Below are 72,089 nucleotides of genomic sequence, written 5' to 3' on the forward strand. Positions count from 1 at the left end.
ATGGTACACATGGTCATAAGGACTGGGGGTCTTGTTGACAAGTTGCCCCCTAACATTATATATATATATATATATATATATATATATACACATATATATGTATATGTGTATATGTATGCATATTATATATGTGTGTGTATATGTATGTATATGTGTGTATATTTTATATATATACATCAAAGACCACAGAATCATAGATCTAAAGAGCAAAGGGACATCTGTTCAAATTCTCCTATTTGGTAGACAAGGAAAATGAAATAAAGTGAAATCCAGAGATTTCAAGGCACCCAAGATGATAAACACAGTAAGAGGCACACTGAAAACAAAAACAAAAACTAAACCCTTGCAACAAATATAGTCAAATCCTTACACTGACCGTAGAGCCCAAAATTTGTCTCTATCTGCACCTTGAATTCATCACCTCTATCTTAGGAGCTGGTTAGCATACTTCATCATGAGTCCTCTGGAATCATGGTCATTGCATTGATCAGTTTGTTTGTTTTTTTAAATCTTTCAGAGCTGCTTGTCTCGTTGTTGTTTGTCTTTCATTTCAAAGAGGACCAGTGACAACACAGGGCGGTGTCTTGACTTGTGTGTGAATTGGATTTAAGTGACATAGAATTGCACAAAGCCTTCAACCTCACTCTTCCAGTCATCAAGTGTCCAGTGCCATTACAAAAGTCAGGACAACTGGTGATAGACACAGGATGGAGTGGATAACCTTGGTATCTTGGATGTCTGACCAAGCTCTAAATATTCCACAGTGCCTGCTTCAGCCCCCCTTCATGACTGTTGGAACAAATTTTCTCATCCAGCCATTCTACCCAGAGGGCGTCTTCGAATGCTTGGGGTAGACATCTTCCTAACTCACTGATGGGTTTAAGTCCAGTTACAAATAAAGATAGTTGTCATCATTTATTTTTTATAAGATTTTGAGTTCCACATTTTTCTCCTTCCCTTCCCCCTCCCCAAGGAAGCAACCAATCTCATATAGGTTATATATGCACATTTTAAATGTATTTCCACATTAGTCATGTTGTAAAAGAAGAATCAAAACAAAAGGGAAAAACTCAAGAAAGAAAACAAAACAAAACAAAACCAAAAGTGAACATAGTATGCTTCAATCTGCATTCAGATTCCACAGTTCTTTTTCTGGATGTGGAGAGCACTTTCCATCATGAGTCTTTTGGAATTGTCTTAGATCATTATATTGCTGAAAAGAGTTAAGTCTATCACAGTTGATCATCACACAATGTTGTTGTTACTGTGTACAGTGTTCTCCAGGTTCTGCTCATTTCATTCAGCATCAGTTCATGTAAGTCTTTCCAGATTTTTCTGAAATCTGCTGTGTGAACCTGGGCAAGTCACTTGACCCTCATTGCCTCACCAAAAAAAAAAAAGAGTGGGTTTCCCCTGGAAGAATAGTCTGAAATTTGAGAAGGGCTCAGGAGTCAAGGGGAAGGGTCAGACCATATGGAGAATCTGCATCTCTCCCATTTGTGCCATTTCATACATAACTGGGCAAGGAGTCACTGGGATGCCTGTCAATTCCCCTCCATCACTTTGGTAGGGGCATCCTGTAAGGTCTCTGGGAACATATTGGGAAACATTTTGCATCCACCACATTAAAAAACATACCTAGGGACTGATTTTCAAAATCCAGTCCGGTTCTTGCCCTGTTCTCATCATCAAAGTGTGCATGGTTTTCTCTCCTTACCCATGCCTCTTAAGGCAGGAACATTTCAGCAGTTGGGCATGGGCCAGGGGTTGACCCATTAATAATTGCACCTCGACTAAAAATGTCAATGATAGGCTCCATGTCTATGGAAAACAAAAATAATGGCGTTGCCTAGGCAACCATGATTTGACTTTTCTCTCTCCCTTTGGGGATATAGCATAAAATACCCATGGATGCTCTTCTTGTTTGGAACGCTAAACTGTCTTTCCACGTGGCTGTATGTAAAACATCATCAGTTAGACTTTACATGGGGGAAAGGGGATCATAGATTGAGAACCAGAAGGTGCCTCTGAGGTCAACCACCACAACTTTTTGATAGATGAAGAAACTGAGTCTAAGAGAAATGAATGGATTTACTCCAAGTCACAGAGGTAGTAGTAATGGGCAGAGTTGAGATCTCATCCCTCTCAGCTAAGAGGCAATGGGATATAGCAGAAAGAGAGTTAACTGAGGAGGTCAGGGGTTTGTGACCCTGTGCAATCCCCCTAACCTCCTAGGCTTTGGTTTCTCCATCCATCAAGTGAGGGGGTTGGGCTAGATGGCTTCTGAGGCCCTTTCCTGGTCTAGATTGATTATCTGAAAGGTGGAGTTCAAATCCATCAATCTTTCCACATGTAAGGCTACCATCTGGCTAACAAGAGTTGCTCCCTGAGTCTTTTCACAGAGTTCCTCATTGGAGCCTCTGCTTTCACATCTCACACTTGTCATCATGATTTCTGCATCACCTTAGTCACTGTTTCCTTCTTGGTGCCACCAACCAGAAAGGATCCATTTCCCCTGTAGGAATTTTGGGGATTTAACCATTGTGAAAAATGGGGAAATCAAAAAGCAGTGGAGCATATTGAGATTTTTACTTGCCAGAGTTAACTCTCAAATAGAGAAAACAAATACTGGTTTTGCATCCCTTGGATTTAATTCTGTTTGGCCCGAGAGGATAGGACTAGGAGCAGTTCTAGAGCAGAAGCTACAAAGTGTCCAGTTTTAGACTTGATGTCACAAAGAACTTCTGAATAATCAAAGCTGTCCAGAAGTAGACTGAGCTCCATTAGGAGGTGGCTCTTGCAGGTCTTGAAGGAGAGGGTTGATGACCACTTGTCAGCAATATATTTATGTACTGGTTGGCCTGGAAAGCTGTTAGGGTCCATCCCAATGTTCAAATTCTGTATTCTTTGATTCAGTGAAATCCTCATATCCCTGTCTTCTCTTCTTCAATACTGCAGTTCAATGTCTCATCTCTTCTCATCTGAACTATTGCAGTAGCCTCCTTGCCTCATGCCTCACTCCACTTTATCCTCTAAACAGGTTCCAAAGTAATTGTACTAATCCATGTCTGACTATGGCACTGTCCTCATTAAACCACAGTGGCTCCCTAGTACTGCCAGGATCGATTATCAACTCTTCTGTTTGGTATTCAAACCCCTTGACAACTTGTTCCCAATTTAACCTTTCTGGTTTCCTTAAATGATGTTTTCTCTCTCTCTCTCTTTTTTTTTTTTTTTTGCAAGGCAGTAGGGGTTAAGTGACTTGCCCAGGGTCACATAGCTAATAAGTGTCAAGTGTCTGAGGCCGGATTTGAACTCAGGTACTCCTGAATCCAGGGCTGGTGCTTTATCCACTGTGCCACCTAGCTGCTCCCGAAATGATGTTTTTCTTTACCCACCCGGCAATCCAATTCAGCTGGCCTCATTACTGCTCCTCACACACAATGCTTGATTTCGGGTTTCTTTAAGACTGATCCACTTGCTACAAGAAGCTCTTCCTAGTTCCTCCAGTGGCTGGTACCTTCCTTTCTAGGGCTACATTTCATCTACTCTGTACTTCCCCTGCAAAGCCTCAGCTGAGGATCATTCCCAGCATCCATTGCTTTTACTCCTACACAGGCACTACTGAAGGAAGATGAAAAAATCACAAAACTGAGCTGACTGGGACCACTACAAATGTATTACTTAACCTCATTACTACACAGCATTCCCTGATTTACTCACCAGGGCAGCTAGGTGGCACCATAGTGCATAGCATGCCAGCCCTAGAGCCATGACCACTCAACTTCCTGAGTTCAAATCTGACCTACGCCTGTTGTGTGACCCTGAGCAAGTCACTTAACTGTTTGCCTCAGTTTCCTTATCTGTAAAGTGAGCTTGAGAAGGCAATGGCAAATCATTCCAGTATCTTTGCTAAGAAAACCCTAAATGGGGTCATGAAGATGTTAAGGGCTAAAATTCTAGCTAGTCTGTCTAAAATATCTAATGAGTGGTCTCCAATAAATTATAAGCTTTAGCAAGAGTTAGGCTTTTAAGTATTTATTAAGGAGGATAAGAATTTGGTAAAGAGAGAAGGAAAGGTGGATAGAGCACTGGCCCTGGAATCAGTACCTGAGTTCAAATCCAGCCTCAGACACTTAACACTTACTAGCTGTGTGACCCTGGGCAAGTCACTTAACCCCCATTGCCTCCCTAAAAACAAAAAAAACAACCAAAAAAAAAAAAACAAGAGAGAAGGAAAGGCCTACATTCATCTATCTATTAAAGGGAGATGGCATTTGTAGCTCCGCTCCCCGCCAGAGTCCACAGGAAAGAGCCGAGTTAGAGCGCCAGACTCCCCCTTCTTCCTCCCACAAGCAAATGTCACTACCTGACACCAAAGAAAAGATGCATGGTCTTGCCCTCAAAGACCTTCACCTCATGGGCGAGGTCTTCTACAGTAAGTCTCCAGCAGGTGGCATCATTCCAATCATTACAAAGAGTTGGACACAACTGAACAATAACAACAATTTACCCACTGTCCCACTCTTTACAGTGGCTCTTCCAAACCTTTTAGTATCTTCTCAAACCTCCCATGCCTTCCCCATCGCCTCAGAACTTTCCTTTTCTTTGTATCTCCAGCCCTTACCACAGTGTTTGGCACATAGTAGGCACTTAATAAATATTTATTGATATTCTCATCACACACACACACCATTAGAATGTAAGGTCTTTGAGGACAGAGCCTGGTTTTGCTTTTTCTTTGAATCCCAGGTCTTAATGCCTGGCACATAGTAGGCTCTTTAAAAAGGCTCTTGCATTGTATGATACACCTGTTTCCATTTTTAAATGTCAACTATTTTAGGTCTAGGGCTATGCTACTTTCTCAAATCTACCTATCCTGCCCAGGTCTGTCTCCTGATTCCAACCTCCAATGTCCAAGTGCTTTTCAGACATGTTGAACTAGATGTCCAGTAGATATTTGAAACTCAACATGTCCAAAACAGAACTTGTTATCTGCGCCCCACCCCACCCCCAAATCCTTTCTCTTCCTACCTTCCCTATTAGTGCAGAGGGCAGCACCCAAGAGGACTCCTCATTATCTTTCACTCCCCTCCATTTATAAGCTCTTGCCAAGGCTTGCCAATTTCATCTCGGCAGCATCTCTCCAATATGCCCCTTCTCTCGGGCACTGCACCCAACGTGGTACAGGCCCTTATCACCTCACCCCCAGACTATTGTAATAGCTACTGCTGGGTCTGCTTGCCTGGAGTCTTTCCCCATCCCAAACCATCATCCATTCAGCCACTAATGTGATTTTCCTAAAGCTCGGTCTAATCACATCACCTCTCTGCTCAGTAAGAGGCTAAAACAAAATGCTTTGCTTGGCATTCAAAGCCCTTCATAAGCCAAGCCCTCCTACCTCTTCTTACATCTTACCCCAGTGATACCGACCTGCTGACTGTTCCCAGCATTTTCTCTGGCTGCCCCCAATGCCTGGGATACTCTCCTTCCTCCTGTTAAACTGTTGACCTCTCTGACTTTCTTTAAATCCCAATTAACATTCCATGTTCTAGAGGAAGCCTTCCCTAACCCCTCTTAATCCCAATGCCTCCTTCTTTTGTTTCCTATTTATCCTGTATATAGCTTGATAGATGTGTATGTGTCTATATATGATATTACATTATAGATAATATATGCATTTGTCTATATAATATATACATAATATGGCATATATATTATATGTACGATATATAATATATACATTTGGTATAATAGACATTATATAAATAATGCAATTTATGTAATTCAATAGATATATTTTATATATAATGGATATGTTTTATATATTTGTATAATAATATATTTTATATATAATAGATGTTTTATATATTTGTATAATATATTTTATATACAATAGATTATATTTTATATAATAGATACGTTTTATATATTTGTATAATTGATATATTTTCTATATAATGGATACATTTTATATATTTTTATAATAGATATGTTTTATATACTTGTATAGTATATTTTATATATATTAGATGTTTTATATATTTATATAATAGATATATTTTCTATATAATACATTACATATAATTGGCACGTCGCCCCACCCCCACCCATTAGATGTAAGTTCTTTGTCTTTTTGCTATCACCAGTGCTTAGTAAAGTGCCTGCCACCTAGTACAAACCTTCCTAAACTGTGGGTAACTGAATGTGGGGGGTCTCGAAAAATCTGGCAACAGTAAAAGGTTATGGCTACCTATTTTATATACCTGGGTCGCATAAAAATTTCTCGAGCCAAAAGGGGTCTCCAGTGGAAAGAGTTTAAGATACCCTGACCTATCACGCACTTAATAAATATTTATCGATTGATTCAGTACTTAAAAGTATTATCTAGCACCTAGTAGGCAATTCATTACTAAATGTTTTGTGGATTGATGGCTTTATTTATTGATTGATGACTTTATTTACATGAACTAAATCGCATAATATTCTTGGGCCTCAATTTCCTTACGTGTAAAATGAGAGCTTTGAACTGAATGGCCCCAGACATCAGCACCCCGCAGTTTCCTTAAGGTAGGAGCCCGGAGCTAAAGGGAATTATCTGATCTTCTGCATTCAAAAGCCAAGGAGGTTTCCTTTCTGGGAGGCTGACTTCATTTCACATAAAACGTGACTCCCTTCAGGCTGCCTTACTCAACCTCTAAGTCTCATTTCCCCCCACACCCACCGCACTCTGGTCTAGCCTGCCCTGGCCGGACCAGCGGGGCCGAGGTGGCGAAGCCTCCTTTCCTTGTTGGAGAGGAAGCTCCGCTCCGCCTGGGGGAGCTGGGGGAGCGCCTGGGTCACGGAGAGCTCGGGGATTTGCACGGCGGAAGTATCAGGAGCTGCTTTGGTTAGGGGAGGGGCGCTGGCTCCCTTCCCGGCGCTGGGGCTGACTCTGCTGGGACTGGGAAGCTAATTACGGGAGATGAGCCTGGGGAGGAGGCTAGTAATGGGAGGAGGCGGCCGTGTGACTGGCAGAGTTTGCTAAAACTCCGTTCAACGTGACCTAAAAAGAAATAGAAAGGAAAAAAACAAAACACCGGGTCTTTGAGCTCACATTCTCCTTCCTCCCTCCTCCCCCCCCCCCCCCCCGGCGCTCTGGCTCTCTCCGGAGGAACAAAGTGACTGACCCGTGCTCCCCTTAAAGGGCTTGCCGGCGCACATTGCGTACTGCAAGCAGCTCGCCCTGCAAGCCCACAAGGACATTTCTTTCTCCCCGGCGCATGCACGCGAGCGCGCGCGCACGCACACACACACACGCGCGAACGCACACGCGCCCCTGCGCGGGTTCATACATGCACATGCACATGCACACACACACACACACTTACACACACACAAACACACACACACACACTCGGGCTGGGGGAGGAGTCTTCAGACGGAGGTGTGAGAACAGGGCCGGGCTTCCCAGTCCCGTATCCTTTGAGCAGCCAGTCTCTCGGCTCACGGTCTCAGTCCCCCTCCTGGGCGGCTCGCCAGCCTGCCTGCCTTCTCCGTTCGCTCCGCCCCTAGTCGTGAGGGGGCCGGGAGAGTGCTTTACAGGAAACACTTTAAAACAGCTTAGCCAGTGAGACTGAGCGAGCCGAGGGAGGCAGAGCAGCTGCGTCCACGCCAGGGCAGTGGGCTCCAGCACACTTCACCCCGGGCATGGTGTCTCAGTGGAGCCGAGAACGGGGAGCCTGCGCGCCCTAGATGCCCAGGCTGCTGCCGCCGCGGCTGCACGTCCTCCCAGTGGCCAGCCCCAGCCAGTCAGCTCCAGGTCCGGACGGCCCGGGGGGTGGGGGGGATCGTCAGGAGATTCTTTAGGGCTCGTCTAACCTCTGTGGAGAGCCACAGCAGCGGCCGTCACGTCCCTCGCGGTGCCGGCTGCCCCTGGCCTTCGGTGCCCCGCAGCTGCTGGTGCAGGTAAAAAGAATCTGCCTGGGGCCTGGGGACAGGGCTGTTGGGTGGGTGGGCACGAAAACCCTCCGCACGGTCGTCATCACCCACCTCCATTACCACAGCCCCCTAATCACAAGCAGCATCTTCTGCCTGCAGTAAACCTTCTGGTTCACTTCCCACAAGGGTGGAAGAAGGGAGCGCTGAGAGCTTTCTCCGATTCCCGGCGTGGGGGGGGGAGTGGAAAAGTTTGGGGGATCGGGGAGGGAGCGGCCGCCCCTGGGGTTGGAGCTCTGGACAGAGGGAAAGGACAGGAGGTCAGTAGTCAGCAAGGTGCCCAGTGCTGTCGGGGGTCCCATTGTTAGAATTTTTCGTGGAAGGAAAGGGGGCTGGCCAGATTCTATGGCGTCCGCTCCCAGTCTTTCCTATTTTCGCGCCCCGCACCCTTGTTCCCCCAATCCTCTGGATCTGGGGGACAACTTTATTTTTGCTTTGTAAGGTTGGGGCGGTCAAGCCCTATCCTTATGGATTGCTCGCAGCCCCTGCCAGCGGAAAGAAATGTGACTACGTCCTCCAGAGCTATTTCTTGTTCCCTCAGATGTCATTCTCTCACCGGTTCGGAGTGCACCAGGGTTTGCCCTGGACAGAGCGTAGCATAGCGAGGCAGGGCAGGGCAGGACTTGGAGCTTTGGCCCGTAAGTGCCTTTGCTGGGACAGGGGTGCCCCGCACCAGGCTTCTGGCCCCCTGGCTCCGGGGCCAGGCACAGCGAGGAGTTGTTTGGCCTGCCTATATGGGGGTATTGCGTGTGCCCCAGGAGGAGGTGGGATTCGTGACCATTCCTGCTGACCTTGCTCGGTAGGCAGTAGCCCAGGATGGCAGTTTGTTTTCCGATTGTCTTTACAAGGAATCTATCTGAAGGTTTCTCTCCTCTCTCCCTCTCTCCCTCTCTCCCTCTCTCCCTCTCTCCTTTTTCTCCTCTCTCCCTCCCACGCTCCCCCCCCCCTTCTCCCTTTCTACTCTCCCTTTCTCCTCCCAAGCCCTGAAGCAGCAGGAGCAGTTTTTCCGTCAAGGGTTTTTTGTTTTTTTTTCTGGTCTTGTCAGCACTGCACTTCCGTATTAGAATAGGTTTAAGTGCCCCCAGGATGGAAATTAACCAGGGACAAATGGGCTAGGAGATTTGGGTGGGGGTGGGGTGGGGGAGAAGTGCGCTCTCAGCGCCTGGTGCTCACCAGTGTCCTGTCTGGGCTTCCCATCCGTCCGCCTCGTGGACCCGCTCTATCCTGGACCCTATTCCTTGCTGCCCTTTGGTGCCTGCCCACTTATTAGCTCTGGCGAGGCTGCTCACCCTGGGGGTTCTTGGAGTTCCTGAGGGCTTCAGGCCAGCTCTGACTTGGACATTGCCTTCTCAGGAGAGGCCAGCAGGAGGCAGTGCAGGACTGGGGTTTTAAACGCTCCTCCTCCATCCCTCCAGGGATGCTGTGAGTGCGTGTGGTAGAGACTGGAGCTGCGTGCAACTAACTGCCTCTGAGTCAGACGTCTAGTGACACAACGAGAGGGCATGCAGGTTCGTGAGAGGGGACGGGAGGCTTCTGGGTTTGCACCTGACAGTGAGCTCGTAGCTGCTGCTGCTGCTCCTGGGAAACGTGCGAGGGAGTTAAGCTACCCAGGACAAAGGCACTGGAAGTGAGTGCGCTATCAGGTCATCCAGGTTTTAGTAGCAGAGGGAGGGACACAGGCCAGCGCTACCCCCCCCCTCCCCCAAGCCTGTTGTTGCATCCAGTCCGCTTGAGGCTCACCCTCTTCTGCCTCTCCGTTCCTGTATCTCTCTTCTCTTGCCGCTGTAGTTTGGAGAAAGCCTTGGGTGAGTGAGCGAGCGAGGGAGTGAGTGCTCAACCTTGACCTTGCGCCGGAGAAGGGGAAGAGAGGTCTGCCTAGGGATCGTTTGTTTGGGGATGGAGTTCGTGCTTGCCCTGTGTTGTGTTTCTTAGTGAGTTTCGTGCTCCCTCTGCGGTTGGGCTGGGTGTGGTGGGGCATTGGGAGAGGTATTCACAGGCTTGACAAGTAATCCCCTAAGGCAAGATCACTAAGTAATGAAGAATGAAGCCTTGGCTGGCCAATTTCCTATTGATTGATGACTGATGGTAGGTTTCACCATTTTCCTGAAGCCTTCGCTGCTACTCGAGCTCCCACTGAGCTCCCGGTTCTCTTCCGTCGTTTGTAACCACCGTGCACTTGTTAATATTGATACCTTTTTAGCCCTCCCTCCTTGCCTCTTTTTTGCTCTCTGAAATCTGGCCTTTTTTCCTGCTGTGGGAGGGAAGGGAGTGGATACGTTTTCATATGTGACTGGTCTCCCCAGCTGGACTATAAGGCTCCAGCCGACACTCAGTTGTGTGTTTATCCTCTTTATACCTGATGAAGCTTAGGGGACCATATGCAACTTGCTTTAGGGTCGAGAGCTGTTTTGGGTTTTACCATGGCGTCTCAGCCCTACTGGATGCTTCCCACATGTTTTGGGAGGTGCGGTTGCTTTAGATGAGTACGATCATAGGTTAACTGACAGAGGGAACAAGCTTGTCTTATTTTGTGAAGTTCCTGGTTTTCTTAAGGGGTCAGATTACTCCCAGAGAGCTAGCCTTCTTTCTGTGCCCTCAGAAAGGCCGATATCCTTGTATCCTGTATGCCTGACGCATAGTAGGCACTTAATAAACGACTCTAGAATGAGTTCCCTTTCCTTCCTTCCAAATGGTTTTCTGGGAAGCAAAGACTCTTCATTTTTTTCTGACATAGCTATGAATAGGGATTAATGTTACTGTTGCTAGCCGGCCTCCTTTTCTCATACTCCTAAATCAGGAGTAATATTTAGAGGTGGGGGGAAGGCAGTGATTCCAACGCCTCTTGTTGCCAAGCATTTTGAACAGCTCCACCTGTTCGGAGCCCTTGGTGCCAAGGTGAAATTCAAAATTGATTTTGTGAAGCCAGAAGAGTTGGGATTTGGTATATCCATCGCCAGAGAAGGAGCATTTTGTAAATTCTCTTTCCCTGGCGAATCTCACTTGAATCTCACCTATACTCTACCTTCCATCTGCTCTCTTGGTGTCTTTGCGCTAAACTGTCATCCCTCTGGACTGAATTAATTCCTTCCTCACCTCCACCTCTGCCTTATAGAATACCCATGCCATGTTCTGGGTGGGGTCTTTCCTAATCCTCCCTACTCCTGTTATTTACTTTGTACATATTATTGCATTTGCCCGAGTTCCTGTTGTTTCCCCTGTGGAATCTGTGCTTCTTGAAAGCAGGGACTATTTATAGGTTGATTGGTTGATAGATTGATCCTTTGAGCATCTAGTATAGGGCCTACTAGTAGTAAGTGCCTAATGCTTACATTGTCATGGTGAGACTGTCAAACGAAGGAATGAATGAATTGGCAGGTGTTTGAGTAGTAGCCCAGTTTTCTCCATTTTTATTGAGATATTCTTTTTACATCACCTTAATTTCCTAATATATCCCCCTATTCCCTCCAGAGATCCATTCGTCATAGAAAAGAATTAAAAAAAAGGAAAAAGACAGTTTATAACATCACACAACACAACATCTAAGCCTGATAGCATATGCCCCTTTCCATACCCATAGCCACCCACCATAGCAAAGAACAACAACAATAATAGTTGGTCTTTCTGTAGTGCTTTTACACATGTTATCTCCTTTGATCTTCATAACATCAACCTAGTGAGGTGAGTTGATCCCCCTTATTTTACCCATGAGAAAGTGAGTCTGAGAGAGAGCTGTAGGGATTTGCCCAGGGTCACATAGCTATTGAGTGTCTGAGGTAGGATTTGATGTGTCACCAGTTTTCAAATGAACCTGTTAGCCAAGACAGCTGATGGCACAGGAAACCTGAGAGCCAGGATCAATGATTGATAGAGGATTCTAATTGGTACGCTTTTCTTCCTGCCTAGGTTCTGCTCTGATCTTTGAATAGTAAAGAAGGTGACTCTGTGTACTTCATAAAAAATGGAAGCTGATTCAGGGACAGCCTGTATTGTGCAGCCTCATTGTCCTCCAGATGAGTTTCCTTGCCAGATGAGACTGTCTGAGAAGATCACCCCAGTGAAGACTTGTTTCAAGAAAAAGCAAGTTCAGAAGCGGCTCAGCACAGGGACCTTAAGAACCTTGAGGCCAATATTAAACACCTTATTAGAATCAGGGTCTCTTGATGGCGTTTTCATGCCTATAAACCCAAGTGGAAATGGTAGTAGCAGCCTGTGCCAGCCAACTGTGAAAAAGACATTGGGAATGAATTCCCCATGCCCACCAGTGGGCAGTGGGATGAGCATTCTTCTATCTGGAGGGGCAGATGTCGGGAGACCAATACCAGAAGCCGATCCATCCTCAGAGGATACGGAACAGGTGGTCCCATCCCAAGACCATGGCTTCCCATCAGAAACTACCAATGGAACTGTGCCCGATCCTGCTGTGGGGCCCTTCCAGGATGCCCTCCTGCACACAGCCACCAGCGATGTCCCTGTTAGTCCTGACTGCACAGAGAAGGCAATGGATTGTATTCCTGGTTTGTTTCAACAGGACAACTATGCCCTTCAATACAACTTAAACACCAGCAACAAGTTGAATACTGGGCTCTTTCAGGGTAAGAGTGAGGAGGCTTCCCTCGATCTGGTATTTGAACTGCTGAACCAGCTACAGTATCACACGCACCAGGAGAATGGGATTGAGATTTGTATGGATTTCTTGCAGGGCAGTTGTGTTTACGGCAGCGACTGCTTAAAGCATCATACGGTCTTGCCCTACCACTGGCAAGTCAAGAGGACAGCCAGTCAGACGTGGCAGAGTGTAACCAACGATTCTCAGGAGCACTTGGAAAGACTCTTCTGCAACCCAGACAATGACCGAGTTAGACTGAAGTACAGGTAAGCAAATGGTCCCTCACCCTCCAGTCCACGGCTGCCCATTCAGCTCCAGTAGTGCTGTTTTGCCTGAATTTTCCACTGCTCCTTTTAAAGGATCAGAATTGTTTAAACATTTCTGACTTCTTCCTATGAGTGCAGTTCACACTCATTACTTACTAAGGCCTTTAGCATTTGGAAAATCAAAATATACCACATTTTATGCAAGACAACTCTTACTGAATTAGTTGTGGATTGAATTGTGTGAGCTAAGGAATCTTTTGAATGCAGGGTTTGCTACTTAAAAGATTCCTATGGTGAAACTTTTTGTTTTACTCTATAATTGATGTAGACATTTGGCTTTTATATATTGGGATTTCCTAGAGCAGTAAACAGCCTGCCACATGACTTGTGGGGCAGACATTGGGATTATTTTCACACCCAAAGCAACATGTTCTGAGCTGTGACTAGTTCCTAATAATTCACATAACCTGACAAACCCCTTTTGATATGTTTCCTTACATCACACAAAGCTCTTAGCTCAGTACCTTGTTGACAGCAGAAAGTTTTAAATCAAATTCCTTTTGATTTTTCCCTTTTATTAGATACCTTCCAGCTTTTTTTTTGTAACCATCGTGATAATTGTTTAATATACTTTAACTTAGAACAAAGGTTCTTAGCCTTATTTGTGTCATGGACCCTTTGGGCAGATATATAAAGCCTGTGCCGCTTCTCAGAAAAATGTTTCTTAGATAAAATAGAATCATAAAGGAAATCAGTCATCTTGGAAATATATTTATTAAAATATTTTTTAAAAGAAAACAAGTACATGGACCTCTGGTTAAAAGCCTCTAGCCTAGAAGGTTACATTTTACCTTTTGTCTCATTTAATATTTAATGAGATCAAAAGTGATGCTTCTTTGTCCATTACAGGAAAAGCTCTGGTTCCTTCTGTAAGATAGGTTTTAGATAAATGGTCCAGTCCTTTCAGTGGGAATGTCCAGGGAACTGTATTTGACTTGTCTCCATGTCCTAATTCCAGTGAGCTTTGAAACAAAGAGGAAAATTATAGAGGGCGATGAAATTTAGGGGAAAAAATATGCAGCTATGTGCAAAGGTATTGGACTAAAACCATTCCATTGAATCCTTGAGATTTCTCTTGCTGTGGGTCTGAGTAAGAAGTAATTGTTAATGATGGCATTGTGTTCATGACCAAGAGTTGAGACTTATTAGGAATCGGGGAGAGTCCTGTCTCTCTGGAGTAGCAATGAAAGAAGTCTGGGAATTCCAGATGGTAGGAGAGTGGGGGCTGAAGCCAAAAGTGGAGGCCTTGGCTGCCTGGAAAGTGAATGGGCTTCCACTCCCAGCTGAGTGACTGTCTCAGGGCTCACCAGCATGCTCAGAGTGCGTTGTCCAGATCTGTTCCTTTCGTCATTAACTCTCTTTGTTCCAACGAGTGACCCTGAAATCCCTAAGCTCTTCATCTTTTTTGTCTTGGACCTCATGTACAGGCTAGTGAAGCCTCTGGACCCCTTCTCAGAATCATGTTTTTAAATGCATAAAACAGAGTGCATAGGATAACCAAGGAATCCAGTTATATTGAGATTCAGTTACCAAAAAAAAAAAAAAAAATCTTTGACCAAGTTAAGGGACCTCAGGTTAATCACCCTAAGCATTAGTGGTATTACAGAAATCTGGTCTTTAAAAAACTTTCTAGTGACCACCTCCCCCCCTTAACAATGAAAAATAGTCAAGAAACCAGCCAACTCATTGATCCCATCTGGCAATGTATGCAATATTTTATTTAACATTTCACTTTTCCTGAAAGGTTGGCAGGGTTAAGTCAGTCATAAACATTGTTGTTCAGACTTTTTTTGTCATGTCAGACTCTTCATGACCCCCCATTTAGGGTTTTCTGGGCAAAGATACTAGAACGGTTTGCCATTTGCATCACCAGCTCATTTTACAAATGAGGAAACTGAGGCAAACAGGGTGAAGTGACTTGACCAGGGTCACACAGCTAGTAAATGTCTGGGGCCAAGTTTGAACTCAGGGAGATGAGTCTTCCTCACTCCAGGCCCACTGTACTCCATTCACTGCACCACCAACCCCAGTAAATATTATTGGACATCTGTTCTATGCCAGGCATTGTGCTAAGTGCTGGATATAAAATAAGAAAAAAAAAGGAAGACAATCTTTGCCTTCCAGGAACTCACAATCTAAGAGGGGTGGGGTGAGGAGTAAGGTATCCAGGATGGGGGGCATAGCGGAGAAGTCCTAAAGCAGTTCATCTAGTTAAGAAATGAGGAGATAGGGGCAGCTAGGTGGCGCAGTGGATAGAGCACCGGCCCTGGAGTCAGGAGTACCTGAGTTCAAATCCGACCTCAGACACTTAACACTTACTAGCTGTGTGACCCTGGGCAAGTCACTTAACCCCAATTGCCTCACTAAAAAAAAAAAAAAAAAAAGAAATGAGGAGATATCTGAGCTGAGCCTCCCTCCTTTTAAACACAAAGCCTGGAGTTTATGGCCTTACTCTCCAATAAGAGAGCCAGACGAGGTTGAGTACCAAGGCTGTTTGAAGGATGATGAGGTCACTCACTGCAATTAGCTTGTCATCATTCAACTCATCATTGATTACTAGCATTAAGAGACTGCATTTTGTGTCTTTAAATGAAAAGTGTAGGACACCTATAGGCATGAGGGTACTTAAAGTCACCTGGAGATGCAAGTAAGGCAGTATTAGGACTACAACTAAACAGAAATGCCTCATCTTCTAAGGCTCTTGTGTCATAGTTCTCTTGTGTTGGGATCATTGGGATTTTTCTGGGGATCTTGTGATTTTTGAAAGCAACCATTTTTCCTGTGCAGAAGAAAGCAATATGAGGTGAAAGAAAATGACTTTCTTTTTTTAGATTTTAAGCCCTCTGTAGCAAACAGCTATATTTTCCAAATTCTACCAGGGTACACACGAGCTAGCAATTCTAAATTAGTGTGACCACGGTGATTAATTAAAAAACAACATACCCTCCCAGCCTCTTTAATCCTTTCATCTCCAGATTGGGAAATTGGTCAGTGACCTCCCCCATCACCCTGGTAAAGTACATTTCCAGGATGGTGAATACTTTTCAGTATCTTAGTACACTGAGTTTCTATCTATTTAAACTAGCCAGGAAGAAACTTATCAAGGTCGTTGTCAAACACATTACATTCTGTTACCATGAGTAAACTGAGAGAGGAAGAGAAGCAGTTTGAGCCCAGAAAAATCCAGGAACTAGCCTGAGGTCATCTGAGCATTCTGAGCTTTATTCTTTCTTGAAGGCTGTTCTGGGCTAAAGTACAGAAGTTGACCTTTGAGCAGCTCTTACAGAGTTAGTTACAAAGCTTGTCTCAGTGGGTGCTGGCTTTTAAAAATAGTTTTAATGAGGATAATGTGTATTGTACACTTATGCAACACACATCTTAAATCTATTGGTGTTTGTATATATATCTCTACATAGGTATATGGCTGTATCTGTGTGTGTGTGTGTGTGTGTGTGTGTGTGTGTATAGGGGGTGGGGGGGTGTGCATGCATGCCTGCCTGACAGTGTGAATATAACACTGGTCTGATAGCCAAGAAGACCTAGATTTGAGCCTGCTCCTGATCTACACTGGCTATGTCAACTTGAACAAGTCAGTTAGTGATCCAGGCAGTTTTCGAAGCTCAAAGTGGTTGAGCAGGTGTTGCTGTTCAGAGGGAGGCTTCACATTAGGGAGTTCCCTACATTGATCCCACATCGTGGGTCATGACCAGGGAAACAGGAAAAAAAAAACAGTATTTCCTAAGTATAATGTAAATATTGTTATTGTTGTTATTGTCAATAATTGTTCCCCTCAATGACGATATAGATGGTAATATTGTTAGTAACTATTGAATGGATAGATGTTGCCTGAAGTTCCCAAGCGGAACCCTCCCAGGACTTCAGATTGGGAATTTGGCATCCCAAATAAATCTTCCATGGCATTGGCCTGTGGTCAGTGCAACCTGGTTTTCCTTGTATTCCCAAGCGATGTTGGGTTTCCTAGCAACAAGATGCAGATAACGGCATTGCCGAGAGATTCGCAAACAAGCTGGAGCAGCCCAGTTCACATGGTTACCACATTATTTGGCTAAAGCTTATTAATCTCTTGTGGTCAGGCTTGTAAAGCTCGTCTATCTATGCAGATTGCATACAACCAGGAAGCCACCCTTCTCAGCACTTTGTCTGGTAACTGGGGAAGGGCCAAGTAGGAGTCAGCTGCAAGGCTAACCAATGGGTGGTGGCTGTTTATGTCACTTGTTTGCAGCAGTTGATGTGGCATGGTAACTAGCTACCTCACTTGGTATCCATAATATCTTCATTGTGTGGAGTTTCAAGAAAGTTCATCATTCTAGGCCCCTGGCAGAGGGGAGGATTCAGGCCGAGGGCTCCTGGCTTAAGCCTCTTGAAAATGAACCAGTTCAGATTATTCAGATGGAATTTCTTACCATCTCATTTTCCCAGTTGGTTTCACTGTAAGATATTATTTAACCCCAAAAGGCATGCAGCGTGTTCATTTTATTCCTAAGGATAAAATCGGGTGACAAGGTTGTATTGGATGGTAGCCCGAGGTCCTTTTCAAAGCATGGATTCTATGATTCTATGAGCACATTTTCAACAAAAATTTAGTGCCTGCTGATTTAACTGGTTTGTTTTCGATGGAATAGTTTTTGCTCTTCCCCACCCCCCCCCTTTGGCTTTCAGCCCAACTGATGAGATAGTAGAGTTTGCAGTGGGCTTTCTTCAGCCGCTTTAGTACATCTGCAGATGTTTAATGCCAACATCAGCTGGACACCAGTCGTGGGCCCAAACCTCTGCAGATCCAGCTCTGAGACTTCCTTTTGAACCTAGGATAGGCCTTGGAGTATTTCCAGATTGGGACCATGCGCTCTTGGAAAAAATAACAACTGAATGTTTTGTTTGGGGACTAAGAGAAGGGATTCTCTGACAGTCGAAGGCTGGTTGTCAGTGGGAGGGAATGGTTTGATAGCAGAACTCAGCAGTTTTTAAAAGCCCTACACTAATCATGCCCGTATTGTTGTGGATAATTGGAATTGTTGGTGGAGGCTGTGCTAATCTGTTTTTCAAATCTCAGCCCCCATTTAGCCATGGCCTTATGTTTGAAGGGAGCTGGAACATTCTGGAAGTCGGGACCACTCAACGAAAGGGGCAGCTTCCCACTTCCTTTTGGAGTTCTGCTGGCAGGTCCACTCGTAACACCGAGGAAGGGAAACACCTAGGCTCTCTTGTATTGTTTTGCCAGGCTTCTTTTCTTCCTTTCAAAACCAAGCTGTTGTTGACAAAAAAGGGAGTTGATCTCGCTGGAGGATTAAGTTCAGAGTGTTGTCATCTTCTCAGTTTCTGTGCAATTTCATTCGCTTGGGTTGTTTCTGCGGCTCCTCTTCTCCTCATGTGAGAACACCATCAGATGACTTCACAGGCAAAACAAGAGAAAAGCTAAGTCCCAAGCAAATCCCACCTCCTACAAGAAGCCTTCCCGAGCCCTCCTTATTCCAGGGCCTTCCTTCTGTTAGTGATTTCCTATTTATCCTTGCTTTGTACGGATTTCTTTGCATCTTCTCTCTCCCATTAGATTGTAAGCTCCCTGAGGTCAGGGACCATCTTTTGCTTCCTTTTGTATCTCCAGGGCTTAGCATGGTGTCTGGCACATAGTAGGCACTTAATAAATGTTTATTGATTGATCGATGATGATAAAAAGCTATCAGGGCATTTACTGTTATATTCGGATCCATGATCCATATGCTAGTTTGTCTTCCCTTCCATCGCCACCACCATCTCACCCCACCCTCCACGGCCTCCTGCCAGTACTTCTGCTTTACCCAAATCGTTAGATTAAACAAGTTAGCTCTGTGGTCTGCACAGCTGTGGAAATGTATGAGATAACTCATTATGTGTTATTGATAACACTGGAGAGGAGCGAACAGCTGAAACTCACTCACTAGGCCTTGTGACTTTTCGGTATTTCTTGAATATATACAGCTGGATGGGTTTGAATTTATTTTTAAAAATCCCTTGCTGGAGAGAAAGAAAGAGAAGAGAAGAGGGAGTCTCTGTGAGCAAGATGTGCATGAAGTGACTTTCCAAATGGGCCGTCTGGTGCTGAGGAATAATGCACTCCAATGAATTTATTCTTTCTACCTCTTTGTACGGCTATTTGCATATGAAATAAAACTAATTGGCTTCTATCTCCACACATCCAGAGAAGTTCCTTGGCCTTGTGTAGAGCTATCAGGAGAATCAACAGCAATCATTCCTTCATTCCCTCTCTGATTTGTCTCCCCCCCACCCCCAATCAATAAGGGAATTTGAGGGTTTTAGAAGAAGCAGCTGTCACCTGGCCCCAGGTTGAGGTCAGCTTGTTCCTGATGTACTGTGTCAATCAAACCAAGCTCCCAGAGGCAAAGAGGGAGAACAATTCAATCAGAAGTTTCTTATGGGTTGTCTAGAGGTTCTGGGTTTGGCACACTGTTGTTGAGAGAATGCAAAGGGCAGGGATTGTCAGAGAAACATAGGGGTCTTTGCTTTGTTGTGGGTAAAGTGCCCCACAAAAGCCCTCCTCTCTCGACTTCCTGTGGCATCCCAGTGACCTTGGGTTCTCAAAAGTTTTGCCAGTGAAACATAAGCCCCACTGGCTGCTCATTCTAAGCTATCAAGGATTCAGTATGTGCCTGGTAGTTGACTATATGCTGTTCAAGCACCAGCCTGGCAAAGTCTGACGACCCCTCGCCTGAAGTTGGCCAGGAGTTGAGGAAATTTTCAGCAGCCATAACTGAAGAAAATCACTTACTAATTTCAATCCAAAAAATAATTTACTACCTATCATATGGCAGGAACTAGTAATACAGACAAAAACAAAACAATCCTTCTTCTCAGGGAGCCTTCACTAGTGCAGAAATGGGCATGGACCTGTGATTTCATTTGTATAGGGAACTTCTGGATAGAAAAACTGGCTTTACCAGTCTAGGGCAGGCCCTTCTATGAAACTTAGCATCTCAGACTACCAGCAGCAACAAAGAACGGTTAAATGATTTGACCAGGGTCACCCGGCCTGTATGTGAGACAGGTAGATCTCAAACCCAGGTCTTCCTGGTTATAGGGCAGGCTCGGTATCCATAATATCACATTGCCTCTATTTATCCTAAGTAAATGCTAGGCAGTTTGAGGAGAGAGAGCATTTACAACTAGGAGGGTTGAGGATATCTTTCCAAAGGAGGTGGCACCAGAAAGAAGGTATTTGAAAGATTCTGAGAAGTGGAGATAAAGAGGGAATGAATGCATGGGGGATGGCTGGTGAATGTATGGAGGAGGAAGATGGAATGTTGAGTTGAGAACATCAAGTACTTGGGTGCGGATGGATTGTAATAAGCCTTAAGGGGGAAAGATAGGTCGAAGCGGAGTTTGGACGGCCATGAGGTCAAAATTAGGCATCTGTGTTTGATACTTAGAAAACTACCGGGAGACGTTGGCGGATGTCTAAGCAAGATAATAACATGGGCAGACCTGTGCTTTAGGAAGATTAGGTTGGCAGCTGTGTGGACAATGGATCAGAGAGCCTTGAGGCAGGAAGAGTGAGGGCAGCAGTTAAATTAGTCCTGGAGAGAGGTTCTGAGGGCCTGAATCAGCACAGTGGCCATGGGAAAAGGGGGGAGGGGGACCTCTAAGGAAATTGGCAGTTGACTGATTGGCTATATGAGGTGTGAGGGAGAGGGGGGGAAAGTCAAGGATGATGAAGCTTGCTACCCATGCACTTCCTGAGAGAGGGGATAGACTCAAGATGCAGAATGAGATGTCTTTTCAAATATGACCAACTTGGGAATTTATGTTGCTTGACTGCATATTTGTTACAAGGGTTTTGCTTTGCTTTGCTTTTTTTCCCAGTGGGAGGGGAAATTCAGAGGAAGAGAGAGGCTAGAGATATGATTCCCAATTTTAGAAAAGAAGAGAATTTTTTTTAATTTTAAAAAAAGAAAGAAAAGAAGAAAGGAGAGGAGGAGAATAAGGAGGAGGCAAAGGAACCTCAGAAAATCACCACAGCTTTGAAAGTTCGGTGTTAAGGCAAGTTCTACGTAGCAGTTTGGCAGTTTTATGTGTAACTGTCTCCTTCTGCAATATATGTGGAAAAGCTCATTGCATTTGGGGTTTGTTACAGTCCGAATTTTAAAAAATGAAGAAACCTAAAAAAAAAAGTCAAGGATGATTTCAAGGTTATGAACAGGCTAACTTGAAGAATGGTGCTGCCCCCAACAAAGCTAGAAAACTTGGAATAAGTAGGGAATTTAGGGGGAACTCTGAAGAGTTCTTTTTTGAACATGAAGAGTGATGGCAATACAAGACTGGAGCACGAGAGAGAATTAGGGATGGATATCAATATTTGGAAATTGTTTTTTGATTAGATGAGAATTGAACCCTTGGAAATTCTTGGAACCCAAATGCAGAGAAAGGAAAAAGCAGGTACAGTAGCTAAAGGGCTGAAGATGCTTTCCAATCCAGGAAGGACTCTCTGAACCATTAGACAGAGAGGAAGAAAATGAGGAGTCAATCAACAGTATTTATTAAGTTCTAACTATGTGCCAAGCACCGTACTAAGTGGGAGGAATCAATCAATAAACATTTATTAAGAGCCTTAGGCCTTCCGGGTTCCAGCCTTTATACTGAGAAATAGAAAGAAAGGCAGTCCGGCCTCTCGGGGAGCTTACATTCCAATGGGATAAGACCAGATGTAAAAGAAAGCTGAAAATTAGGGGAGGGGGAAGAGACCAAGGTACCTGCTAGGGGCAAAGCTAAAGAGTGGAAAGGAAAGAGGGTTAGAAGTATCATCAACTACAGTGGAGGAGAAAATATGTAGGCTGAAGAGGATTGTTAACAGTGACAAAAGATACAGAGAGGTATAAAGGAGGAGGAAGAATGAGATTTAGTAGTTGAGAAGGAGACTGAGAGAGAGACAGACACAAAGAAAAACAGAGACAGAGCGAGCAGTTTCAGTTGGAAATTTAATTGAAAGGGGTTGAGAGATGAATGAGTGATCTAAAATTTTTTCCTACAGCTGTAGACAAGATGCAACCTTCTTGGGTGGGAGTTCCTACACTCGTGATGGGAACTTTGAATGATTGAAGTGTAAGTAGGTAGGAGGTCATGCAAAATAATATAACAAATGACTGAGTAACTGAAGCCAAACCAAGGTCTTTCCTAGTTGCTGTATTAGGTAAGCGGTTGTGATCACATGTCATACTGTACTTTGCAACACCATAAACACATACGTGAGGCAAAGGAACGAGCTGACTCTAAAGTTCACCATCTCTGGTGTGGAGATATCTCTAATGCCTTGGGATTAAACCCTCCTTATTTCTCAGTGCTTCTAGTTACTGTTGCTAGGACAAGTGCAGAGGGGAGGGAACTGCACTGCCCTTTCCAACCAGCAAAAAGATGTCTCCTTGTTGTATGGCTGGTTGCATTTTCATTCTTTTTTTTTCTGATTATCTCCCCAGCTGATGGCTAAAGAATCAGCAGGTGGGCTGATTACTGTGCAAAAGATAGCAGTCTTTATGAGAGCAAGGGATGATTTTTTTTCTCTCCAGAAACCAGTGACTCATGAGCACACGCTAGTGAGTGACTTGTTTGAGGAGAAGTAGAGAAACCCCTACCTGCTGTATCTTTGGGCAAAAAAGGCCCTTCATTCAGGCAGATGTATTGTGGGTGCTACCCCCTTCTAAGCAGAGAAAGGGACTTCTGGATGTTTGTGAGGTGAGACAATAAAGTTCCCATAACAGTAGGAAATTTGGAAATATGTTTGTTTTGAGCTAGTTTCATGAGAATATTTGTTTTCTAAAAATGTCCCTCTTTAGCGAAACCAGAGAGCAAGCCTGGGTCTTTGGTCCTCTGGATTGCGTGATCATTCCACCCGACAGCCTTCTCCCCTCTTCTGGTGGCATTCTACAGAAGCTGAGGTGGTGGGTGCACAGGTCTGGGCAGACATGCAGGGAGTGTGGATGGGGGAGAGGAGTGTGAGGCCCCGGGTGCTCTGCACAGAAGGCAGCATGGGAGCTTTCACAGAAGAGCCTACACCCCGGGACTAGCAAAGGGCCCACACCTGATCGGGACAAGGCCAGGGCAAAGGGCCCCCAGTCCTCCAGATTGCTTCCTGCTGCTGCAGTCGGTCGCTCTTTCACTTCTAGGCAGTGAGAGATTCCAAATAACAGTTCTCCTCCCCTCCCCCCCCCTTACCCTCACCATCAAAGGTTCTGGCCCAAAGGGATGAAAGGAAACCCAGGCTGGTGAGCTCCTTTTTCCTTCCAGCCTTAGGAGTCATTTAAACTCCCCGTTGCTATGCTACCAAATATCAGAGACCTTGTGCGGAATGTTCTATCATTAGTTCATTACTACACCTTAATTTGGGCCATTTTAGCTAATTGATACAAGTGAGTCCTGCAGAGAACTATTTCCTCCACAGAAACAAAATATCATTGTCTGGACATGTGTTTCCTATAGACTCCTCTGGTGCCGGGGTCAAGGTGTTCAGACCTCATAGCCAGCAAAACCTAAAAGAATCCTGGGACATTGTTAGCTTATGTTCTCTCAATTTGGGCAAACAATTCCCCCACCCCCCACACCAAGCGCTTGATGGAGAATGGATGCTTTATATATCAACAGGAAATTCCTATAAATAACAAACTATGGGAAGGTGAGGAAGGGTGACTCAAAAGGACTTGGGTTCAAATTTTTCCTCTGATTCTTACCGTGTGACTTTAGCTAAGTCTCGTCCCTTGAGTATCACTTTCCTTACCTAGAGACTTGTCAGCTGCTAGAGTACTTAGGATAAATCAACTTTGTATTTATAAAAAGTTACCTTTACTCAGCAAAAAGAAAGCCACCCTAGCTTTTGGTCCAAGCAAGCACAAGATCTGAATTAATTGAAGGTTCACTCCACCTGATAGGTCCCAAACCTGAACCCTCCCATTTGTTGTCCGACTGATGTTAGCCCAGAACCCTTTCCACAGGAATGTTGTCCATGCTTTTTTCTTCTCCAGGACGGAGTTGCATTTAGCTGCCTCACTGGAACTGGCATCTGCAATGGAAAGTAGTGGATAGGATGATACAAAACCTTACACGGAAGGAGTTGGTGCTTTGGTGTCTCAGCTGTTCTGGTGGAAGCCGAGTTTCACTTCCTGTCCAGACCCTGGTGCCCTGGTGTGTCTCGTTTATTATTATAGTTACCCTCCATGAGGCTCAAAACAGGCCCTGCTGGATCCGGCAGAAAGGCCCCAAGCCGGCTGACACTTTGAAATCAAGTTTCTTGGCAACATTTGTCAATCAGCAAGTGTTATTAGGTGCCTACTATGTGTCAAGCAATGTCATGAGGAAACAGAAAAATAGAACAGCCCCTGCCTTCAGGGAACTGACATTCTGTTGATAGAAACAACATATATAAAACAAGTATATGGGGGAGGGGGACTAGCAGGGCAGGGCCCTGTAGTAGGTGAACTGGGACTGGGATTGGAAGGAAGTTAGGGATTTGAGACGACAGAAGGGAAGGAAGAATGCATTCTAGGCATAGGGCTCAGCCTATGCAAAGCCAGAGAGGGAAAGTGGGTATAAGGAAAAGGAAGAACAATGTCTAGACTATAGATCACATGAAGGGGAGTAGTGATATGTCTGAGTATAGAAAGGTAGGTTGGGGCTTAGTTGTTAAGGACTTTAAATGCTGAATGGAGGGTGTTATATTTGATGATGGAGGTAATAGGGAGCCATTGCAACTTCCTGAGCAGGAGAGTGACATGGACAGACCCATGCTTTAAAAATGTCGCTTGGGGTTGTGGCCACATCTCCATAAATATAAAGACACATGGGCATATGCTATATGTGCTTTTAAGTGTGACTGTCCTGGAATCATAATCAAGGCACTTCTTCCGTTTCTGTTACAAAGAATGTGGCAACCTAGCCTCCTGTGCTTTCACTCCACATCCCTGTAACTTTCAAAACCAAAATACCTCTCCCTGGTAGTCTATATGTTGTCTCCCTTTAGAATGTAAAATTTTGGAGGACAGAGATTGTCTTAGCCTTTCTTTTTGTATGCCTGCTGTTTGGCAAGCAATTATTCATTCATTCATTCATATATTCTTTCATTTGTTCATTCATTCATTCATTCGTTTGTTCACTCATTCATTCATATGTACGTATTTCCCCTAAAAGAATGTAAGCTCTTTGAGGGCAGATTGGACTCCTTCACCACTTCTTTGTGCTTGTCCCACACTGATCACATAATGAATACTGGCTGATTGATACATATACACTTATATGAGAACAGTAGTTCTTCCTTTTTGCCTGAGTTTCCTCATTTTTTTAATATGAAAAAAAAATGTTTATGCTCCCCTAGGTAAGCACTAGAAAACCTCTTTGGGCTTCTTTGCTTTGATCCTGTGGTTTTGACCAAGCAAATTTTTCTATAACTGCAGCTTCTCTGGTACCAGGGGCAATGACTGAAATCTGCCTCTAGCAGGTACCTCAAAGGTTTCTTTTTGTTTGTTTGTTTGTTTTTAACTTTAACCCTTGCTTTGTGAACTGCATAAGGAAATCACTCACTAACAGGATTCCAAAGGAGTCTAAAAAAACACTGACTAAGCTTGACTCTAGCCAAGTGCCTTACCATTATGGCTTCTGATTGGCGGAGCCTCATCTACTGTTTGTGTTTTACAAATTCAAAGTGTGTTGACTGATGCTCCTTTAAAGAAATGCAAGATGTTTTTCTAAAACGGAACATATCCATATAATGGGTATCTACGTGTATATGCATATATGTGTATACATATATGTTACATATACATATGTGTGTATAGATGGGTGGCTGGGTAGTTAGGGTGCTGGGCCTGGAGTCAAGGAAGACCTGAGTTCAAATTTGTTTGTTTTTCTTTTTGTTTGGTTGTTTTTTTGTTTTTTTGTGGAGCAAGGAGGGTTAAGTGACTTGCCCAGGGTCACTCAGCTAGTAAGTGTCAAGTGTCTGAGGCCAGATTTGAACTCAGGTCCTCCTGAATCCAGTGCTGGTGCTTTATCCACTGTGCCACCTAGCTGTCCCCCGAGTTCAAATTTGGCCTCAAACACTGTGTGTGTGTGTGTGTGTGTGTGTGTGTGTGTGTGTGTGTGTGTGTGAGGGGGGTTTTCTCCGGGTAATTAAGTTCACCTGTTTGCCTCAGTTTCCTCATTTGTAAAATGGGGGAAATAACAGCACCTCCCTTCCAGGGTTGTTTTGAGGATCACATGAGGTAATACTTGTAAAGTGCTTAGCACAGGGCCTGGTGCATAGTATAGGGACTTGATAACTATTTCTTGACTGACATGCATGTATATACATACATGTATGTGTCGTACATGTACATATATGTGTATACTATACCTGTGAGATTTCTCTTTGGGGGAGAGGGAGGGGAGAAGCAATGCTGATCTTTGATTTCATCCGTGTGAGGAATCTACAGTGTGGAAATTTCTTCCATTAATGTATATCAGTAACTTAGAGGGTTTTTTTAAACCATCACTTAACCAATGGCATCCCAGCTCCTCATAGTCTAAACAATAAACTACATTACAGAACTCCTAGAAACTTGGGTCCTGCTCTCCCTTACATGCTTTACATCCCTCAGTATCTGGGATGGAGAACCGCCTATGAGGCAGGGCTTAGAGCCAGATCTCGTCAGCTCCAAAGCTGCCTTTCCATTACACATTGCTGCCATACTGCTTCCCATCTGTCCTGGGAGAGAAGCAAAGATTTTCTACTTGAAAGGACCTTAGCAAGCCTCAAATTGAAGCCCCCTCATTTTCCATTGAGGAAAGGGAGACATGGAGAGGTTAAAGGCTTTGCCAGGGATCGAACAGCTAGTGCTTGAAGCAGAATTTGAATCCAGGTCTTCCTAAATCCAAGCCCAGGATCCTCTTCACTATCCCAGGAGGACTTGGGCTGTCCTGTATGTAACGTGCCCAAGAATGCAGACAAGCCCAGAATCCCAAGTGAGTCTCCAACCATATCACATTCCTTCAGTTCTCAGACTAAGAGGATTCTTTTTTTTGATCCTCTCCAGTCAGGATAATCTGAATATTAACCAGGACATCTAGTTTTGGTTGGTGGGGGAGGAGGGGGGCAGGGAGTATGTGAGGTCAGAAAGTCAGTACACTACCCAGCTATTGGTTATCAAGGAACCTTGTGACTGATTTACTTTTCACTCCTTATCCAGATGGTTTTGGTTTTTTTTTAGAGACAATGAGGGTTAAGTGACTTGCCCAGGGTCACATAGCTAGTAAGTGTCAAGTGTCTGAGGCTGGATTTGAACTCAGGTCCTCCTGAGTGCTTTATCCACTGCGCCACCTAGCCGCCCCCTATCCAAATGTTTTTAAGCCATATTTGACAGGAAAGAGACCGTGTAGTACAGTGGACCTAGGGGCAGACCTGGGTTCAAGTCTTGTTTCTAAACAGCTGGGTGACCATGATCAAGTTGCTTACCAATCAGTGCCCCAGGCGACTCTCTCTAGGTCCCTTGCAGAATTACTGATCTAAAGTTCTCCCCAGAGGTGAATCATTGGCCTGATGTCACCTTAAATAGACCCCCCCCCCCAGACCAACCCAGAAACAAAGCAGGTTTGGTGTAGCACCTTCTGCTCTCCTGTATAAGAATTTTGAAACCACCATAGATTTCCATTAATACTAAATGATATTAAATCATCACCACCACCCCACCCCTCCCCTCCAAGTTATGTGCTCTCCATGTTGAGACCATTCAGAGAAATGTTATTGGTCACAAAAGAAATGGAAAACAATGTTTCTAAAACAGGAAACGAGGAGAGTCTGCGTCTGTCCCCCTAAACATAAACGTAAACAAATAAGGACATGGGCTTTTCATGTAATTTGGAGGTTCAGCATGCGATGTTAATTTCCATCAGGCAGTGACATTATTGAGTGTCTACGTCAGGTCCCCGGGAACCTGGGGCTGTCAGATGAGCTTATTTGAACCCCAAAGGCAGCCACCAGGAGCCAGCTCTGTTTTGTTTGGTGTGCCTGTGAAATACTTCCAGAACTCTCTGTTTCTAGCCATCATTCTTATCTGGGCTTTACAACAGGAGAACCTGTACTTCAAATAGACTGCATTTACCTTTTGTCCTCTCCTTTCACAGTGATCCAAAGCCTTGGCATAGCTTTTATCTCTCATCCCCAATCCTCAATAGGATGTATGACAGGGCTTCTTAACCTGGGGTACACAAAACTTAGGTTTTTAAAAATAGCTATTTTGATAACTCTATTCTGATGTCATTGGTTTGCTTTATAATGCTATGGATTTTATTGTATGAATTAAAAAACCTTATTCAGAGGAGTCCCCAGGTTTCACCAGGTGGCCCAAGGGGAAGGTGATACAAGATACACAAAACGGTGAGGAGCCCCTGGTCTAAAAGGTTGAATTGTAATTAAATGATACTGGGTCCAATGAGGGCATCTTCCTTTTTTTTTAATGCTATACACATGTGTATGCGAGCATGCGTGTGCATGTGCACGTGCACGCATACACACACTCTCAAATCCAAAGAAATCCTGCCTAAATTTCGAAAACTTGGATTTGACTCAGTTTTCTCCTTTGTAAAATGAAGACATTGAATTGAGTGGCCTCCAAGGTCCCTTCCAGTTCAAAGTCTATGCCCCCATGACTCCAACATAAGGCGGGAGGCTTCCCAAGCTGATTTTTTTCCTTGTATCCCCAGCACAGTGCTTGGGACAGAGGTATCACTTGAATGATGACTGATAGCCCCGACTGCTAGTGCCCTTCCTGACCAAATCTCCTTGTACTTGGTTCGCACATCATTTGTATTATTGCTTATCTGCATTTTTAAGTAGAGGTCCACCCCCACTCCCACACCAGTAGCTCCTTGAAGTCAGGGACTATTACATGTTATATCTTTGTATCCCTATCATCTAGCACAGAGCCTGGCGCATAGTAGGACCTTAAGAAATGCTTATTGGTTGGTTTGTTTGGCTAAACAGTTTAGAGCTCTGCAGACCAAAACACCCTAATTCTATTTATCCCTGGTGTCTAAGTATTTTGATCTCTGAGTATCCACTCCCTGGCTAGTAGTAAGAATTCAGCATCCTTCTTAAGAAGGGGGTTCAGCAGTGCTTCTATTTTTTCTTATCTGTGACAGTTGCATAAATGTTGCTACTTCTTCAGAGACTTAATTATCTTGGCTCATTTACCTAAACATAAACCAAAGATATAAAAAAAGATCTAAGTGCAAAGTGAATTTTTTCTTCAGCCCTGATGGAAACAAAAATCCATGTTATCTACTTTGGTTGCCACCAGACCCTTTTTTTCCCCAGCACGGTTATTTTTTTCTTCATTATTTTTTATGATTTCTAAATCATGAAGCTGCCCAGAAATAGCTCTTCTCTGTACTAGGGCCAAAGTGGAGGGGGGCGTTGAGCCTAAGAAAGATGGGACCATTTATCGCAGATGGGGATTATATTCCTCAAAGCCTCTTTCTCACCAGTATCAGTCATTTTCCTTTCATTCATTTGGATGCTCACAGCAACACTATTTACCGTTTACATTGCAGTCTTATTTTTCTTCTTCTCTCTGGTCTGTAGGTGCCTGTGGTTATCAAGGCATACAAAGGAATAATGCTCATGGTGGGGGGGCATATTTGCTGAATCAGTGTGGGTGTTGGCACACAAGGCATTGATAAAATATGCTGGAAAATGTCAGACTTAATTAGTTTGTCAAGATATGTGCAGGGTGGGAGGACAGCAGGGGTAGAGCACCTAAGCCATAAGAATGGTGTCTCTTGTTAGAGTGGAGTTATTTTGTGTCTGGAGCCTCATAATGGTGTGTGTGTTGGCGAAGGAAGCCTGTGCAGGCAGGGTTATTCAGCAGCGAAGTGACTCACATCCATCCTTCATGCTATAACCCCGCAACCCCTGGCTTGGATTTGACTTCTTTCTAATTCTCCATGGAGGCGTTGCATCTTAGGGAAATCAATTCTAGTTTCATTACCTTGCTCAATTCCTGGGGCCCATGACTTTCTTCTTTCACATATATGTATGTAGATTTAGAGCTAGACAGGACTTCTGAAGCCACCTGGTCCAACTCCCTCACTTTTACAAAAAAGGAAACTTAGACACCATTTTCGAGTTTTCTAGTCAATCACTTCCTCTCTGTATACTCTTCCATTTATTGATATCGTCAGCACTCCTGAATTCAACTCAGTTATCATTTCCAAGCTTGGTCCACCCCTAACCTCTCTGCTGACCTACTGTCTTCACTTGTATGACACCCATAAATGGGTGCATGATAAATGCCTTTTGATCCAGTAGTGGCTTGGAACACAGAAGCTGTTGGGGGCAGGGTGGAGGGCAATGCTGGTCTTGGGGAGCCCTTTGGAACAGTTTGTCCATCTTCAGCAGAGAAAGTAGGCTCTTCTAAAACATGTCCTGTTCAAAGGAGATCAGGGGCAAAATGAATCTTTAGAAAGGAAGCTGCCATGGTTTTCTATCATTGGTTTGTCTCTGAAAGCTCTAAAATCAGGTTGAGGCTAACCAGGCCTTTTACCCATCAATCTCAGCAGCCAACGGATTGGAGTCAGCAATGACTTTGGCGCGTGAGCAGCCTGGGAACAGCCACCGTGGTCACTGGTGTTCTCATGCAAGTCAAGAGACACAAAGTATTTCCCTGCCCTAATTAAAGTAGCAATTACTTAAATGATGAGCACAGTTAAACTAACTCTGAGATAGTTTCAGTATGGAAGGGTTTTTTCCCCCACCCTCTAGCCAGAGTGCCAATGCCTGTCAATTAAACAAATGACTTCAGATACACAGGAAATGGAGCCAGGACAAAGCAGGGATCATGCATATTAACGTATGATGAAATTCTGTTTGACCTCCTTGTGGAATTCCTAATTATTTGTTCATAATTGAGAGCAAATCAACTTGAGTTGAAGTTTTAAGAGGAAGCATGTTTGGGTTTGGAATCTGGGAGTTTAGGAAGGTAAGGTTGGTGGGTGGTTATAGTAAAGGCTAAAGGGCTGCCTGATATTGAGTGCTCACATTGGAGTCACAGGACATGGATTCAAATTCTCCCTGCGTGACCTCAGGCGAGCCACTGCCTCTATCTTGACTCAGTTTCTTCGCCTATAAAATGAGAGAGTTGGTCTAGGGGCCCTTCCAACTTGAAGTCTGTGATCCTATGGTGACATTCCCAATGAATCCCTCCAGGCTGGGGCCTGACCTGGTACAACACCTAAAATATATTTTGCATTACCCAGAATGCCAGCTTTCTGTGGCATGGTTCATTTTAAACAGCAGGTATGTGCCAGAGAGCCCTTTGTTCCCTCTCCCACTCAGCTACTCGATGGCCCAGTTTTAAGCATCATAGTTGTGGGGGGTTTGCAGAAAGCGTTCAATCAATCGTGAAGTGTAGCCCACCTGCTCATTGATCTAGTCCAGTATAAGCGGGTGTCGGGGCCACAGGAGACCCCATTGGAATGGACTTTGGGAGGACAAAGGGAAAAGAGGATGACAGAGGGGCTCTTGGATGAACAGGGGCCATTCATTCCATACTCCAGAGGACCCGAATCATTTCCTAACACTGCTACTTCCTGCTTTAATTACTTGTTCTCTCTGAACCTCAGTTTCCTCATCTGATCTGGGACCAGATTGGCTTCTAACGTCCTTCCAGCTCCCCCTTTAACGATCCTTGTATGGAAGAGGGGTTTCATTTTTGCCCTCCCCTCCTCTTCCCCACCTCTGTCTATCCATCTGTGTCTGTCTGTCTGTCTGCCTCTCTGTGTCTCTCTGGCTCTCTGCTGGCACTAGCACTGAGAGTTTCTAGGTTCACTAACTAGTATTACATGCTGTGGTTGCCGGTTATATTTGGAGTCCTACATGGTGAGGGAGGAGGGCACACTGATTTCCAACAGTGAGTGATCTCACTAGGTCAGAGTTGCTTGTGCTCCCTCCTCCTCCCCCTCCCCCTCCCCCACCATTTTCAAAATTGCACTTGTCAGATTATTTTAAAACAGCATCTGTATACTAGTCATTCATCCAGGCCCTGCTAATTAGTTTAGTGTGGGAGAAAGCTTAGGACTTGTCCACAGGGTAGTGGACTGCTGTCCTTTTATATGCTGCTCAGCATTGTTCCTCGGGCCAGTGACATGTGGTTCTGAGTTGCTTTCCCAGGAGTGCCTATGGATTTGCGTTGACTCATCCCCATTCTATGAGTGGGATTGTGGCCGATGGACATGCATCTGCAATATGACCAGGCCTGGGTGTAGGTACACACTGTCCCTTGAACTTGGGAGAGCTCAACCAGTTGGCTTTTGTGATGATCAGACCAATGACCCCATTAGCTCTGTCCAGCCAGCCAAGCTTGGTGGCCTGATTTGACATGCTTCCAAAGCCCATGAAGGACAGGCAGGGAGCAATTTACTTAATAGCAACAATCTGTCCAAACACCTGGATTTTCACATATACCAACTTCCCACCATTAGCCAGATGGGAAGAAGTCAGCTTGTAAGCTATGAGGGTCCATTTTAAGATGATCTCTGGAAAATCGAGTTGTTTTTCCATCGTGAACAAGAAATAGGATTCCGTGGTTTCAGAGGTCGTATAATCATAGAATATTCATGAGATTTCAAGCTGAAAGGGACCCTAGCGATATCTTCTCGTCTATCCTTTTACCCATGAAGAAACCAAGGCTACAGAGGTTGTGATTTGCCAGAGGGGGTCAGATGGTGGCAGAACCGGGATTCTTGCCCCACCTAGGGCACCGTCTTTCATGCCTACACCAAGGGCCATTATTTAACTATATTTAACATAACATTTGTTTATTTAAAAGAGCATTTCATTTGTTTCCAAAACTTTGAGCAAGTTCCATTTCACAAAGAAAGAAAACCCAAGTGTTCGTGTTTTAATTAGGCTTCCCTTTATGAATCAGATGTGTGAATTTCCTGAAGGGTTCTGATTCATACAGTGACTTCTCTGGGCTGGGATTCTTTCTGTCTTTCATTTTTCCTAATGAGCTTCTGGAGATCTGCAAAGGGCTGTTTTTGTCGTAACACAATGGAAAGCTAAACAATCCCAAACTATTCCTACAGCTAAATCTCCTAATAATAAAGCCAATGGGATGAAAGAGGATGTTGCTGTTCATTGCTCTTGGGGTAGAGTTAGTGAGAATTACTAAGCACATGGCTATCATTCAGTTCTCTCTCTCTTTCTTCTTCTCTCTGCCATTCATCAAACAAATATAGACATTTCCTGGTTTCCCATAGCAAGCAAGAAGAGAGCCAGATGATTTTAATGATGAGTGGTATTTATCAGGAACTATTCTAGCGCAGTTATTAAGCACTTACCATGTGTTGGGCACTGTGTTAAGAGTGTTAAAAATTATTTCATTTGATCCTCAACTCTGGGAGATAGGTGCTATTATACTCATTTTGCATAGGGAGAAATTGAGGCAAACAGGGTGAAATGACTTGCCCAGGGTCACATAGCTAGGAAGTGTCTGAGGCCACATTTGAACTCGGGTCTTCCTGATTCTCGGTGTGATGCTCAATTGAACCACCTAGCTGTCTCTATTAAAACAATAATTTATTAAGCTATAATAGAAAAGAAATAGTCCCTGTTATCAATGAGCTTATTTTAGCTTTGGGAAAGTGGCTCAGTAGGTCTGGGCTTGGATACAAGATCTGAGATCTAGTCCTGCCTCAGACATTTATTTCTTATGTGATCCTCGGCAAGTCACTTAACTAATATGCCTCAGTTTCCTCATTTGGAAAATGAAGGAGTTGGCCTAGATGACTTCTGAAATCCCATTCAGCTTTACTGTGATCCTGGGGAGAGGGGGGGTGGGGAGAAGGGAAAATGGGAGACTGGGAATTCTAGGCCAACAGAATGAAATAGGCACATGGGTGCTCATGCTTGATAATAGGTTAACAATATTTGAACAGGAGTGTTACCACTCTCTTCTTTCTTGTTACTCTGTAATGAGGAGCCTTCCTGTATTACCTCAGTGAGTTTTAACTCCAGCAAAGGCTAATGTGTAATTCTGTGAATGCACTAAATATTGGTTCCCTTGCTTTTTTTTAGGGGACATGAATTTTGGGCGGATTTGAATGCAATGAGTGTGTATGAGACAACTGAATTTGATCAAATTCGAAGACTGTCCACACCTTCATCTTTCAATGTCAGCTCCAACTACCACACGGTCTGGAAGTATTTCTGCAGAGATCACTTTGGCTGGCGAGAATACCCAGAGGTACTAATAGTTAATCATCAGAATAGCATTGGGGCCCCCTTACTCCCTCCTTTCTCCCTTTGCCACTTGTGTCTCAGCCCAGTAACAAACAGGCACCATTTTAAATTGTATCTGGGGAAGCCGTATGATATAATGGAAGGGGTGTTGACTCGTGAATCAGAAGATCTGCGTTCAGATCCTTCTCTGAAGCCTATTATCTGTGTGACATTAAATGTCATTTAACTTCCTTCAGCCTCTGTTTACATATCTGTAAAATGAATGAGGTTTGACTCAGTGGCCAATGAGATCCTTTCTAAATCTAATATCTAATGATTAAGATGTGCCTGGCTATATATCTATACTCATTAAAAAGAGCAAAAAGCAAACAAAAAGCTAAAGACTAACTGGATAGAAAACTTACCCTTCAATTGTTTTTTCCCCATCATCAGAAATAGAACCTCTTTTTTTTTGACAAAAAACAAATGCTGACCTCAGAAATTTGTCAAAACTAGTGAAAAATCAAGCTAAATTATTTCTAGTAGGGGGTGGTAGGAGTGGTTGGTATGTCTATATATATATGTTTGAATTTAAAAGCAAAATCCAAAAGATAAATATTGCCCCATCCCTCCATTTGAAATAGCTTTCGATCTGAAGTGTGTGTATTGGAGTATCTCAGGGCCACACCTGGCCCATGGGAAGAGGGCATGTGATGTTGTTAGCATGTCAGGAGACTAGGACAGAACAGTCACAGTCTGTCCCCAGGAAGATGTACTTGCAAATGTTTATTGAGTTGTGGTCAAGCCAATCGATCATTCCTGCTTCATACTCTGGCCTCTCTGCACATGCATCCTTAGTCCAAGGTACCGAGGACAGCTCATTAATCACAAAGCAAGTAAAGGAAAGGCTGCTGGTCTACTACTCTTTTTTGGTGGAGAATGCTGAGTCATGTCTAAAAGCCTTGAAATTGACTTCAGAGGGTTAATTTCATGTCTGGAGAATTTGGCCTTTCTCTGTGATTTAAATTTATTATCTACCTGTGCGTGTGCATACATATGCACGAGTGTGTGTGTGTGTGTGTGTGCATGTGCATGCGTGCATGCACTCACACACAGACAGGAAAAGCTGGGTTATCTGTTTTAGACTCCTCTCTTCTTTAAAAAGCAATGGGGGGGGGCGGCTAGATGGCTCAGTGGATAGAGCATCGGCCCTGGAGTCAGGAGTACCTGAGTTCAAATCCAGCCTCAGACACTTAACACTTACTAGCTGTGTGACCCTGGGCAAGTCACTTAACCCCAATTGCCTCACTAAAAAAAAAAAAAAACAACAAACAACAACAAAAAAAGCAATAGGGGGCAGCTAGATGGCTCAGTGGTTAAAGCACCGGCCCTGGATTCAGGAGTACCTGAGTTCAAATCCGGCTTTAGACATTTGACACTTACTAGCTGTGTGACCCTGGGCAAGCCACTTAACCCCCATTGCCTGGAAAAAAAAAAAAAGCAATAGGAAAAAAAAGAGGGTATATTGGTCACTGAACAGTATCATGAGATGAAATAACGTATTGTCTTTTAGCAACTATTTCCTATGCAGAGAAGGTGACTGTTAAATGTATTCTCCAAATAATTGGTCTGGCCTTTCATTTCTTCCTTTGGCAGGCTTCTTGGGTTGGTGGCTGGATTGATTTATTTGAACTTTGCACAATTCTATCCTTAATTCCTCATGGAAATCCCCCCCCCCCCAAGAAGTATAAACAAAGAGACTCAAGCAGATAGTCACAGCCAGAGTAGAATGGAGTTAGTTACCTCTCAGTCTCAGTCCCAGCAGAACAGTATTAACATTTGGGATGGTATTGTCATATAAGAGGAGCTATGACACATTTGAACAGAAGAAACTAGGCTCTCTCTCTCTGGTCTATGCCTGCTTTACACAGGTTACCTCAACGTTGCCTTTTTTGATAAAGATACTCTGGGTGAGTTGCAATCTGTATCATTGAAGGGGATATCCACATTAAGGAGATTCCCAGATCCATTGGAGTGGTGTGGTAGAGTAGAATTCATGCTGGATTTCAAGTCAGATGATCTAGGTTCAAATCCTGTCTCTGCCACTTATGAACTGTATAATCATGGGGAAGTTCATCTCTTTGGGTTCCCTCATCTGTCTGATAGGATTGGACCAAATGGGCTTCTGAAGTCCCTTCTAGTTCTAAATCTGCAGCCTCATCTTCCTCTCTTTTCATCTAGATGCTGTGGCATTGGCAGCATCGTGGCCTTGGTCACGAGCTGATGAAGTTGGTGTTTGGATTATTTTGCTTTCTTCTGGTCCATTTTGTTTTCTAACTGAACAGTTTATTGTTCAACAGTCTGTCATTCGACTGATAGAAGAAACCAGCTTCCGAAGGCTGAGGGAGGTCCGATTCTCGATGTTGCATCACCAGTACATTCTGAACATCAAGGATAACTACCAGCAAAGCATCTTCTCTCGAAGGATAATGAAAAAGAGACCCCTTTTGCGGTCCTGTCTGGTGCTGATGCCTTATCTCCAGTAAGTAGACCCAGAAAGGGCTCTTTTATTCTTTATGTGTGTATTTTCAGCCACATGCAGGAACTGGACCTTATATTACTTTGGCTGCCTTTGATTGCTAGCTAGAGAACATCCTGTAAGGTGACAGATACTCTTCTGTCTGATGGAGAGGTGAAGCCAGTTGTTGGCATTGTTTGGATACATTGGATACTTGCTACATTTTTATAATAGTGTTTAGATATGATTTTAAGGGTTCCAAAATGCTTAACTCTTTTTGAAGATCACCACCAAAAAAGAACTTTATGGATTACAAAACAAGCACTCTACACTGGCTTTCTCCTTCTGAGCCTCACACTAGGAATCCTATAAGGCAGATGCTAATGGTGCCCGTTTTTGTTGTTTACTGGACCTATGATCTCACTCAAATAGGAAATTTTCTACCAAGGCAAATCAGTGACTGTTCTGCAACTGATCTACTGAGATAATTGCTATGGGCCACTGAGAGGTTATGTGATTTATTCAGGGTCAAGGAACAAAGCCTGTGTGTGGCAGAAGTTGGACTTGAATCCATGTCTTTCTGCCTCTAAATGTAGTTATCTATTCTTTATGTCACATTGCTTCTTTTCATTTTATAGGTGAGGAAATTAAGCTTCAGGGAAGGGAATTGACTTGGCTGCTATGACTCAAAGAGTAAGGGTTGGAAGGAAGGAGAACTCAATCCCAGATCATTCCTGATTCCAAGTCCAATGAAACACCTTAATTTCCAAATGTATCTCTTCCTCTCTCTTACCTAGCCTGCTAACCTTTGTAACAAAGACTTTAAGAAAGGAAGAAAAGGAAACCAGAAAAACCAATCAAGTCATGAATTGAGTCTGACCATATATGCACTATACAATGAGTCAGTAAACAAGCATTTATTAAGCACTTACTATATCCCCCTTCCCCAACTTTTGCAAACAGAAGAATTGAATATTCTCGACTCTTCTCCAGGACCAAGCTTGGTCATTAAAATTCTACAACTTTGCTGTCTTTTAATGTTTCTATTATTTGGATTGGAGTACCTGAGTTCTCAATGTATTTCTGATTAGCAGTAATTACCTTAGTTTTCTGAATAAACATATTTCAAAAGGCTTTTTGTAAGCATTGATACAGTGGGAGAAGTATAGATTTTGGAGTTGGTGAACCTGGTTTCAAATTGCATCTTTACTGCATATTTACTGGTCCTATAACCATAGTCAGTTTATCCAGACTGGACCTCAAATCCCATAAAATGAAGGGATTGGAGGAGTTATCCTCTAAAGTCCCTTCTTCAGGGTAGCAAGGCAACACAATAGATAGAATGCTAAACCTGAAATTAGCTAAACCTGAGTTCAGATCCTACTTCAGGGCAACTCACTTAACCTCTACCTCAGTTTCCTCATCTATAATAAAATAGGGATAATAATAGCTCTTACCTCCCAGGGTTATTGAATCAACTGAGAAGGAAGGTAAAGTATTTTTTGGAAAGTATTTTGGAAACCTTACAATGCTATATCAATGAAAGCTATTATTATTAAGGTGCCAGCTCTAAATCTACAATATGCAAACAGCACCTCGCCTTCCCTCCAGAGTGGAATGATGCTGTATCTAGACTGCCTACACATAGAGGGAATTGCCTGCCTTCCTCTTAGAATGGCACAAATATTCATGTTACCAATTCATGGCCAATTTATGTCTTTTTTTTTCTGGCAGGACCCTTTCACTTGAAAGGACTGTGAGGCCTCAGTGAGTTGTAGCAGCAAGGAGTCAGCACCATTTGGGTTAGGATAGATCCTGGAGTGGAGGGGAAAGCTCTGGCCAGGAAATCCTAGGAGTAAGATATGATGAAGTACTGGGTTCTTTTTTTATTGGTGTCTTTTATATTTATAGAAATCATTTCCAGTTAGACCTCTCCTCTTCCCCTCCCCCTAGTAAACTTCCTCATCCAGTAAAGGAAAAAAAAAATCCCAAACCAACTGATGCGTCTCAGGCTGTCTGCATTTGTGACACCTACATTCCACACCCATAGTCTACCATCTCTCTAACACAGACATATTGGATTCTCATGAATTCTCCAGGGTCTTTGCTTTCTGAAGTTACTAGTACCAAATAACCCCCTTCTGAATTCATTGATTTTAGAGTCACCTAACCCTTCAATTTTCCCCACCAATTCCTTCCCTCCATCTCTGGGCAAGCATGGGATCAAAGCTACAAAGGACCCCCAAGATCCTAAGACCCTGTGATCACAGATCTAGAACTGAAATGGGTCTTAGTGCAACTCCTTCCTTTTACAGATGAGGAAACTGAGGCAAAGAGAAGATGACTTGCCAAAGGTCATGCAGGTGGTCAACAGTGAGCTGTGATTTGAACTCAGTTCCTTTGTCTCCTAATCCAGAGCTCTCCCTTCTTTATTATGTGATCATCATTCAGAACTCATTTTATAGCTGAGGAAGCTGAGACTCAGAAGTGACATTATTACCCAGGGTCACAAAAGTAGTAAGGGCCAGAAGTAGGGTGTGAACCCCGGCCTCCTGACCCCAACATCCAAAGGCTCTTCACTGTTTCGCCTTCTCATGAAACTGCTATGTTGCACTGGCCTTATTCACTGCTGCTGCTGCTGCTGCTGGAATTTATCCCACACTCCAGCCAGATTTATGGTACCATTTGAGCATCAGGGAGTGGTGAGCCTCGATTTGAAAGTGCTGATCTGGCCTTGAGCAGAGCTAAAAAGTCAAGTCACTGGAGGTTCCTTTTTGGAGAGTTAGCAAGGTGATCTTTGAGGTGAAGAAATTGACTTGGGGGAGCTTCCTTCCTTCCTTTTCTTCCTACCTTCCTTCCTCTCCTCTCCTCTCCCTTCTTTCCTTCTTTCTCTCTTTCCCTATCTTCCTCTCCTCTCCCTTCCCTCCTTCCTTCTCTCTCTCCCTCTCTCCTTCCCTCCCCTTCCTTCCTTCCTTCCTTTCCTCCTTTTTGGTTCTGTTTCATTTTCTAATTTTCCTTTTCCTCCCAATCCCTCTCTTGTGAACTCTAGCAATCACAGCCACAGTACATTAACAATACCAAACCTGAGCTTTGAGACATGAACATTATTTTTTAAGAAACACTTTATGTTCAGGAATCATGGGAGATGAAACATTCTTTACATCGTTACAGCTTGGGGTGAATATACACGCCTTCATCAAAGGCCAAGTGAGGAAAGTGCTACATTGTAGCCTTTTTTTGATTAGAACTAATAAAAATGCCATTTCTGTGATTTTGCCAGCACAGCTGGAGATGTTATTGTCAGAGTCCAGTAGTTAGGAACATATTGTCCTCCTAGTAAGAGGGTGGAAGTCATTAGTGTGACTGGCAGCTTGGCATGCTGGGCCAATCCAATGCGATTTAGCTCCTGGGAGCAGACGAGAATGCTCATTAACTCACTGCATTGGGGGGTGGTTAGGGATGGCAGGGTGAAAGTTAATTTGTTCAGAACCTTGAAATAAATGATGTTGGGGCCCTCTTTTTGTTTTTCTTTTAAACAAACTTGTTTTGGAAAACCACAGACCATTAAAAAAATTTGTGGAAGCAGCAGGGGAATGGGCCTCTGTGGCCCCCACCCTCTGCCTTCCCTTTTGAAATATCAGGACCCTTATTTGGCTCATCCTTTAGGAAAAATGGTCTGTGGGTCCAATATGGGAGCCCAGGCCTTCAGAGCTAGGCCCCTTCCTACTTTGGGAGTCTCTCCCTGTAGGCTCCAGTCCAGCCCCACCAGCCTATTGGCCACACCTCATCCATGACACGCCATCTCCCCCCGGCCTAGCATGCTGCCCCTCTTCCTCCTCCTCTCCCTGGCTTCCTTCAAGATTCCCCTCCAAGCCCACCTTCCACAGGAAACCTGTCCTGGTACCCACTGCTGTTGGGTTCACCTTTGAGGTTATCGCCCATTTCCGTTATATTTCAGCAGTGTCAAATTCAGATAGAAACCGGGATAGTTAAACCCGTCATAAGCATCTCACTGGACCCCATTGACTTAGAAAATCGCATAATAAGATGGTGTGTTTTATTGTATTTTTATTTATTTTGTTAAATATTTCCCTCTTGTCAAATAAGATATTTGTAAAGTGCTTACCGCAGTGCCTGACGCATAGTAGGCGCTATGGAAATGCTTATTTTCTTCCCTTCTCTAACAAAGTTTGCAGCTGATTCAGGCTCCATGGCCTCTGGACACAGCCCCACAGAATGTGTTTCCCCTCCGCTGTATATATCATATATTTATGTACTTCTTCGGGTGCTGTTTCTCCTCCCCCCCAGAAATATGTTGTATCTTTGCTTGTTGTTTGTTTCCGAATTCCCACTACCTGACACAGAGTAAGCTCTTAAGCTCTTAATAAATGCATGTGAACTGATTCCTGACTGTGGTTTGCCTGGCTTTGCACTCCTGAGCTGAGCCCATCATCCACCCAAGCTGTGGGGGACAAAGGGCTCCCAGGTCATCAGCCCTGGATGTGGAACATGGATTGCTTAGGCTGGTCTTATTGTTTAATGCCCATGGAGCCCTAGGTGCTGACCAACTTCAAATGTACAAACACCTTTGTGGCTCCCCATTTCCACCCAACTAAATAGCAAACTCCCTAGCCTGGCATTCAAGGCTCTCAGAGATTTGGATCCAGCCTACCTTTCCTATTTCATTTCAGACTCTTCCTCCTTGGTGCTCTCCAAATGAAAGGCGCCCTGGATTCTTCACTTCCTCTATTCATTTCTTACCTCTAGCACTTTGGCTCACAAATATTGTTCCCTAGCCTCCCGACTTAGACTACGATTATCATAAAGCAGTTCAAATGCTTGAAGCCAGTCTGCTGGAATCCTCCCAGCTCAAAGGGATTTACCCTTTATGGGATTTAGCATGTCATCCCTCTCTTATGTGCTTGTACCCTGTGCATTTGTAAAAGTGTCTTCTTGTGGGCAGAGACCCTGACTAATTTATCTTTGAACTGCATCTTATTTGTCCACAAAAGTCCTGTTTCAATTCTACCGTGGAAATTATTTGTTTTCTGGAAAGGTATTCTAGTGGAGTATTAGACTGTAAACTCCTTGAAGGCCAGAACTGTCTTCTGCCTCTTTTGGTTATCCCTAGCACTCAATTCAATGCTTGGTACAACACAAGTGCTAAATAAATGTTTATTGATTGATTGATGGATGGATGGAGTATGAATAGTAACAGGTCCTGGGGAACTAGAAAAACTCCAGGTAGAGGCTTGGAAATGGACTGTGTTTGCTGTCAGAATACCTAAGGTAATTAGGAAAACTCATCGCCTGATTGGCCCAGGGTGATGAAACTTTCTACCAAAACTGTAGACAGGATCCCAGATATTGAGCAGAAGGGTCATGTTATCCAACCTTTTCATTGTCTTGCTTAAGGTCACACCTGGTAGTCAGTGACAGAGCTAGAAATCAAACCCAAGCTTGGGGGCAGCTAGGTGGCACAGTGGATAAAGCACCAGCCCTGGATTCAGGAAGACCTGAGTTCAAATCTGATGACCGCAGACACTTGACACTTACTAGCTGTGTGACCCTGGGCAAGTCACTTAACCTTCATTGCCCCCACCCAAAAAAAATTCAAACCCAAGCCTCCTGACTCTATATCCAGTATGATTTCTACTGGCCCATGCTGATTGCAACCAGTGGTGATGGGGAGAGTATGAAATCAGAGCTCCTGAGAGGCTTGTGTCTAAGTACACTGAACCGAGCAGATCATCAGCACATGTTTGGAGGAGCACACAACTAATGATGGCTAAGGAGAGAGGAAAGCTTTGCACCACATGAGTGAGAAGGTTGCATTGTTCCCTTACAGCACACTGACATGCCTTAGTATTGATATTGCAGGACACACACACATGCCAGGCATAAGCTCCATCCTCTCATTTGAGGTGAGAGCTTTGTTATTTAAAATCTGGCTTATTCTTATTCCACAATTCTCAGATAACAGCTGTGGCTAAATTAAACGAGTTTGGATTTTGGAAATATTAAATAGGATTGAGGCAATTTCTAATTGTTCCAGAAAAAAAGTTTTCTTAAATAGATTGGACACTCCCTATGAAATCTTGTTTATGTTGTTCGTTAATTTAGAAGATTATTTTCCCAAGGAGTGCAAAGGTGAACTCAATACTTGGCAGCATTTATACAGCAATCTACAAACATGTCATTTGACCTTCCTAACAGTCTCTTTGGTGGCTAGCATAGGCATTACTATCCCAACCTTAGAGCAAGGCAGTGTGGATTAGGGGCTAACCTTGGAGCGAAGGCTTTTCTCTGAGCATCCTTGTTGTGGGATCCTGGACAAGTCGCTTAACCCTTCATTGCCTCCAGCCAACTCTGGAAGGTTATACATTTTAAACAAGATTCTGACCTGCATCAGTGGAGGGAGTTTTTATACCAGAAGCGCCTTACACTGATACTGTCACAAATCAGGCATAAAAAAGAAAATCTTACAGCTGAGACCCAGGAGAGTTTCAGTGATTTGCACGTGGTTACCTAGCTAGTGTCAGAGGTGATATTGGAAAGCAGATTTCTCTGGGGACCAGCAGAGCCAAAATTCTTTCCATTCCACTTTCCATAGTGCCTCTTTCAGCCAGTAGCCTATCTATCAGTCAGTGCTGTGTGACTCACAGGAGCTGGCCTTAACAGGATAATCTCTGCTGGCAGTGAGCACTTATCATCTGGAAAGTGAATGATCCTTACTATGTGCAGGAATACAACAGACATTTATTAAGATTCTAGCATGCCAGGGAACTGCTGAATTCTGGCAAGAAGCAAAGCCTATACAAGACATAGAATCTGCTCTCAGGAAGCTTAGAGTCCAAAATGACCAGGGTGCCCAGATTACTACTTACTGTGAAGCCTACAAACAGCGTGAACCCCGAGGTGGGGGATCCTAAGCCACCCCAGCACAGTGCTCATCACATAACAGGTGGCTAATAAATGTTTACAGGTTAAATGAATCCGTCAATAAGCATTCCCTATACAAGTACTCTATGCTAGTAAATACTGGGAACACAGAAAAAAGGCAGACCCAGTTACTTCCTCAAGGAGTTTACATATGAGTGAGTGAGTGAGTGAGTGAGTGAGTGAGTGAGTGAGTGAGTGAGTGAGTGAGTGAGTGAGTGAGTGAGTGAATGAATGAATATGGCACATATATTTTGCTTTGGATCATGAGCATCCCAACCACTTTGACCATGTCTGTCATACAGGCCCGACATTCTCTTGAGTGAGAAGTGCCTTTTTGGGATATAAGTGAGGAGAAATTCTGACTCACTCATAATCCGCCTTCTCAGGAAACTGTAGTTCTGCTGCTTCATGTGTTAGCTTTGAGCATCTAGGCATTTGCAGTGGGGTGGGGCCCTCAAGGTGAAAATGGCTTCCAGGAGGGTCTAGATGGGATAAGATGTGTTTCCAGGTGTGCCTCTTTAAGCCTGTGTGCATATCAAAACAAGCAGAGCTGTGTGTATTTTAGGAAATTGGCAGGCAAAGTGAGAGGAAGGCAATGAAATGGACTGTCACGTCCTCAGTCTCAAGCCTTCGTGCCTACAGTCAGGGGGCCTGGACCATGTTGAAGGAGGCTCGACCTTTCTCCCTCACCCCAAAGTCTGGGGAAACTACAGGAGTCTTCTAGGGAGGACAAGACCTCAACAGGACTAAAAAACCTGGTGGGTGGGCACTTTAAAAGAGATATTGTATGTGAGGCATTTCACAGACAGTTCAGGTTTTATGGAAATGGTCAGTTATTATTAATTACTATATATTACATATATATATAACATTATATATATGTGTATATATATATATATGATAATAGCAACCGTTCTGAAATGGTTCATATTAAGCACATGATTTTCAAAACCAGACAAGACCCGTAGCAATAAGGAAGCCAGGACCCAATTCTGCTGGCCCCCTGGAATCCTGTCTTGGCTATTACAGTTTCTTTCCTCCATACAGGCCACATTTCTTCCTGTCACTGCAGTTATCAGAATTTATTACAGCGCTGTTGTCCTTTATGACCACTTAGTTATTAAATTTGGGGCCAGGCCTGTGATTTCAACTGGGAGCAACTCCTGGCATGGAATGGAACTCCCTTTGCTTCCTGGAGTCACCCACTTATTTATAGCTTCTAGCTTGAGAGAGCTGCCTCAGTCTAGTGACTTGCCCATGTTCAGATAGCTAGATGTGGCCTGAACTTGGGTCTTTCCTGACTCTTGAGCTGCCCTTCTAGTTACTAAGTCACAATGCTTCTCATGACTATGTGCTGTTATAACTGTCATTATTGCTTCATATCCCTACAGTACTTGGTTCCCAAAAGTTTTCCTCATATGAAGCATGTAATTCAGTTGTTGTTATCCCTACTTTAGAGATATGGAAACTAAGTCTTAGAGACACCAAGTGAGTTGGCCAGACTCAGAGATAGTGAGTGGCAGATCAAGGACCATTAGGGTAAGAAAGTACCTAGTTAGACTTGGTGAATTCAGCTCACCTGGCATCTGCCTTGGATACTGAAAGAACCAGGGAATGGGATTGGTTGAGTCACACCAGTGATATTCAAAAGATGATGGGGGGTGGGCAGCTAGGTGTCTCAGTGGATAAAGCACTGACCTTGGATTCAGGAGGACCTGAGTTCAAATACAGCCTCAGACACTTGGCACTTACTAGCTGTGTTACCCTGGGCAAGTCACTTAACCCTCATTGCCCCACCTCTCCCCACCAAAAAATGATGGGAAATGGGAGAAACACTCAAGACTGATGAAAAAAAGATATCTGGTTTGAGAGAGAGAGAGAGAGAGAGAAAGAGAGAGAGAAAGAGAATAAAGACTGTAAACTATGGACCAGGGAACTTGACTTTGGTTTCTAGAAAATCCTAAGACAGATCTTTAAAGAGATGGTCAGTGACCAGCCAGAAATGGAAGTCATGACCCATAGCTCAGACTAACAAAGGTCCAGCTAGTTTTCTTCAAGAGTATGTTGTGTCAGACTGACTTTTTTTTTTCGGTGACAAAGCCACTAAATGGATAGGTGATAGGTTTCATGTGGAGAAGATTTACAAAGTTTTGGACAAAGCATTTGATAAATGATCTCATAGTATTCTTGTGGGAAGGATGGTGAAGTGTATCAGGCGATGCTTCAGTAATAATGAGAGCTAGCATTTTTAGAGTGCTTGAAAGTTTGCATAATGCTTTACAAATGCTATCTCATTTAATCGTGACAGTCCTTATTGTGGTCACTTTACAACCAAGGAAACTGAGGCAAATAGCGATTAAGTAATTTGACTAGGGTCACATAACTAAGAAATGTCTGAGGCTGCAGGCTGCGTCTGGCTCATGCTCTAACAGCTGTTGCAGCACATTGAGCTTCACAGAGAGAGTGCTGGGGCAAGAAAGTAATGAAAAGTGGGCAAAGGTCATCCTAAGAAGCCGAGATAGAAAATGGCTTCATATGCCTTCTTTGTGCAAACCTGCCAAGAGGAGCACAAGCAGAAGAACCCAGATGCTTTGGTGAACTCAGAATTTTCTGAAAAATGCTCAGAAAGGTGGAAGACAATTTCTGCTAAAGAGAAAGGAAATTCTGAGGACACGGCAAAAGCTAAGGTTCATTATGAAAGAGAAATAAAAACCTACATAGCACCCAAAGGAGAAACTAAAAAGAAGTTTAAGGATTCCAGTGCACCTAAGCGGCCTTCTTTGGCATTTTTCTCATTCTGTTCTGAGTGTCATCCAAAAATCAAAGGGAAGCATCCTGATCTTCCTCTTGGAGATGTGGTGAAACAAATTGGGAGAAATGTGGAATAATAGTGCTTCAGATGACAAGGAACCTCATGAAAAGAAGGCAGCTAAACTGAAGGAAAAGTATGAAAGGCATATTGCTGCGTACCAGGCTAAAGAAAACCTGATATGGGCAAAAAGGGAGGAGTCGTCAAGGCTGAGAAGAGCAAGAAAAAGGAGGAGGGAGAAGATGAGGAAGATGAAAAAGATGAGGAGAATGAAAGAAAAAACCCATTTGAGGCTGGATCTGAACTCCCCTTGCTGACTGCAGGTCCAGTACTCACTCATCCACTCTCCCACCTGGCTGCCCTCTGTTAAATGGCTTTGTAACTGACCGAAAGGTCAAATTCATTAAGGATTCAGGTTAAGGCTCCAAAAGGCTTGCTGGGCTAAAGCAGGTGACTGAATTAGAGAAGGTGCCATTCAACTGGCATAAATGTGAAGCTCTGGATTGCTCTCGTTCCTAACATTCGGTGAATCTGGGAAACATTCCCATCTCTGGCTGGAGACATATCTGCTCCCTAGCACACCTGCCCTCAGAGTCAGGTGTCCGCAGGCTCCTTTGTAAGGATTCTCCTTGAGTCTTTTACCATGTTTTTTTTTTTTTTTAATGTGGGGAGAGAGGAGAGAGGTTGGCGATGATTCCAACCAGATTGTAGCCTTTTGTTTGTTTGCTGTATCCCACAACACTAAGGAAGATGACTCAATGCATTTGTGCCTCTCGGATGACTGTGACTGGTTTTATTGAGTAAAGGTCTTTAGGTTGGGTGCGTTTCCCAAGCCTCCCACTCATAGAGATTCACGTCTAGGGTGGCCTGCTCTGAAAGGCTGAGGAGTGGTTTCAGGCGAGGCCCCCCCTGGGGATTAGGTGCCTGCCCATACCCAGCTGCCCCACCTGCATCTCATCATTTCACTAGAATTAAAATACCCCAAGCATGGGAAGGCAGAGCCTTCCTGCCTGCCTGTGTGGGTCCTCGTGACTGTTTTCCTGCTGTTACGTTGTCTGGCCCTGGAGCTGGGGCCAGGTGTGGGCATTTGCTCTCTCTCTCCCTTTCCTTCCCCCTCCTTCCCCTCCTGTTATGAAAACGGTTAAGAAGGTTGATTACATGTAAGCACTTAATCAGGTGAAAACCAACCACTGCTCCAGGTTGCTGCTTCTATTTAGCCCAAAAGTCCTTGAGAGTAACTGACGGGAATGAAAAGAAACACAGATGCAGGCTCCTTCCTCTGTCCAGTGGGCATTCCCAGTCTTTTGGGGGATGTCCTGGACCCAATTGACCATCTCGTAAAGCTTGTGAACCCCTCTTCACAATGATGTTTTTAAATGCATAAAACGAAATATATATTGAAATGTAGTTATCAAACTACTTAAAAATAAGCTCATGGATATCAGGTTAAGCAGTGCTTCACAGAATGCAGTAATAAGGGCGCCTTCAATTTACCCATCATGTATTCCTCTCTTTGATTTCTTTGTACTGATGTTTTATGAAAGCCTTTTGCCTCTTTTTTGGGAAGATGTCACCATCATTCTGACATATCCCCATCCCCTTTACCATCAACTCAATACACCTTCTTTTGTAACAAAGAAAATAGTTAACTAAAACCAAGCAATCGCCATCAATAGCCCAAGCAACATTTTATACCTATAGATGCTCACTCCTCCAAGGAAAAAAGGGAGGTTACTTAATGCCCCACCCCCATGCACATTTGCTCCACTCTTCAAATAAAATTTTTTTAAAAACCAGCTGATGGTTTGTTTGGAAAATCTGAAGTCATTTTCTTGTCATTTACCAAGAAGGCAAGATTTGACACTCCATAATGGTTAACTTTGCAATGGGATGTAAAACACAAAATCCACTAAAGGTCAGATGGCCTCGTCTGTGCTTACTCGTAGCTGAAATGAGTTGGGGGTGCTGGCTGCAGAGATATTTTGTAACAATAGCCAGGAAAGAAGGATGCATGTATGGCTGATGTTTTGTATCACTAGGGGAGCCACTTCCCCCCAAAATGGTACTTAATCAATTGTTTACTGATATGTATATTTTCGGGGGGGGGGAGGCACTAGGTATCCCCATCCTTGGGTTGACAAGGATATTTCATTTTCTTTTTGCCTTTTTTTTTTTGTGGGGCAATGAGGGTTAAGTGACTTGCCCAGGGTCACACAGCTAGTTAAGTGTCAAGTGTCTGAGGTTGGATTTGAACTCAGGTCCTCCTGAATCCAAGGCCAGTGCTTTATCCACTCACCACCTAGCTGCCCCCATGACATGGCATGGTATGTGGACTCTAGCACAGATTTTTGTCAACTGTAGGTGATTGTTGTATATATATTGTTTTTGTTTTTGTTTTTTTTGTTTTTTTTTTTTTGTTTTTAGTGAGGCAATTGGGGTTAAGTGACTTGCCCAGGGTCACACAGCTGCTAAGTGTTAAGTGTCTGAGGCCAGATTTGAACTCAGGTACTCCTGACTCTAGGGCCAGTGCTCTATCCACTGCGCCACCTAGCTGCCCCGATTGTTGTATATATTTTAAATAATGGCATATAAAAATAATTTAGCTCCCTCCCTGCCTCACCCCCCTGTTCCTGCCCCTGTTGATGATTGTATTTGAGGAAGACAAGCCATCACTGCTTGCTTGAAGCAAGCTTCCTTGAAGGTGCACTCTCAGGAGAAGTCTAAGATACATGTGATGATCACATAGGAAAGACGTTTCTAACTTAGAGTCGGCCAAATGTCTCCTAGCTGCTTCTGCCTTCCTTCAGAGGATCCCCAAAGTAGACTTGGAGGAGACCTTAGGAGTCACATAATCCAACCCCCTTTGTTTTAAAAATGAAGAAACTGAGGGTCCAGGAAATGGGACTAGGTCACGCAGTTTGTAAGCATCTACAGATAGGACACTAAGAAAATTCTAATCATTGCTTTGGCACACAGGCATCATTTGCTCCATTCCCCCCTTCCTTCAAAGGCATTCTTATGTTTTGGTTTGGTTTGGTTTTTTAAAAGAAGGATCGGTGCTTTGCAAATTCTAACCCAGCCCATAATGACCAAGTTATAAACAACCCGTTTACACTTGGGTAAAACATTAGCCACAACTGCCCAATTAGAGTTCAAAACTCGTTTATTTCACAGTGTTGTAAACACAGATTTTTCTTTTCTCCCCCATCAGGACCCTCGGTGGTACGCCTCCATTGCCTCTTCCTGCAGCTGAATCAGCCTCATCCCAAGTTTTCTGTCCATCCGTAGTTACCTCGGCAAACTTTTATCCTGAAACCTGGATAGCTATGGATCCATCTCAGGACTTCATCCAAGTGCCTGTTTCCAAGGAGGACAAAAGCTACCGAACCATTTATAATCTCTTTCATAAGACTGTGCCTGAGATTAAATATAGAATCTTGAAAATACTGCGAGTGCAGAACCAGTTTCTTTGGGAAAAATATAAAAGGTGAGTCAAAGTCCTGCCACTTTCTGGGAGTGGAGGGTAAGGTGTAGAACAGGAAGAAGAAATTGAATTGAATTGACAAATGACTCATTGAAATTGACTGATGAAATTGAAAAATGACAAAGCGTAAGCAGCTCAATAAAATCTACTTTTCAGTCAAGTTATTAATTGAGGGCTTGATAGCAGGATACAAGTTAATAAAATTTAATATAATGCAAGTTAAGTGTTGAAGAGTCAGGAATGAAAGAAGCAAAGAAAGGTTGGAATGGGATAAATAAGGGATGACTTCTTGCAGAAGGTGAGCAGGATTTAGAAGAAGAGCTAGAGACTTGTAGAGAAGAAGGAGGGGAAGGGTGGTTTCCCTTTCCCAGGTGTGAGATGAAGATCCATAGAGAATGAGAATGAGAAAAGATCTTACATTTGGAGCCAGATCCAAACCACCCTCATTTACAGATGAGGAAACTGAGGTTCAGAAAGGTGATAGGGTCATAGAGGAAGCTCTGAAGCCATCCAATCCAATACATTCATTTTACACATGGGGAAACTGAGGTCTGATGAGGTTTAAGTGGCTGAAGATCACATGGATAGTGAATGGAAGAGTCTGCAGTTGAGTCCTGGTCTTTTGATCTCAAATTCAGAGCTCTTCTTACCATGCTAACTCTCATAGCTCAAACCAGCTTAGATATGGAAATCACCTTGATCCAAAATAGACATTTATTATACGATACTAGGAATTAGAGAAGTGAAGACAAAAATTTCACTTTAACAAAATACACTACAGATACCCTAAGGCAGAAACACTCAGCTGGGGGGAGGGAGGGAAGCATGCTGCCCACAACCCCTCTGAGTACAGCCTCAAGCAGGTTAAAATGTAATTGGGAAATATTGACATAGGAAATCAAAATACAATAAAAACTGAGATGTTACTATGTAGTTTTCTCAGTCAATATGCAGCCAGGGATCCTTATATATGGCACATTGGTCCCATTTCTATTTGGATTTGATACCACTGCTCTCAGGGATTGTTGGAAATTCTCCTCTGATTCAAAGATAATCCTTTTAGTTCATTTAAGGACAATACAGTACCTTTTAGTCAGACCATAATGCACATCTCAGCATCTCCCCCTTAATCCCCTGGCTCCTTGTCATTCCCTACTTTTAAATGGGTTGCTGCTTCCTTAATTCCTCTAATGGTGTGAAGAAATTTAAAAATAAAACCCTTTGCCAAATCTTGCCTATTAAAAGCTGTTCTTTACTTCCTTCTTCCAATTCCCTCATCCCTCTTTGCAACAGGAAAAAGGAATACATGTCTAAGAAAGCCAATGACATTAGCAGAATAATGAATGAGCGGCATCTCTTCCATGGGACATCCCAAGACGTGGTAGATGGCATCTGTAAGCACAACTTTGACCCTCGCGTGTGTGGCAAGCACGCCACCATGTTCGGACAAGGCAGTTATTTTGCAAGGAAGGCAAGCTATTCCCACAGCTTCTCTAAGAGGTCCCCCAAAGGGGTCCATTTTATGTTTCTGGCAAAAGTGCTAACTGGAAGATACACAGTAGGCAACCACAATATGAGAAGACCACCTCCAGTGAATCCAGACAGCATAACCAGTGACCTGTATGACTCCTGCGTCGATAATTACTTTGAGCCTCAGATTTTTGTCATTTTTAATGACGATCAGAGCTACCCATATTTTGTTATCCAGTATGAAGAAGTCAGTAACACCGTCACCATTTGAAAATCCTTGATGCCGCTAAATTATTTGAAATAAGTCCTGTCCAGCATTTGTAGCCCGTTTTGGGGGTGGGAGGGGAAGCAGTTGGGGAAGGGAAGACAAAAAAGAAGACATTGTCCAAGGGCTTTATTGTTTACTATTTTTCTTTTTTGCCTATTTCTTTTTTGTATGTTTTCTTCTCTTTCCCCTTCTTTTCCTTTCCTTTCTATTGTCTCCCTATATTTTGTTCGTTTTCCTTCCTTTTCTTTTTTTTCTTGTTTTTTTCCTTTTCTGTTGCCTGTTTTTCCTCTCTTCCCTGCCCCCATCCCCCCCCCCCCCAGGGCTTTAAAAAAAATGACTGGGGATTGAGATGATTTCTAAGAAACCTCAGAAACACACATACCACAGATCTAAAAAAGAACCAACTACAGGCTGGTTGCTTATTTGCTAATTGTTCTCCATGCATTCTGGTTGGAAAGTACGGCTGATTATACTGTCCCGTTAAACTTGTGTGTACAGTCATGACACCAGCTTTGGTGTTTTGAAAATGGAGCGTGAATCACACCAACTGAAGGACAGAAATAATGGTTCAGGCCAGATAAAGGTTAAAAAAGGGACATAATCAAGTCAAGGCTGCAGAAAGGAAGAAGAATATGGACCATTGGCTTCAGGTCCTATGGCCTCAGCTGTTCTAGCACAGGTGAGAGGAACAAGCTAGCAGAAAATCATTAGATTATTAACTCCTTGAGGGCAAGAACCGTCTTTTGCTACTTTTGGTATCCCCAGCACTTAGTACAGTGCCTGGCACATAGTAGGCGCTTAATAAATGTTTCTTGATTGATTGATCAGTGACCAGGTCCAATAGAATTCTGTGAGTTTCTATGGGAAGTCACCCAGGGTTCCATGGAAAACCAGAATTGTCAGTGCTTTGAGAAAATGTTGGTCACCAGCCAAACTCTTCCCTAACCGGTGACATGCCTTGTCAGCATTGCTTTGTTAGAAATCGGCAAAAGAAATCTCTATTCCATTCATCAACCATGAATGGAAGAAGAAAATAGGGAATTCATTGACTCAAAGTCAGAGCTAGTACCATTGTTGGCTATGGAATGGCCCCAAGCTCCTGCTCCCCCTTCTCCCCTTGGACCTCCTTTGTTGACTCAAGGCCCAAACCCCACTTTGCAAAGATGTGAGCCCTGCTTGGGCAAGGCCGTGCTACAGTGCTGTGCTCATATTAGGCACTCCAACAATAATTGCTGATTTTGACCCATTAGTGGAAAGGAGATGATTCCAACCCCTAACTTGAGGTTGCTTTTCCAAATGCAAAGGACACTCTGAAGCACCCAGGGTGTGACCCCAGCCCTTCACACTACTTAAATATAGAAACACAGCCTTGCTGCGGTACAACTAATTAAGGGAGTATGCAGGTGCCACAGAGAGTTAGGTGGGTAATGACTGCACATCTACTCTACCTTAGGCAAATCTGATAGATGAAGATATGGATTGGTTAGGATTAGTAGGATTGGCAAAGGGATTCACTCTAGGAATGCTTCCAACACAAGGTTCCCCCCAGCACATTAAAAAGCAATTCAGTCAGCACCTGGTTTTTCAGGTTATGTAAAAGCAAAGGTATATATATGTGTACTGATTTCTCAGTGACTTGACCTGAATGAGCATTGGACAGGGCTTCTACACAACTGACTTTTCTGCTCCAGCCAATTCAGGACATGGCTGCCCATGGCCATGAAATGACCACATGTGGCTGAAAACTTGAGAGACACTTGCACTTGTTTTGACAGAACAGTGATTCCCCATGTTCTTTATAATTGTAACAGCCTTTCCTTATGTTTGATTCTGTGATATTCATTCATTCCTCCCCTCCCATCTCCAGAAAAATGCTTGTATAACTTATTTATTTTTTTAATAAAATGATAAAATAAGTTTGTTGTGAAAATATTTCTCAAGATTTTCTGATTCTCCTTGAAAAAGAAATTGATGATGTTCTTTGTTGTTGCAAAACCAAGGACTGGGGATCTTGGACATACATGCCAAAATTACCCACATACTGTCATTTGTCCCTGGCTATCAAGCCTAAGATACATGGTAATCAATATAACTTAAAAGTTATTCAGAGATATTTGATGTTTCAAGTCATCTCCATTCTAGATTTCAATACTCTATGGAGCCATGACTTAAGTTGTATGGGTGATATACATTAAAATCCCTCTCTGCTTTAGATTGTGTCATGAGTGACTGTTGCTAAAAAATTATCACTTGGTGTTCAGCTCTGGTGATAGGGATCCCCCAGCTGTCCAAACTTCCCTAGTCCTCAGATGACAAACAAGCCGTACCTTGCCTTGACCACTTTGTGGAGCTTCCCAGAGCTTGTGCTTGATTTATGTGGCCTTCAGAAATCTAGGGTCACCTCCAGGTCATAGCGAAAGTTTAGACTATTCGTGTAGTAATAAGTAGAATGTTCATTCAGTCCTATAAATGCTTTCTTTTTGGTAATGATTATTCACTCAGCAGTAATTAAGTATAGGACATCATGGTCAGTGATGGAAGAAGATATTGTAGATATACCCCCTCATTATCTTCAAGAAGTTTAGATTTTGGCCTATTGAAAGAGCTATCTAATTAAATAAGTATGAATATCATTGGAAGTACTCCTTTACTCCCCCTTCATGTTTTTATTTTTAAAACAGCCTATAGTATGTAATGTAATTTTAGGCAAACTGGAACTCTGTGGAGCTGACGTTTAAATATATCTATATTTCAAAGATTGGAGACTGCATGCCATTTATCAAGTCCCTCTTCTTACCCTCAGGCACCAATGACCATTTTAGATCATCTTAACTATGGTTAATGGTTCCAGAGGAAGAAGGTTCCATGATCTCCTATAGAAACAATGAGATATCTTGATGTCTTGCAGGCAGAAAACATTTTCTCATGTACATACTGTATCTATTGTACATAGTAAAGCAACAACAATCTTGTACCTTTTGTTTATTAAACTATTTATGTTAGTAAACATTTATGTTTGAAAAATCATGTGGGCCTGAGTTATTTATCTTTAATAATGAATTTTGAGTATATTTACAAGTTTATAGACAACTTAAAAATATGTATTCTCTGCACAGACAGTAGATTTTAAATTAGGTGCTTTTCAAAAAGTTACTTTGGTGACTTGTGCCCAGCTTGTTACCAGAGAAATATTTTTGGTAGCCTCTCTCCAATTTTAAAATTAAAAGATTTTTTTTTAAACAATTGAATTATACATACTCTTGATAAATCCAATAGAGTTTTGGTTTCAGACCTAGAAACCAAAAACAAAACAATCCCCCAGTCTGTTGCTTCCTTTCCAAGCTTCCTACTCTACCCTAGCTGTCCAAGCTGATTTTATGGAACAAGTGATTTATAAGATCCCAGTCTTAGAAGAAGAAGGATGGACCGGAGAAAGTGCTTCCACAGATTTCCCACCCACATCTCTGTCCAGATGCAATTTCATGCACCGCCACGATGACTTAATTAGTGCTACCACATGGTCATCCTTGCTCTCTTATTTTATTAAGACTTTAAAGACACCAACTCAAGTCTCCTAGATTGCCTTCTTAGAAGGGTACCGATTTTTATGCTTTGATCTCAGTTACCTGAAAGAGAAGGACATTTGAAGATTCAAAGTAAACTAGACTTTGTCATACCCTCGTTATTACTAACAATACCTTTATTATTAGTGTATTGCTGCTGGAAAAAATATTTCACAGAGATTTGCCCATTTAACCCTCTCAACAACCTGTGAAATAAAGTCCAGGGAATAGATAGAAGCTCCAAAGTGACTTGCCCAAGGTCATGTAGCAAGTAGCAGCAAGTATCGGCAGAGTATGTCAAGATCTTCAGATTCCCAAGGGTAACATCTTTCCAGTTTATTGTGCTATGTTTCATTTGGCAATCAATCAGTTAATCGATCAAATCTTGGTAAGTACCCACTAGATGCCAGGTTAGCTCTGAGGGAAATAAAGACAAAAAAGATGAAACAGTTTTTGCTTTCACGGAGCTGACTCTTAAAAAAAGTTTTATTGATGATATGTTACATCATTAAATTTCTTTTTGGGAAATACCCTTCCACCACCAATGAACCCTCCTTTTAACAAAAAATTAAGCAAAAACTTTTGATATGATGACTGGATCCAACAAAGTTTACAATTTTCTGCCATAGTTATCCCACACCTTTCTGCTGAGAGGAAGGAGGTATGTTTTATTATCTTTTCTTCAGGACATTCTTGGTTTTTATATCACAGTTACTTCTTGAAATTAGTGGTCCTCCCCCCAAAAAAATCTTTACATAGAACTCACCCCTGTAACAAAGAAAAAGAGTTAAGTAAAAACATCTAATACACTGACTACATCTGGAAATGTACACAGCATTCTGCCCTAGTAGTCCCCCACTTTTCTGCCCAGAATAGGAAAGTATGATGTGTTTTATTTTTGTTTGTTTTGTTTTCATTATCTGTTCTCCTGAGCCATTCTTGTTTTTTTCAGTGGCAAGGGGTTAGCATTCTACTTGATCCTCACAGAAACCTGTGAATTAGGTTCTTTCAATATGATCATTATCTCCATTTTATAGATATGGCAAGTGAGTTCAGGAGAGACTAAAATGATCTTCCCAGCATTGAACAACTAGTTGTTGAGGAGCAGAACCAGAATTAGAATCCAATTTCTCAGCTCAATGTCTGGCAGTACTTCTGTTACAATGTACTCTTTTTTTTTTCCTTCTTTTTTGGTGAGGCAATTGGGGTTAAGTGACTTGCCTAGGGTCACACAGCTAGTAAGTTGTCAAGTGTCTTGAGGCCAGATTTGAACTCAGGTCCTCCTGAATCTAGGGCCAGTGCTCTATCCACTGTGCCACCTAGCTGCCCCACACTGTATTCTCAAAAGTGCCAATTGTCAAATCCTGGGGCTAGGAAATCGTTTTCAGCCTAATACTGGAGTTCTTTGGGCATGAGCCCTATGCTTTATTAGGTTAGCAAGCTGAACATTTCCCTTGGTACCTCAGAGCTCAACAAGGCCATTTGCATGACTTATTTTCATCCTAGGAAGCACAGGGTAAAAGACAATAAAGAAGTTTCGGGAAGGTGGGCTTGGTGCCTTTACAATTCCCTGCTCAGAACAGACTCATCCAGCTAGAAGGGACCTTGGAGAGATGCTTTGCTTTAAAGCAGACTAAAGCTTCAGCAGATCTAGATGGTGAGCTGACTAAAGTGAAGATGATAAGACGGGTAATGACTCGCTTTGAATCCGTTATCTCCTTTGAGTAGCACACAATCCTGGGAGGGAGGCACTGCAGAGATTGTTATCCCCAATCTAGGGAAGAACAAACTGAGGCTCAGTGAGTTTGAGCAGGTCGCCTGTAGTCATGGGGCTAGTGAGTGTCTGAAGTGGGATCTGACCCATCTTCCTCCGAGTCCCGACACTCTCGTTCCTACATGTCATAAGGTAATTCGATACACCAGAAAGAGGGCTGGCTCAGAAGCCAGAAAACATCGATTCAAACCCCAGCTCTGACCCTTACTATCCGTGTTACCCTGGGCAAGTCATTTACCTTCTCTGTGCCTTAGTTTCCTAAGGGATTTGGAGATTTGGAAACGATCACTTCTGGGATCTCCTCTAACTCCAGAGCTATAAAAATAAATGAATAATTAATATGTATATAGCACTTTGAGGTTTTCCAAGTGCTTTATAATATCGTATAATTTGAGATCTCCAAGACTACTATGAGGTAGATACTGTAGGTAGATTGTTTCCATTTTGTAGATGAAGAAACTGAGACTCAGGTCCAATAGCTCACCCATGGCCACATGGTATATATTCCACGCAGCCCTTTTGGCTGTGATAGGCTCTTCTGGAAAGGATATGGGGCTGTGCTGGCCTGCATATTTAGAGGTCACCCTTGAGCAGTCACCAGGAGAATTCATGCTTTGAATGGCTTTTCTGTGGTTGATGGGCTATGTAATGGGTACAAACTCTTTCACCTCTTTGTGCATTTGCTGAGATGGCTGGACTAGCCCCTCTATATGACATGATCAATGGTCAAGGAACAGGGTGCAGCTAACTGAGCTATGGAAGGCTGGCCCTGTCAACCTTGACCTTGGCACTATGAGCTCACTCACTGAACCACTTGGCCCTGAGCCATGCCAACTTGGTACCCACCAATCCTTAGCAAAATGCTTTGGGCTTTCTTCCAAAATGGAGATATTTTAATCTACATGGCTGTGCTTTTAAGAAAGATATTAGAATTCTAGTCTTTTTATAATGGACTTATGGGTATGAATGAGCAATTGTCCCCAAGGAGTAGGCACATCATTTTATTCATATGTTGTGAACTATTATCCCTCAAATTTTCAAGGGCATAACTCTTATCTTCTTTATCAATAGTGATCCCTTTCTCACCAAACATCCAGTTTCAGAGAGGTGGTGCCCTGAGTAGCTGCAATTCATACAATATCCCTCCTGGCTCCAGTGGAAGGTGGTTTGGATCAAAGGCTGCAGCCCTGGTCTTGCCTTTGATGTTTTGTAATGAGATCCAAAGACAGAATCCTAGAATGCCAGGGATGGGGCTTTCTACCAGGAGGGTGCAGCAGGAGAGCACCTGTACAGGGCTAGAAAGAACCTTGGCGGTCACCTAATGCAACCCCTCTCAGTTCACAATGAAGGAAACCAAAGTGGCCACTTGCCCAAGGACATGAACTCATGAACCAGGTCCTGGCCCCAGCTATATCTGAACAAGAATCATCTCCACACCATCCCTAACAAAAAGTCATTCAGCCTGTGCTCAAAGCTCAAAGGGCAGGGGAGCCCCCTGTCCCCAGAATCAGCAGTCCCCATTCCACTTTTGGATTTCTCTAGTGATTGGCAAGTTTTCCCCAAGGTCCAGATGGAATAGGTCTCTCACCAGCTTCCATCCATTCATTGCTCCTAGATCTGTTCTCTGGGACCGACTAGAACAAGTCTGAACCCTCTGCCGTGTCACAGTCCTCCAAAGAGATCAAGGCAGTCATTATGCTCTGCCTAAATCATGCCAAACACCCCCAGATTTTGCAATGAAACTCCCTACAGCATGTTTCCCACTCTCTTCCCACCTCGATAACCTTGGGCATATGACTTAACCTCCCTTGGTCTCAGTTTATCTGAAAAATGGGGGAGTTGGACTATATAGCTTTTGAGGCTTCTCCCAACTCTCTTTGACTTTGTGATTCCATGACTGCATATATCTCCCAATTTATAACTTCCCTAAAATGTCGTACTCAGAGTTGAGCCTAGTACTTCAGCTATGGCCTGACCATTATAGATTGCAATGGTACTCTCCCCTCCCTAATCTCTCTTAATGCAGTCTGGGATAGCATTAGTGTGTGTTGGCAGGAGGGGAGAATGGAGGTATTGATTGCCATAGCTTTATCTCCTATTGAACTCAGAGTATATGAAAGATCCTCTATCTTTTCCATGGGAGCTGTTTCTTGTTATATATCTCCCCTATCTTGTATTTATGGAGCAGATTAACAGCAGCAGCAACAACTCTCCAGTATATAACTCCTGACTAAATTTCAGACCATTTGGTTTGGTCTTTTACTTTAACTTGCCAATTTCTATTTGGATCACAACTCTATCCTCCATTTCATTGGCTATCAAGCCTTAGCTTTGTACCATCTGAAAATCTGACAAGAGTGGCCCCTCAATCCAAATCACTGGTCAACATGTTGAACAACATTCGACTGAAAACAGATTTCTGGGTTACTCCACTGGAGATTCATCCCCCACCCCCAATTTATATCCAGGATCTTTAAAATAGCTACTTCTTGGGTTAAGTCAATCGACTCTTTCTGAATCCATTCACCAGTCCTCTCAAGTGCACCTCATCTCTCCACTTGTGCCACAAATATAGCATGAGAAAACGGTTTCACTAAGTCTAAGTCTATTTGATATGTTCCGCTCTCCCTGGTCTATTTTTTAGTTTCCCAATCAACAAAGGAAACATGGCCAGCCAGTATGGCATGATTTACTCTGGATGAAGGCATGCTGGCTTAGAGTGCTCAATACTTCCCTTTCCACATGCTGACAGATTGTCCTCTTAAAAAGATTTCCTAGAATTTTGCCAGGAATAGAAGTCAAGTTCACTTGCTTTTAATTTATAGTTTCCACATTCTTCCCATTTTAGAAAATTGAGACAACACTTGCCATTCTCCAGCCCTCTGACTTCTCTCGTGTTCTTCAAGACTTTTCACAGATCAAGGACCGTGTCTGGTACACACTGGCTAGACCAAGCCCTTTCACCCACCAGAGGAGGGGAAATGTGCAGATGGAGACAGCTAGAGGGACTGATGAATATGCCTCCATCCAACCCCCAACCCCAAAGGAATTCTACAAAGGCTTGTGTGCAGCCTGCTCTGACCCACTTGGGATCAGTGAATGTATAGGTAGCCCCAGCTCTCTTTGTTTGACTCAATGTAAACCCACACAGCCCCAAGAATCTGTGGGCCATCTGGCAGTCAGGCCATGATTATTTGGATAAAACTGAGCTTCTGGGAATATAGTTCTCTTCCATCATGAACACTATAATGAAGTGGTCACTAGTCTCCAAGGTTCCTGTCTTTTCTAGAGTAGTTGATTAGTATTGGACATGGAGTTAGGAAGGCTCATATTTGAATCCTGCCGTAGTCCCTTACTAATGTGTAACACAATGACACAATCACTGTGTGACTGGGCAAGTCACTTAATCTCTCAGCATCAGTTTCCTCATCTATAAAATGGAGAAAATAATAGCATCTATATGATAGGTTTGTTGTGAGGATTCAATGAAACAAAATGTAAACTGTTTTACAAACCATAAAATGCTATATAAATAGGGGCAGGTAGGTGGCACAGTGGATAGGGCACCGGCCCTGGATTCAGGAGGATCTGAGTTCAAATCCGGCCTCAGACACTTTACACACCTACTAGCTGTGTGACCCTGGGCAAGTCACTTAATCCCAATTGCCTCACAAAAAAAAAATGCTATATAAATGGTGGTTATCTTCATGATTATTATTTTTACTTGAGCATGAATTCCTCCTTAATGGTCTGAATCCAGTTGAAAAGTAGTTTCTATTGTCTTTTCTCTAATTCTTTAAAGATGAACTTATAACTGAAGCAATTTACATATTTATCAGATGAGGGGAAGAGAAGGAGGAAGGACAGATAGAAAAACTGAGAGAAGAGAGATCCAGGAGGTGTCTCAATAGTTGACTTCTCTATTACAGAAATATTATATTCTGTGCCTGGTGTGTGATCTGTTTCCCAAATTTCTCATTTAATTCCTCCTCTGTCTATCTGGTCTGATTTGTGGCCCCACAACAATATAGCTTCAGTCTATGCCTCCTTTGATTTCTACCCAAATGTACTCCATCCTTCTACACTCCTGATTCCTGTATTTCTCAAATGAGTATATCCTGAGTGAACAATAATATGGTACCCCACCCCATTATGTTCCCTTTTGAATAAGGCCAGAGTCCAGCCAGAGCCATGTTCTACTCATGAATCCTATCTGGCCAACTCTCAGTGATACCTATGAGGTCAAAATTGCCTCCCTGCATTCATATCTGTAATTCATCCTGTTTATTACCCATAATTTGAGCATTTATATGTAGTCAACTAAAGCCATGGTTCCTGGGGGGATGGGGAGGGGTGGTCTGTTTTTTGTTTTGTTTTGTTTTTGGTGGGGCAATGAGGGTTTAATCGACTTGTCCAGGGTCACACAGCTAGTAAGTGTCAAGTGTTCCAGGCCAGATTTGAACTCAGGTCCTCCTGAATCCAGGGCCGGTGCTTTATCTACTGCACCACCTAGCTGCCCCCAGGGGTTCTTTTTTTTTAAATTGTCTCCCATTGAAATAATGAGGGGAAAGAGTGGGGAATAAGGGAGTCTAGCAGTACTAAATCTCAAAATATATTACAAAGTAGTCATAATAAAGATGACTTAGTGCTGGTTTAGAAATCATGTGTAAACCAAAATCTCACACAATACACCAAGATAAATTTTAAATATATAGATGATGACTTAGACATTTAAAAATAATATCAAAAACAAATTAAAGGAATAAGGAAGAAATTACCATTAGGATTTATGGATCAGGCACAGGGAATGAATGAAGATAATATTCACCATTTTGCATATTTTATTTTTTAAAAGTTTTTGCACAAACAAAATCAATGCAATTAAAATTAAGAGGGAAACAGGTCAATGGTGGGGGTATTTGTAGTAAGGGTCTATGATAAAGGTCTCATATATAAGGTATGTAAGGAGCTCATTCAACTTTATAAGACTAAAAGCCATTCCCCAATAGATAAATAACCAAAGAATATGAATAGGAAGTTTTCAAAGGAAGAAGTCCATGCTGTTAACAGACATTTTAAAATGTTACAAATCACTTACAGAGAAATACAAAATAAAGTACCCATTAGATTGACATAGATGACAAAAAAAAGGGAAAATAACAAATGTTGAAAAACAGGCACATTAATGCACTATTAGTGGAGTTCTGAATTCAATTGTCCATTTTGTAAAACAGTTTAGAACTATACCCAGCAACATATTAAACTATGACTACATTTTGATGCAATGATGCCACTACTAGATCTATACCCAAAGGAGTTCAAACAAAGAGAAGAATGCATCCATACAAAATTATTTATAGCAGCCCTTTCTGTAGCTAAAAATAACTGGAAACTAAGGGAGTGCCTGCTAGTTGGGGAATAGCTAAACAATATGATATATGATATATATCATATATGAACAATATGATAAATGAATATAATCAAATACAACTGTGCCATGAGAAATGAGGAAATGCACAGTTTCAGAAAAACCTGGGGAAACCTATATGAACTGATACAGAATGAAAAGAGAACAGGGAGTAAGTAGTACAATTTGTTTAAAACAGCAATGTTATAAAGAATCAAATTTGAAAGATTTGAGAACTTTAACAAATGTAATGACTAAGAAAATTCTAGGGTCAATTAGTCAATAAACATTCATTAAGTATCTATTATGTGGCAAGTACTAACTATGCTAAGCAGGAGGGAGGGAGAGAGAGACAGAGACAGAAACAGAGAGACAGAGAAAGACACAGAGAGGCAGAAAGATGGGACAGAAAGATAGAGAGAAGACAGTCCTTGCTCTCAAGGAGCTCACAGTTGATTTTGTCTATGAGATACTGTTTGAAATGTCCAATAGGCAGATGGAACGTTATGAGAGAAGTTAGGGTTGGAAAAATAAATCTAAGAACAATCTGTATAGATATGATGGTTGAAACCATGGAATTTGATAAGATAGTTTTACCAAGTGAATAGAATGGAGGGAGAAGAGCAAAGATCTTAGGACAGTGCCTGAGGACACCCACAGTTATCAGGATGACCTGGAAGATCCATTTAATAAAGGAGATGGAGAAGGAACAGTCATTCAGGTAGGAAGGCTAAAATATAGAGTTGAACTGGTTCACTCAGGGCTCCAAATTGGATAGATAGGAGAACGTGGGTGATGGCCTTGGGAAAGAACTGAAGGTCACAGTGAGGAGAAAAAACAGGTTTTGGATTTGCAAGACACAGAGAAAGGTAAGATGACAAGAGATTGTATTCAGATAAAGGAATTTCAGTGTTCATAAACATGGTGGTGGTGCATGTGTGAGTGATAGGATGAAGAGTATGTTCATCTCCATATATAGCTGAGGGGGAGGTGTGTGTGGAGAGGTAGGTCATAAGTAAATTAGTAAATTGAGTAACTGGGAGTTTAGGGTATTTGAGGAGTATCAATATGTCTGTTGAAGTTCCCCGGTATGAGGGCAAGATTTGAGGAGGAGAGAAAGGCACTGAATGCATGAAGGGGAAAAAAGAGAAAGTCCTGGAGGTAGACAACCACCACCAGAATCTTGTCTGAGAGTAATGGAGGTAAAAGGAGAACACGTCAGTGGCAAAGGGAGCAAATATTTCAAGTCCCCCACCTTGACCAGTGAATAGGGGGAAATGAATATAAGGCAGCCAGTGCTGGAAAGCGTGGTCATGTCATCAGGAGGGAGACAGGTTTCAGTGAGAACCAAAAGATGGAAGGTGTAGGAAAGGAAAAGATTTAAGATGAAAACAAGTGTATTACCTATGGAACAGGCATTCCAGAGAACACAGTGGAAGGGGTGGGCAACTTTTGAGTGGGAAGTTGGAGGGGTTCAGTTGAGTAGGATGGGAATAAGGGAACTGAGCAATGGTGGTTGGACAAAAATGGGATTTGAAAAATAGCATATGGGCATTTGGAATCTCAGATTAGAAGGGAATGAAGGGGTGAGTATGTTAATCATTGAGGAATGAATTCAGATACTTTATCTTGTCCACAAGGGTTCAGCCTCAGGGTGGAATTGTCTTGGGGCATCAGTTAGCAGTGTCAGCTGGAAAGGGGGGGTGGTGGCCACACACACACACACACACACACACACACACACACACACACACACACATACACAAGCTGATTGCTGTGGAGTTGAGGTGATTCGAGAGAGTGCCATTCTGAAAGGCCAAGAAGCCCTCCTGGGCAGGCACAAATAAGCCAAATGCCAAGAAGTCTGGTGGCCAGAGACCACCTGGATTGCCCTCAAACAAGATGCCTGTTGTGCTTGCCCCCAGGAAAACCAATTAAGGAGGAGTCTTCTGGCTGGGTTAGGCTCAGAGGATTTAGCTGAAGTGTGCAGCTATCCAGCTCTTGACAGAGAGATGATGGACTTAATAGGCAGAATAAGGATATGACTGGGGTGGGGGGATGCTTGACTATGCATATTTGTTACACAAGCTTTGGGTGTGTGTGTGTGTGTGTGAGTGTGTGTGTGTGTGTGTGTATGCTAGGGGTGTGAGGGGTGGGGGATATAGAGATGATAGAAAAAAGGAGGGTCTGAGAATTTTTTTTATAACCCTGAGAGCAGAAGGAAGGATAGGAAGAAGCACAAACAAGACAGAGTTAAAAACTACTGGTTGAATTTACCATACACTTAAAAAGTATAGTTATCTATACAATTCCCTTTTGCTGCTCTACTGTATTTGTGGAATTGCTCGTGTTATTTGGTGTTTGTTAAATTCAGATTTTTTAAAAAGATACAAAAAGATTGTCTCCCGTGAATCACTAGTCCTTTTGTTGTTGTTATTCTTTCTTTGATGTTGTACGTACTACCCTCTCTATTGTTCCGGACTTGCCAGGTCTGTGGGAAATAGTTTTTTCCCCTTCTTTTTCAATTTAAAGCCATCTTGATTGGATTCTCAAGATTCCATTTCAATACTTTATTTGTTTTTACTGTCTCCTGCTTAGCCAGGAGCTCATCTTTCCTATATTTTGAACTGGGCTGGGGGAGGGTAATAGAAATCTGCATCTCGCTCTGACAACACCTTCTTCAGCATTTTCCATTTGCCTTTCTTTTCTAAATTTCCTCCCTGCCATCAGCAGGAGCCATAAAAGCACCCCCTATGTATGCTGCAGAGCCTTCAGATTTTTGCCCAGAAACACAATACTTTGCAGTGTTTTCAGGCCCTTCTGGGAGCATCATGCATCAGCAGACGTAGTTAGTGATCATCAGATTTGGCAGTTCTCAGGCTCCGCATCCCATTCTGGATACAAGCCCTATGGAGACAGTAGACTTCTTTGTTGTTTGTACCAGGGTGGCAAATAGGCACCTTGGTACCCCTAATGGGTGGCATCAACTCCTGTCTCTTCTTCCTCTGTCATTACTGGGTGACTTCTCACCTAATCCAAATCACCACTTCTTTTGAACACAAGAAGCTGCTTGTGCGAGGAGAAGGTCCCAGTCTCCACCTGTATACCTATAATGAGCACTGAATGTTCAGCCAGTCCTCCTTATTATTCTTGTCCTTATTCACATCATGTTCATCTCCCCTCCAACCTCTTGACCGAACTGAAAATTCCTCTCTGGTGCTTTGCATTCTTTTTGTTGTCTCCCTCAATCATTACTTCTGTTCCTACCAGAATCAATTTTTTTTTAACCTGATAAAATGTGTTCCTCTAACTTTCATTTTCTTCCGTTGGGTTGGAGATCAGTTTACACTTTCTACATACATAGGGTTTACGGGTACTGGTAGAAACAAGACATAGGACTCTTTTTGCATGTGTCATTACCAAACTCTCCTTGCCTTCTATAGTTGCTTGAAACAAGAAGCATAATCTTGTATGTTTCTTACTCATTCCCTTGGCTAAATCATGTGGCAAACTATGACAAGAAGCATGTTTGCAGGATGTGAAACTAACAAGATCACCCCATCAATTTACCTTGGTGATCATCTCTAGATATTTCCTTCTGCTTCCTCAGTTTCTCTGTCTCTACCTGAAAGGCAAGGCTCAATGCATTTAGCATTGATGCATATAAGCCACAAGAACACAAGGGAAATCCTAGTGAGAGTTCTTCCCGTCTTTCACTTTATCATTGCTTCTTTCTTCTACTTTCCTCTCCAGTCTGGCTCTCTGTCAAGAGACTGTATCCAAGACAGATTTAAGAATCTTTAATGAACATGAGAACAGCTAGGTGGTGCAATGAATAGAGCATTGGAATCAGGAAGACTCAGCTTCCTGAGTTCAAATCTGGACCCAGACACTTACTAGCTACTTAACCCTCTTTAACTCAGTTTTCTCATCTGTAAAATGGGTGTAAGAGGGAAATGGCAAACCACTCCAATATCTTTGCCAAGAAAACTCCAACTGGGGTCAGGAACAGTCAGACACCACTGAACAACAACAATGAGCTTGAGATTTCTACCAATTGGCATTGGTTGTGGTTAAGTTTACAACCCCAACTGATGTGGAAGTGTCTTAATGACTGACACATTTACACACAGATCTAGATATAAAAAGGATCTTACAGGATATCCCATGAAACCTTCTTATTTTACAGATGAAGAAAGTAAGGGCCGGAGAGACAAAGTAACTTATCAAAGATCACACAGGTGTAATGATTGGAATGATGCCACCTACTGGAGACTTACTATAGAAAAGCTCCGCCATGAAGAAAGGTCTTTGAGGGCAATACCATGCGTCTTTTCTTTGGTGTCAGGAAGTGACGTTTGCTGGTGGGAGGAGGAAGGGGGAGCCAGGAGCTCTGCCTCTCCCTCTCTTTCCTGAGGACGCTGGTGGAGAACGGAGCTAGAAATGCGCTCTCCCTTCAATAGATAGGAAACTAGGCCTTTTCTTCTCTCTTTACCAAATTCTTATTCTCCTTAATAAATGCTTAAAAGTCTAACTCTTGCTAAAGCTTATAATTTATTGGCAACCACTCATTAGATATTTTGGACAAACTAGCTAGAATTTTAGCCTTAACACAGGCAAAAGTTTAAAAAACAAAAATGACCAACTGGATAATCCAGAATTCAAATTCAGATTGGAAGTTAGGCTAGAATAATCTGACTCCAAATGTAACTTGTATCCTTTATAACTGGATGGTACTACTTACCTCATTCTAACTATCCTTTCCTCTCTCCCTTCCCCAATGAGTCATCCATTGTAGTAATAATAATAATAATAATAATAATAATAATAATAATAATAATAATAATAATAATAATGATAATGTCAGGGCTGAGGGAGAAAGCAGGCCAGCAAAACGAACTTCTCAACTGCGATGCTCACCTTTCAAACTTTAAGAGGACCAGTGAATCACAAGGGTGGTGCCTTGACTTTCAAGGATGAATTGGATTTAAGTGAGGAAGAGCTGTTCAAAGTCATCAGCCTCATTCTCTTCTCCAGAGTCATCAAAGTTTAGTGGCAAGACAAAAGTCAGCATGACTGGAGATGGCATGATGCCTCAGGTGACCTTGGCCTTTCTAAATTAAAGTCTTTTCCAGGTCTCAGTATTTATGTAATGCAGCTCTCTGACAGGACATATAATGTTCCACACCCATAGTCCCCCACCTCTGCATAGAAGGGAGGGAAGGTCAAGATTGATCTTATCATCAGATTGTTTAATTTAATCTGGGTTCCTCCCATATGCATTGTTGGCATCTTTGTGTACATAGTGTCACTTCACGCAGGTCAGTTCATGTAAGACTACCCAAGAATCAGATTTTTTTTTTAATTAAATTTTTTTCCCTCAGTAAATACTCTTTTAAGTTTTGACTTCCAAATTTTATCCCTCCTTTCTTCGTCCCCCTCCCCCTCCCTGAGGCAGTAACCAATCAGATATAGGCTATACATGTGTAATTATGTAAAACATTGGCATATTAGTGATTTTATACAAGAAAACTTGAAAAAAAGAAAGTGAAAAACAGCATGCTTCAGTCTGTGTTCCATCAATATCAGTTCTTTCTCTGTAGGTGGATAGTCTGCTTCATCATTAGTCCTTTGGAATTGTCTTGGATCATTGTATTGCTGAGAATAGTTAAGTCATTCACAGTTCTTCATCAAACAGCATTGCTGTCCTGTGCACAGTATTCTCTTGGCTCTGCTCACTTCACTATACATCAGTTCATACAAGTCTTTCCAGGCCTTTCAGAACTCATCCTGCTTGTTGTTTCTTGTAGCACAATAATATTCCATCACCATCATTTACCACAGTTGTTCAGCCATTCCCCAATGCATGGGCATTCCTTTGATTTCCAATTCTTAGCCACCACAAAAAGAGCTGCTAGAAATATTTTTGTACAAATAGGTTTTTTCTTTTCTTTTCTTTTTTCTTTTTTTTTGGTGAGGCAATTGGAGTTAAGTGACTTGCCCAGGGTCACACAGCTAGAAAGTGTTAAGTGTCTGAGGCTGGATTTGAACTCAGGTCCTCCTGACTCCAGGGCCAGTGCTCTATCCAATGCGCCACCTAGCTGCCCCTAAATAGGTCTTTTCAGGAAGCAGATTTTTAAAAATTCCAACAGTTTCCCCTCTTCCCCATTGCAAGTTTACCATATTATAACGTCTGGCTCTTATAGGATAATCAACAGATGACTATTCGAATTAGAGGGTCCTGCCCTGAAACTCATCTTGTAATGTGGCACCAGGTAGGAGAGAGCTTTAATAAAGTTGTGATTATCTGGAGCTTCTGAGTAAATTAATATTTGTGCAGGTGGCTCCACCCACTCCTTCCACCTCCCTGGCTCCTAGATCAATGGCAGCCCCTTCAAGGAGGCTCATACCTGCTGGGCTAACAGTGATTGCCGTTTCAGGAGGGGATCTTGTCCTGCTTATGTGCAGAAAAAATGTCATTTTTTCCAATGGGAGTTTCTGTCACAGGGTCGAAAGGGCCCTCAGCCAGAGAAAAGAATAATCTTTATAGATTTAGAGGCAGGAGGTAATTTAGACCCCATCTAACTCCAACAGATGTTCCTCAGAGATGAGCAATGACTTACTCAAGGTCACACAGTTAGAAGTGGTAGGATCTGGATCTGAACTCAGGTGCTCTGATGGCAGGTCTTCTGACGTCAGCACCCGTGATCTTTATCTTTGCATTGTGCCTTTCCAATGGCAAAGGAAGCAAAGGAGGAAATGGATGAAGCCCATGGCTAATGAATAACTTGCATTTCTCTCATGCTTAGCATTTCCCCATTCCTCTGTAAGCCTAGTCATGCAAATGTTGTTTTCTCCACTTTATGGTCGAGGAAACCTCAGAGAGGTTGTACTTTACCCGTGGTCCCACAGCTGAAAAGTAAGTATGAGAGCCAGGATTCAAAATGAGACCTCTGGACCCCATGCTTCCTCTCCATCACAGCAACGGGATTCTTGTGGAATGTAATAGAATCCTACGTGTCATCCCGCTGGAGCTTAGGCATGCACCAACAGGAAGCAAGGGTGACCAAAATGGATTACTTGTTTTTAATTAGGTGATCCATCAATTGGCAAATATTTATTGACCATTAAAGGTGCTATTGAGGACAGAAAGAAGTCCAGGGTTCAGTCCCTGCTCTTAAGGAAGTTACAGCTTTGTCAGGGAGACACTACATACATATTTAATGTAAAAATAAAAATAAAAAAGGATGTAATCATAATAAATGAATGGCAAGATAAGTAAGTTCCATAAGTAATGGCAAGATAAGGGGGGGGGGGCAGGAGAGAGGAAGCCCTGCTACAGCAAGGGTCCCAAACTGCCTCATGAAGTAATGAGCTCCCTGTCTCAGGAAGGACTAATGGAGGACCACTAGGCAATGGTTAAAGCTCTTGATGTGCAGTCAAATCCTCCTTGGGACACTTTCAAGCTGTGTGATCCAGACAAGTCACTCTCTGTTTGCCTTTGTTTCTTCATCTACAAAATGGGGATAAAAATCAAAGCTCTCTTCCAGATTTATTGGGGACAAAAAAGGAAATGTTTATAATGCATTTTGCACATAATGTACTATATAAATACTGGCTAGTAGTAGTAGTAGTAGATAGCAGCAGCAGCAGCAGCAGCAGCAGCAGCAGCAGCAGCAGCAGCAGAAGAAGAAGAAGAAGAAGAAGAAGAAGAAGAAGAAGAAAAAAAAGAAGAAGAAGAAGAAGAAGAAGAAGAAGAAAAAGAAGAAGAAGAAGAAGAAGAAGAAGAAGAAGAAGAAGAAGAAGAAGAAGAAGAAGAAGAAGAAGAAGAAGAAGAAATGGTAGAGAAGGTTCTTGCATACATGGCTTTCGAGGTCCCTTGCAAGCCAAGTTCTATAATTCTTTCGGGGTGGGGGGTGTAAATATAAGCACTTGCACTCATCTGTATGAGATATTTCCATAACACCGTGAGATTTTTTAAAATGTATGACTGGAATGTGAAGATGTGTCGTCATTCCCCAGATGGATTCCGCGCCCCCCCCCCCCCCCCCCCGCCCATTTCCCTACGTCTAAGAGCAGAACGCACCCAGAGAGCTCAGAGCGGCATTTATCTGACAAACTCTCTCAGTGGTCCGACAAGGTAACCCTGCTCCGAATGACTCCGCCTTGTTCTTCAATGATCTCATTCGTCTGACGGCTGGTTTTGGCTCAGACCTGAGATTCCCCTTCAGTTCTGTCCTTAGAATCCTAGGGCCCCTCTGGACCTCAGTTTCCTCATCTGGAAGATGAAGATGAAGAAACTGTATTAGGTGACATCCGGCGCTTCCCAGCTGAATATATGGGACCCTCTGATCTCTGCTTCGCCGAGGCTTTCTTTCTTTCCATCTCTCCATCTCTCCCGCTTTTCCCTCCTGTCCCTTCCCTGTCTCTACAAAGGGCATAAGGGTGGATGTGGCAGGTGCGGCCACAAAAGCAGCATGTGAAGCGGCAGTCACGGTGTCAGGAGAGCCGGATGCCCAGGGGCCCCGGCCTCCTCACGTTCCCTACATTCCCACAACTTCCTTCCCCACCAACAGCTTCCACACAAGCTGATGACAAGCCAGCTGTAAGAAAGGTCTTCTGGAGCAGAGCTTGGGTGCGCTCTCTCTCTCTCTCTCTCTCTCTCTCTCTCTCTCTCTCTCTCTCTCTCTCTGCCTGTCTGTGTCTGTCTCTCTCTGTCTCTCTGTCTCTCTCCGTCTCTCTGTCTCTCTCCCTCTCTCCCTCCTTCTCTCTCTGTCCCCCTCCCTCCCCCCTCAATCTTTCTCTGTGTCTCTCCCTCTGTCTCTCATTCTCTCCTCCTCCCTCCCTCTGTCCCCCTCCCTCCACCCCCTCTCAATCTCTCTCTGTGTGTCTCTCCCTCTGCCTCTCATTCTCTGTCTCTCCTTATCTCTCTTTGGGTATCTGTGTCTCCTCTCTTTCCCTCTCCCCCCATGGCAATTGCAGCTGGAGGGAGAACAAAGGTCTGGTGGTGAACCTGGGGAGGGGGATGGGCCTTTCACCTAGAATTCAGGGCTCCAAAGAGATCATTTAGAACCAACCAATTAGTCAAAAACCCACATTGATTAAGCACTTACTATGCTCCAGACACTGTGCTGAGGTGCTGTTCGAAGCAATGGAGACAAAGATAAACTTGGCTGCCAAATGCAGCATCAGAAAGACAGGACAATCCCAAGCAGGATCCCAGAATGTGGGCCTGTCCTCATGAGGAAGCAGCCCAGCACCCCACTCTGCCCAGCTGCCATCACCTCCTTTCCAAAAATATGACCTTGAATTTACTTTCCATTTGTAAGTTAAAATTGATTTTTTTTTTAATGAGGCAACTGGGGTTAAGTGACTCGCCCAGGGTCACACAGCTAGTAAGTGTTAAGTGTCTGAGGCTGGATTTGAACTCAGGTACTCCTGACTCCAGGGCCGGTGCTCCATCCATTGTGCCACCTAGCTGCCCCTAAAATTGATTTTTAATGAACAAAATTTTTTTTCTCTCCCTCCTACCTCTTCCCCCACATTGGAAAAAAAACCCCTCTTGTAACAAAGATTGTTACAAATAATGGTTTGTATATATACATATACCCATGCATATATCTATTTCTATATCCAGATCTGTCTGTCTGTCTGTCTGTCTACAAAGGCAGCATAGTGCATTGGCCTTGGGCATCAGGAAG

The 72,089-nt window shown here is 43.1% G+C and overlaps 1 protein-coding gene and 1 pseudogene across 4 annotated transcripts; both read left to right on the forward strand.

Moving 5' to 3' along the window:
• The first annotated feature begins 7,814 nt into the window (after positions 1 to 7,814).
• LOC122748667 (TCDD inducible poly(ADP-ribose) polymerase) lies at positions 7,815 to 51,871 on the forward strand. 4 transcript variants are annotated; one of them, XM_043994464.1, is made up of 6 exons: positions 7,815 to 7,947; positions 11,881 to 12,849; positions 34,010 to 34,178; positions 36,514 to 36,695; positions 49,634 to 49,909; positions 51,200 to 51,871. In XM_043994464.1, the coding sequence occupies exons 2-6, from the start codon at positions 11,936 to 11,938 to the stop codon at positions 51,645 to 51,647; spliced, it is 1,989 nt and encodes a 662-aa protein (XP_043850399.1). In that variant the 5' UTR covers positions 7,815 to 7,947; positions 11,881 to 11,935; the 3' UTR covers positions 51,648 to 51,871. The 4 variants fall into 4 exon arrangements, with proteins under 4 accessions (XP_043850399.1, XP_043850402.1, XP_043850401.1 ...); XM_043994467.1 differs by lacking the exon at positions 7,815 to 7,947 and adding an exon at positions 9,134 to 9,485; XM_043994466.1 differs by lacking the exon at positions 7,815 to 7,947 and adding an exon at positions 9,471 to 9,604.
• On the forward strand, positions 39,277 to 46,699 carry LOC122745922 (annotated as a pseudogene).
• Positions 51,872 to 72,089: the final 20,218 nt, after the last annotated feature.

The sequence above is a fragment of the Dromiciops gliroides genome, chromosome 3, assembly GCF_019393635.1.
Source record: "Dromiciops gliroides isolate mDroGli1 chromosome 3, mDroGli1.pri, whole genome shotgun sequence".
NCBI lineage: Eukaryota > Metazoa > Chordata > Mammalia > Microbiotheria > Microbiotheriidae > Dromiciops > Dromiciops gliroides.

Bases quoted from the DNA above. Each gene is read 5' to 3' on its own strand.
- LOC122748667 (XM_043994464.1), top strand. From the start codon at position 11,936: ATGGAAGCTGATTCAGGGACAGCCTGTATTGTGCAGCCTCATTGTCCT. The intron at 34,179-36,513 runs GTACTAATAGTT...ATTGTTCAACAG, and splicing joins GCTGGCGAGAATACCCAGAG to TCTGTCATTCGACTGATAGA. The intron at 36,696-49,633 runs GTAAGTAGACCC...CTCCCCCATCAG, and splicing joins GTGCTGATGCCTTATCTCCA to GACCCTCGGTGGTACGCCTC.